The sequence below is a fragment of the Falco peregrinus genome, chromosome 6 (genome assembly GCF_023634155.1).
Source record: "Falco peregrinus isolate bFalPer1 chromosome 6, bFalPer1.pri, whole genome shotgun sequence".
Taxonomy (NCBI): domain Eukaryota; kingdom Metazoa; phylum Chordata; class Aves; order Falconiformes; family Falconidae; genus Falco; species Falco peregrinus.
The window spans coordinates 83,403,635-83,475,723 of NC_073726.1; the positions used below are offsets into that span (position 1 = coordinate 83,403,635).

General features: G+C 42.5%; 2 protein-coding genes across 8 annotated transcripts; both read right to left on the reverse strand.

Annotated features, from left to right (window-relative positions):
• Window positions 1-3,862: 3,862 nt before the first annotated feature.
• LOC101924671 (potassium voltage-gated channel subfamily A member 5) lies at window positions 3,863-33,288 on the reverse strand. Of its 3 annotated transcripts, XM_027782881.2 has the most exons (4): window positions 29,731-33,288; window positions 24,756-24,890; window positions 6,901-7,031; window positions 3,863-4,565 (listed from the first exon to the last, which is right to left on the reverse strand). In XM_027782881.2, exon 1 carries the CDS (start codon window positions 33,173-33,175, stop codon window positions 31,250-31,252), a length of 1,926 nt encoding a protein of 641 aa, XP_027638682.2. In that variant the 5' UTR covers window positions 33,176-33,288; the 3' UTR covers window positions 3,863-4,565; window positions 6,901-7,031; window positions 24,756-24,890; window positions 29,731-31,249. The 3 variants fall into 3 exon arrangements, with proteins under 3 accessions (XP_027638682.2, XP_013152478.3, XP_027638681.2); XM_027782880.2 differs by lacking the exon at window positions 24,756-24,890 and having other exon boundaries at window positions 3,864-4,565; XM_013297024.3 differs by lacking the exons at window positions 6,901-7,031; window positions 24,756-24,890.
• An 858-nt stretch (window positions 33,289-34,146) lies between these two features.
• LOC101921045 (elongation of very long chain fatty acids protein 4-like) lies at window positions 34,147-55,591 on the reverse strand. Of its 5 annotated transcripts, none has more exons than XM_055808545.1 (9): window positions 51,624-55,591; window positions 50,450-50,729; window positions 49,991-50,056; window positions 48,031-48,218; window positions 46,861-46,941; window positions 45,875-45,934; window positions 44,314-44,428; window positions 43,408-43,535; window positions 34,147-34,696 (listed from the first exon to the last, which is right to left on the reverse strand). In XM_055808545.1, exons 2-9 carry the CDS (start codon window positions 50,478-50,480, stop codon window positions 34,640-34,642), a joined length of 726 nt encoding a protein of 241 aa, XP_055664520.1. In that variant the 5' UTR covers window positions 50,481-50,729; window positions 51,624-55,591; the 3' UTR covers window positions 34,147-34,639. The 5 variants fall into 5 exon arrangements, with proteins under 5 accessions (XP_055664520.1, XP_055664518.1, XP_055664515.1 ...); XM_055808543.1 differs by lacking the exon at window positions 34,147-34,696 and adding an exon at window positions 40,004-42,002 and having other exon boundaries at window positions 51,624-55,589; XM_055808540.1 differs by lacking the exon at window positions 34,147-34,696 and adding an exon at window positions 40,004-42,051 and having other exon boundaries at window positions 51,624-55,586.
• Window positions 55,592-72,089: the final 16,498 nt, after the last annotated feature.

The following is a 72,089-nucleotide window of genomic DNA, read 5'->3' on the forward strand; positions in this document are numbered from 1 at the left end:
TGTTTGTGCCTAGTAATCTTGTTTACACATGTTTCCGCTGTATTTTATTTTCTACGTGCCTGTGCTGTAGTCTTATTTACCAGCTTTTCAGCCCCAAAGGTAAAAAAATAAAATGAGATACCAAGAACAAAAAAGAAAAGGCAGGAGGCTCGCAGGAATGCCCTTGCTCATCTCATGTAGGCAGTAATATGCTCTTTCTCCACTGCCCTTGCTGCCACGTGACAAATTGCACCTCTGTACTGAGCGTTCCCCGAGTCTTGCCTGTTTTTCTGACTGGGCAGCACAAAGTACAGGGATCTCTGGAGTGATAGTTAATTCAGATAATTGTATTTTCCTTCTGCCTGTGTAATGGAAATGCCAGAGCTCCGGGGGCAGAGGATTCCACGTGCGCTTGCATGCCTTATGTAGTGCACCGTATGCCTGCAGCTGCCCTTCTCTAGTCCCATCTGTTGGAGATTGATGTTGATTTTGCTCATCGTGCCTCCTAAAAGCTCAGCAATAATAATGAATGAACTCCGTGTTCAGTAGAGTGTTGGCGGCCGATCCAGCTGGGCATATTGCGGACACGTGCTCCACAAGGTTTCTTTGCTGCAGAGACACAAGTCTATGGATCTGAATCCTGTGATTAAACATCCTATCATAGCCAGGTCTTTGCACCACATTCACCTCTATGGATTTCAGTCTATCATTTTTCTTATTATTACAGAGACTTTTCTGTTGTGTTTCCTGCCTGCCTTGGACTTTTTTCCTGTAATTATAGGCACAAAGCCCAAGCAGAGGGCTAGGAGCTGGCTAGGGACAGAATCAATTTCTAAGCAAACTCCCTCTTTCAGGTTGAAGATATTTTCATCCAAATTGAATTTTTATTGTAAATTAAAAGCTGATAAATAGAATCAAAGTGATTTGATTAGCCTAGTCTGAAATATAAGCTTTTTAAACCATGAACGCATTTGCTGTTTTAGCTTTTCATCCCAGCCCAAAGCAGAAATCATCCTCAGAACCTCCTAATCCTCAGAGTGAGCAAACCCAGTTCAGTTACCTATGTGCTTTGGTCCTGGCATGCAACATCACAAGCTTTCAAGTCTACCATGGAAATATTGATCTGTCTAGCTGTACAGCTCCTACTAGAGCAGCCCACATAGCTAAGATTATAAATCTTCATATTGTTACTATTTTGGCATTACCCTTTGCTTGAACACCCTTACCAATTTTTTCCTTGAACAAGAAATTCTGTACTAGAGGAGAACAAAATCATCTCTTCCTATGGCAGATATTTAAGGAGGAATGTTAGAATCAGAACATATCCTCCTCGCCTTAGTCAATCAATTTTAGGTGACTTCCTGAAATGAGGGCTGCACCCTAAGATAACTTTCTTTTTCAAGATTATCCAGGCTGTGCTCTGCTGGCTTCACCATAACAAGAAGCAGACACAAATCCTGGGGTCTTTTTACTGTGTGTATGTTGCAATTCCACACATTTGTCAGAATTCTCAAAAGTTACAGCAGTAACTAAATTCCAAAGGGAAGCATTATCTTTGGATTGTAAGAACAGGGGACACTGTAAGCCATGACTGTCCTGGCAACATTTATCAGAAGGATGGAGCAAGGAAGGTAATAAAGAGAAATGCCATTTGCCATACCTAATAAAAGTTACTTGGGAAAGCAACCAAGTTCCTCCAGCAAGTCAAACTTCCTTTCTATCCTTTAATAATGACAAGGAGAAGTTAGAAAAAATTAATGAACATGCATTTGGCAAAACAGCATCAGTAGTTCACCTAAGTGAAAGAAGATGTCCTATAACTAGTAACCTTAATTATTAGCCAGCCCCAGCCATTTGTTTACATGAACATACCTTGTTACTGATTGGAGATGTTTAGATGTTTATACTATATCTCCAAGATATAACAGGAGTAAAATATGAATGCGTTCAACAGCGCAGTGAGGAAGATATGTCTTGATGTAGGTAAGTCTGGAGTCAGACTAGTCACCTGTCATCATGACCACTGTCATCCCTCACAGTCCTCAGACATCTCATTGGAGGTCCTATTGATCTTTCCCTGTGGTAAATACCCTACAGAGTAGCAGATGAAGTGGCTCAGGCTTCGTTCTATTTAAATAGGGCACTGTTCAGTTTATATGATTTAAAATCCTGAACACAGGTTTGGCATACAGCATTAAATGGACAAGGATGAGAAAGCCTTTCCCCCTTCGAATGCTTTATAAATAACCGTATTTGATGGAGTCTTACTTGCAGCAAGAATATGTTCCCAACACATTGAAATTGATAGAAAATTTCCCATTGACTTCACTAAACTCTGGAGACCCAAAGGAATATTACAGCAGTAAAAAGCTACTATTGTACAATGGCCTCAAGTTTCTCCTAGCAGTGAACATCTTCTAAGAAATATGCCAAGAAAAGCTGAATCTCCACAAAGCAGAAGAGACATTGGATGGTTTCATATCCTTGCTCTGGGGGAATTTAATGTCTATGAATGTTTATAGCCCACAGAAGTTTGGTAAGTTCACTCTAAGATCAAAGCCTATTTCCAGACACTCAAAAATCTACTCATTAAAGCCTCAGACCTCAATGTGTGTGTTCAGTCTGTTCATGTCAGCTACAGCTACACTTAAGCACAGAACTGAGCACCTCATTAGACATACTCACTGCAAAACAAAATCAAAAATCTTTAATATCCTTGACAAGGGTGAAGGTCCACCAGTTAAAGGCCTAAAGCAGCTTGCATCAGCCCACAGATTCCCCAGGTCGAGTTACTCTGTTCCTCACTAGAAAGGATTAAAAAGAACCCAAAACAAATTCCTTTTAAAAGGTTGTGCTTCATATAAACAAGTTTAATTTAAATGCAGCTAAGCTCTCAGGGTTTCAGTGGGTATAAATCAGAAGAGTTCCACTAACGTCAAAGAAATTAGGCTAGTTCCTGCCAGCAGAGAATCTGCCTTCAAGACTCTGAAAAAAGGCACACCCAGGTCCTACAGCATTCAGTTCAAAAACTAGCACAGGGAAGTACTTTCCTCACACAAACTTCTCAGATCCTTCTCTTTTTCATTAACTTCAAATGGTGGAGCAAAACAACCTCCAACCCTTGGATCTGCTGCTTTGGTGCTCACTGGGCTCATTCCCTAAACAGCTATTCATCAGAAGACTTTGGTTTCGTCTGTGCTCTGCCTTAAATGTAGCGTCCATGAATAAGTCAGCAGGATGTGGGTCCTCACAGAAATTAGAGGCACTGTACTCAAATTAGTATCTGTTAACTTCCAATGAGAGCCATATGCTTGGAACTCATCTAACGTACCTGTTCTCACAAAGAACACCCATGCTAGGCCATTCAATGCAACCCAAGCCTTTGCTGTTCCAGGCCAGTGGCAGATTTCCTGGGCTATATCCCTTCTCGATCACACAGTGACTGGGGGCTCTGAAAGGTTAAGCTACCATTCCTTAAGAATCCACTTGCAGATTCTGTGACAAAGGACATATTGCAGCCATTTATCTATTCCTGAGCTGTAGTGACATAAAAGACACATGCACCCTGATGAAATGGGTAACACTGCATTGACTCACATGGCTAATGCCAGTTCTAAACTTAGCCATTATGAGAATTGAAATAAGGGACATACACCTTCGGGGAACAGGAAAATCTACTTTTCAAGTCCAAATAGCCTCATGAAGAAGTATTCCTGAGCTGAGCTTACCACTTACTGGGAATTTTTTCACCATCTCAAATCCTACATCAGAAGAATTTCAGGCTGTGACAGATAGATATAGATTAGATATAGATATAAATATATACGTAGATTAACCCATTTACGATTATCAGTCATCATTATTCAAAAATTGTTATCACTGTTATGCACATGTGATATGGTTCTGCAGAATGGGGACATAATTTTATTGAGTTATAGATGGGAAAAAGGCATGAAGAATACAGGTAATGCACATTTTTGAAATACCAATATAAACATAAACAGGAAAATGTTCAAGTCAAAGTCACATGAAAAATTAGACTAATCTTCAGATGCATTCTAGACTTTTTGTACAGCTTTTTACGCTAAAAGTAGAAATACAAACTGCAGAGATGCAACACATCTCAAGAATACAAAATAAATAAACAAAGATGAATGCCAATAAAACAAAAAGAACAAACACTTGAATCTTCTTCCAGAATTATGAGAAACTGATATGTAAGAACCATGGGGAAAGATGCCCGAACTATGACATGAACTCATTTATTTCCAAACAAAATGTCAACTAGTAAAGTCTTCTTGTGCCGGGGAGTGAGTTCAAAGCATTTAAACTTTTATGGGACCCCTGCACACTGCTTCTGTGGTGCCGAACAATTCCTCTACTAGAGAAACCTCCAAGCAGAAGAGATTTTCAATAATTTGAATGAAGAAATCCAACTCACTGAGAACATGTTCTTGATGGGGACATCACAGTTATTTATCCAGGAGAATATTTTTCGGCAACTTCTAACCCAAGATGATGTGAGAAGAAGGAATAAATGGGTTTGGTTTCAGTCTCTGCAGCAGTGTCTTCCTAATGGTCAGTATCTGCAGGAGGAAAGCAACCAGACTTCTGTAATACGAAAAGCTACAGTAAATATCAACAGCAAATCGTTAGGCTCCACACTGGATACAGAATTATGGCTTAGAACCAAGTGAAAGATGCACCGTTATTTCACATTCTTTTCAAGGGCATTAATATTAATTGAGTGACACCAAGCACCCTCAGTGGTCTCCCTGCTGGAAATGTTGTCTTCATCAATTTGTTTGCATAACCAAATACCCTAGAGAAAAACAGTACTGTTTCTACTTTTACAGTTCTTGCAAATTAGATTTTTATGGTAGGTTGCTGGGGTTTTTTCTCTCCAGAAAAATAGGTCAGTTCCACTGCAGTAACACACACAATCCATGCCCCACGTTTCTGCTTGCAGTGACTACACTGGGTGCGACCACCCCTTCAAGCTGGGCATTTGCACGTGCAACTGACTGCTTCAACTGGACAAATGACTACTTGCAATGGACAGATTTCCCCTGACTCCTGAGTTGAACCAAGGCCTAATACTTAAGCCTTTTTCTACTTCCAATCTCCCTCTCTGAAAATAGGGACCATAAATATCCTCTCCCAGGAGATTAGTCCTGAAACTTTATTGGGCTTAAAGTTACGTTCAAACAATGTCCTAATAAAAACAGTGGCTATTGAATAGTAAATAAAATGTGTTCCAAGGACATCAAATCATGATTACAATGACTTCCATTTTTGCATAACTTCAAAAATAAGTGTGTTTTTTTCTTTACGTATTGGAAAATAAAGACTTGGTATACAAGAATAAGTTAAATAGATGGAAATATAAATGTAAAAAGTAACAGAAGATTGCTTAAGAACAGTATTTTAAAAACAGAAAAGATATTCCCAAGTAGCTTCCCAGGCAGCCTCTGTAAGACAAAACAGGGAAAAAAAAAAAAAAAAGAAGAAGAAAAAAAAGGGATATTTTAAAGTAGATTGAACTTAGTGGTATCAAAGTAATCGGTTTCAGCAGGGTCTGAAAGGGAGCAAGCAGTATTCTGACCATAACAGCACACCTACACCATACTGCTTTACAGACACATCTGCCTTAAATTGATCATCATTAAACGGCATCTTTTTTCAGTGTGTGTGCAAACGCTTCACTTCACCAGGTAGCCCTGAAAGGGCAAAGAGGAGGGAGAGCCCTACAAGACTGGTAATTCACATTCCCAGTGCTGTAGCACAGGGACCACACGGCCACCTCACTGTTTGTCAGGGAAGGTTGCCCTGTCATTTGTATGTTCCCTAGTTTTGGTAAAGTTTTCCAAAGCCCTGACAAAGCCCAAAGATGACTTACATGCAAAAACAGCAAAATGAAATCCATTTGAAAGACTTTGAACTGAATCTGTGTGAAATAAAATAAACATTTCTCCCCACTCCCAAATAAAAAAGACAGTTTCTATCAAAAAAGCTGTCTATGCATTAATCTGCAGTTAATCTGCAGACTCAGTGCCAGAGCTGGCACCCTTTGAAGTTAAAGGAAAAACTCCTGCTGTCTTTATGATGCCCAGATTCCTGACCAAATTGAAAAATAACATGGTAATAGGCTTCCTAAGCTCTGAATAGCTCTCTGAAGATCACTGTCTTGCTCCACTGATTATAGGAGATGTCAAGGTGACTGGGTTAGATACTTCAAATTAGCTGAGCTGGAAACAATAGCTCCCTAGAAGGGCTCCTGATTTTGTTGTGAGTGATGTCAGAATTAAGCTCAGCCAGCACAGAATGGCAGATTTGAGGAGAAAAATAGGGATTCACATTTCAAAATAAAATACCTGGGCTTTCTTCTGATTTTACTGATTCTACTTTTTTTACCTTTTTTCTACTGATTCATGTTTAATTTTATGACAGTTTTTCACAGTATTTTTATACTTTTCTTTCTTTTGTCCTCCTGAAGAAAGAAGAAGAAGGTTGAAAAAAAAGAAGGACTTTTTAAAAGAGTTATAATTTTATTTTTTGCATAAATTTATTCAATTGATGTTAAATTAACTGAACTTGATGAACTTTTCATATAAAGCAGAATAACTATGTTGCAGAAGTGGCATTTTGACACTCTTTGATTATATATCTTCTATTGCAGCAACTTCTTGATTATAAATTTTTAGCCAACTTAAAGGCACAAGTATTAGAAGTCCCTGCAATCTGGCATCCTAAACCATAATCTTTCAGAGTAGCATAGAGAGATCTGGTTTTAGTAGTAGAGCATCTATGGTACAACATAGTAGTGTATGTAATACAAACTAGGATAACACAGGGTAAGAGATTAATATTCTGCATCATACTGTGCTCTGTTATTTTTATCCTGCTGCTTCTTTCACTCACCATCTCATGACTCACACCCTCCCCACACTGGAATTTCTGTCTCAGTCTCGTGGCTCACTGGTGTGTTATGGAAGACGATGCCGTGGAAAGCCATCTGGAGAACAGCGCTACCGCATGAGCTCCAGGTTGCTCTTAAAAACAAAGAGAGACAACATCACTTACTGATTTATCGCGTAACTGCTGTGATTATTACAGCCTCTTTAGCAAACTGTCTTCAGTATTTGTGAGGGTTGCAGTTCTTCCTTTTTTTACAGCTTTGGTGACATCGCTGGAAATAAGGTGCCAAAAGTGTTCCAAGTTACAAATAGTCACACGAAAGCTGCCACTGCACAAACCATTAGAAAAATTACAGGACTTACCCTGTGAGGTGATAAAGGGCTCTTGTGAGACACGTTAATGAAATTCAACATCAGTAAAAAAGCTGTTCCTTACACATTTCCTCATTAACTTAATCACCTCAGGGATATGGTCTTCAATGCCACACCGGACAGACCAGCAAGGATCTATGCTTCATGAGTCCAAGCCAGTTACTTGGCGTGGGATGGGAAGGCCAGGTCACAAGAGGAATTAGATGCTTAAATCCTTACTAATTGCATGAACAGCTACTGTGATCCACAATATAGAAAATCAAAATTCCAGTTCAGCCTGTTGCTGTATAATCCTGCACTCATACTTCTTAGTGGACTCAGTTTTCCAAGTGCCTAGGCTGTGGCCTCTCTTTAAATCCAGAAGTAACATGGTGTTCACTAATCAGGAACCTAAGTTCTACCATACCCCAGAAATTAGGGTGATCACAGGGAGCATAATTATTTTCCCTTACCTCCTAGTTAAGCGCCCTTGCTCATGAATCCCAATTCCTGCCTGTATCTGAACTTTCATCTCAGTCTTCCCAAGGGCATTTTCTAAGCAGTCAAAATCCAAGATCAAAGAGGTTTCACTCTTTACACGAACAAGCACATATTCCCTAGGCTAAGGGAGTACTTCAACACCATTTGAATCAGCAATCAGAACCACATCATCCTTCAAAAAATATTCTTACCAGAAAATAGCTAGAAAATCTCAGGCTAGAAGGTGATGTGTTCTCCTTTTTTCCCCGACACTTTAGAAAAGGAACCTCATTGGATGGAGTGAAAGAAGCTTTGCCCACAGAATATCCACATCAGCCAAAAAAAGGCACTTATCTGGGGGAAAAGGCAGTAAAATCCTAACTCAGGGAAGAGAATTCCACTCAGTAGCAAGATTCCTCTCATATAGGTACTAGAGCAATGAGCTCTTAAGGATCTTATCATGTATCTAGCCAAAGTAATCTGCCTTTTTGCTGAGGTGGTAGGTAGGAGTCAGCTTGGTTCTAGAGCAAAGTTAGCAGAATGATCATTCATGCTCCACTGCGTTATTCCAGCTTTCACAGAAAAAGGTACCAAAGGATCTCAGCTAGCCCTTCATTCCATGCCTTTAGATTCCCTGGCCTCCTGCTTTTCCTCTCTGTCAAATCTGGTTATTCAGGTAACACTGGGAAACATAAAGCATGTTTTACTCCATATGTGCCTTGGGACAAATTTCCTATCCTGTAACCTCAAGTCCTCCACATGGATTTCTGATGGTGACTGAGAGAACAGTCAATGAGTCTTTTGTTGGTGAAGTAGCCTAATCCAGCAGAAACACTTTGCTGCTCAGCATCCAGACGCCACCTCAAGTCACCCATCACATCCTCTGCTCTCTTGTCCATTCTCAATGTAACTGGCTGCCTGGAGGGCAGCAGATGTGCATGGTAGAGAAGGAAGACTGAAGGCTTGCACATCCACGCCACATTCAAATGTCAGGTCTTCCCTGAATCCAAAGGGCAGAAGCTTCCCTCAGTCCACTATCAATCTAGAAATGTGACCTCAAAACACCAGTCATGTCATTTCTCTCAGAAAATTCCTCCAGCTGGAAGACAATCAATGCAAGAGCCTGAGGAGAGCCTGAGGAGGATGTGATTAGTGACCTGAAATGAAGCCTGGACAAACTGCAGTAGAAGCTTCCACTAGAATCTCTTCCACCAGAGTTAGCACCTCAGGACAACAAATGCTGCTGCAGTTTGAAAGATGATTACCAAGAAAAACAAAAACAACAACAACAAACAAGCTAAAGGGAATCGGGGCAGCCAGAGAAAATCTTGTTAAAGCAGCAGGGTCCTGCTGTGAGCGGCTGTGAGCTTTCTGTTCAATAGACAGGCTCCTTGCTACTACTGACTTAAACAAGTTTTTGCTTGTCAAACTCTGATCAGCAGTTCTTTAAAGTGATGTTCATCCTGAGCTGCAACCTCTTGTCCTGAACCTGTATTTGCCTGCAGCTCTTCTAAGTTGACTGTACAAATTAACACGGACTCTTACAGTATCTTACTTTTCAGCTTTGTCTTATCATCTGAGGAGCAAAACAGGCCAGGAAAGCAATTGCTCAGAACACTCAGGAAACCACTTCTAAGAAGAGCTCTCCATTCACATATAGCTGGTGCCGGGTCTCTTCACCTCCCCCCACTCATCTCCTCCGAATACAAGGAAAGGAAGATGCAGGGACACAGTCCATTGTGCTCAGTTGTAGTCAACTGGTATACAGAATAGAGCAAAGCAATGAACTTTCTCAATGAACTGTTTTCTTTAGAGGATGTTAGGTCCTCAGAAGAGACATTCTTCGTGTAAACATGCCTGTTTCAATTTAGAGTCCCCAGGCCTCCAGGAGGTTTCATTCATCTCTGATAGCCTGAGACATCAAGACCAACCCCCTTCCCCATGCTGATCATTCAATGAGAAGGTCAGCAAAGCTCTGATTCTATGACTGTTGGTCTGTGTCAATACAGCCTTCTGGTTTGGATATTTACATCCCTACCTGAAAAAATGTCTTTTGTCGCTGTTAAGCCATAAACCCATGCATGTGCTTTTCTGAACTCATCCCAGTTTAATCCTATGCCTGGGAATTTTCATCTTTATCTGCTAGTGGATTTCCCATACTCATTTTAAACAAGATTTTTAGTGGGGATTCTAGAAAAAAAATATTTTTTTTTCCTTTAGTGAGTCAGAAGAAGGAGTTGAGACCTAGAAGGTAAATTAAATCCTAAAGTATATATAATCACTATAATTTCTGGATAGCACTGATCAATTTGCCTAACGTCTGCACCCTGCATCGCGTGTAACTGTATCTTCATGGCAAATGGAGGCCCACCATCAGAGTGCATCACTGGAAAGCACTTACAGTTATTGATGCAAGATTAAAGCCTTTAAAGATAAAACTGAATCTTTAAAGCGCAAGAATTTTGCCTTGAACATAAAGCGTAACCAGTTTCAAGACACGCATAGTACTATATTTGGAACAAGAATTAATAGGAAAGGAATCTGAAAAAACCAAACATCCCTACTCGATATTTTGGCACCAGAAGTGTGTGAGATATTTCTCTATCTTACAAAGAGTTTCTGTCCTAAGAGGAAAGGTTCATAGTTTTGTTTTTTTCCCCAAGAAACTACAAGAAAGCTTTGAATTTACCAGTATTAATGGATTTATGCAACTTTTATACTTATTCTGTCCATGAATTAATTAGTTGCCAATCTCACTGTATTTTAAGTAAGATCAGCACCAGATGGCGAGCAGACAGACTTGCTTATTAAGGGGTTTTATCAAAAGAGTAATTCAGTAAATATACCTCTGAGACCCAGTACTGATATTGCAAAGCCTAACAAACTTTCCTAAGAAATTGCCTGATGCTGTGGCAACTGGATTCAGTTTTAAGTTATTTACAGAGGTCAGTACCCTCTCCTTGAACTGTGATCTGTCTAAAATAGAACGTGAGCTCAGTTCTGACCCCCGTGAAGGCAGTGGCACAGCACCAAGTGTCTTCAGCTGTATCAGGACCGGGACTACAATTTTTAAGGTGATACTGGCATTTACCTAAACTGCATGTTTTGACTGCCACGGTAAGGGTTAGATTAGCTCTCTCATTTGCATGCATGCAGTTTAATTAGATCAGCCCTGATACGTTCAGCAGTATGAGAGCAATCATTTGGAGGCATCACTTTTCCTCTGCTCCCACTTCTGCACAGCCTCTGTGAGGGCAGACTTTATGAACTGGGAATGTAGACCAGGAGCACATCCACATCAGAAAAACACATCAGAAAAATACCAGCTCCCTTAATATAACATAGTATCGAGTCAGGTTCCTGGTTCCTGCAGCTACCACCTGACTATCTGCAAATTCAGGCTGGCAAGGCAATGTTGAGTCTGACAGTATGTAACTTCAATAGGTGTTGCTAGAGCCCGTAGGAGGTGTTGTCTCTCAGCCTCACAGAGGCTGTCAAAATTAGCAGGACAGCTTGATAAGGCAGTCTTGCTAACGGCTTTGGTAGTTGTACAAAGAACCAGGCCACTCACAAAGGAAAAAGAGCAAAAAATGAAAGCCTGTTTCAGGAGAGTCCCACACACCCACAACCAAGACACAGAGATACTTTCACGACAACACTTGAACATCTCAGGAATAAGATTATGGTGCTCAGAATGGCTAATGGACACAGAAGGTACCCAATGGAGTCCTTAATCATTCACTGTTGTTCCTCTTAACTTCAAGCACTCGGCAGCCTAGCTTGGCCTCCTAAAATCTACAGCAACAACTGGATAACACAGCTAGGTCCCAGCAGGTCCTGACCTTCTAGTTCATATTCAAAGGACAGACTTCCAGCGGATGCATTCGTCATTTGTTCCTGTGAAGTCTGCACTTGCTTCAAGGAAGGCTGAATGTCCACTGTCAGTGACAGATCTGGTGTGATCGTGGGAGAAGGCCACGCAAGGGTTCTCAATGACCTTGTTTCGCTGAATATTTACATTTTCTCTGGAAAGGCAGAAGTGAGGTAGTGTAGCCTGCAAATGCTCTATTTATCTACACCAGTTGGGACAAAAAGGAATTTTGAGGTCCTTCAGAGAAAGAGGAAAGATCTAGATGAATACACACCAAAACCACCAGTGAAACTTGCAGTGGCATAATTTGTAAAGAAAATACCCTCAAATGTATTAAAGAGATCTGTATATGTTTCAAAAAAAGGCTAGAGCACCTCTGGCTAAGTCTAAACAGGCTGTTTGACAAGAAGCTAGCCCAAACGTTCAACATTACCATTTAAATCTGAATCAGCCTGACACTGCCACAGTGAACATTCAAGTTCAACTCAACTTTGGGTCAGTGCTCTACTTCAGCGACTGAGAAAGCCCACCAGTGTAGACATGGCTTTCATTACCTGCAGGGTGAAGGCTTGTGATGACTACGCAAGCTGCAATCAAAACTACAAAGATGCTAGGGGACCTGTGGAAAAGAGAATGAAGCTGAAAATGTCACATCATCTTTACATGCATCAGTGGATCAGCCACTTTTGAGATCCTGTGTGCAGCTTTAGATGCTGGAGCTTAAAACAGATGAGAAGGCTTATAGGAAACATGCTAATGGTCCAGGGCTTCAATAAACTGGCATACTAGAAGTTGGAAAGGCTGGGTTATTTGCCTTATAAAGGGTACACACTCTGGGAAAAATGTATTCTACATAGTACCTGGTAAATTTGATAGACTGGGACTTTTTGTTCCCTGGAAAAAAAAAATCCACAGAAAGTGCCTAACATATAAAGCAGAAAATTTAAAAACACGAAAAGGAATTACCTTTTTATAAAAAATGTAATTAAGCTATGGAACTTAGTGACACAGGCAATCATACAGGCCAAACACTTAAATGGATTCCAAAGGGACAGGACACTTATGAGAATATCCAGATTATAAACTACAGACAATAAAAACATGGAATAGATTGCTATTCCATCTCTCTTTTCAAATACCTGGTACCCGCATGGCATGCTGTGATGCGATGCAAGGCCTTTAAACATCAGTTTATTACCTGTAAGCCCTCAGAAAAGTTTTCTTAAGGGAAGTCCAAAAGTCCCATTTGCCTCAAATTCCTTCCACCTTCTGCAGCTCTGTTTTTTCCAGGTTAAGTATTATCTACTGACAGTGACACCCAGCCTTACATAATGCCATTTGATGCCTTTCTAGAAAGCACAGAAACAGACTGAATTGTAATTTAGTCTCAGAGCTGACAGTGAATAACAATTATCTCATCCCCACTCTTTCTCAAAGTGTGCTTTCTGTGATTTTTTTCACCAGTTCAGAACAAGGCTGAGACTGACTGCTACTCTGTCCAACCAGCAGTGGGAAGTTTACTGAAAGCAGCAGCAGTAGTACTATTTGATCCTACATCTGCTGAAGCCAGTTGCAAAATTTCCATTCAGTTTTACAGTAGAGGAACAGTCCTTCAGAGTCCAAACACAATTTGCATCAAATAAGGGTGCAGCAAGCATCTCTCTGGCCCAAGTTCCCTTTACCAGCATGTTTTGCAGGTAAGAATAGTAAAAGTTTTTTCATACCTTATAGGATTATGTTACTTTTCATTCAATACTCATGAAATTTAGTAAGACCTATGATGTCTCTGCATATTGAGCAGCACAGGTCATTCTCAATGCCATCATGGGTGATACCAATTGCCTTCAATGACCACAGATGACAAAAGGAATTTAGCACCTAAAAAACATTGCTCAGCACCTTGTTGAATTGTGCTCTTTGTGTACAGCAGCTTATAGAGAAGGCACATCTGTCTGTTTCCAACAACTTTCAGTGTCTTTCCTGACTTCTCAGATGACTTGTAAAAATGGGGATTGCCTACCTATGGAAAAGTCATGTCTATTCTGATTAATCTCTGCACAGTCATTCTCCCTTAAAAAAATAAAGATTAAGTTTGTTTCAGTATTCTGGACTGTTACACGAGTTAGGCCTACCTTTATTCCAAATGTGATAATTCAGAGGAGTATGTTCCATTTCAAGCCATCGTACTTCAGATCTAGCGGGTTTTTTAATCAGCTTACACTTCCCAAGTGTTCCCATGTAGATGAAGCCTTAGTTTTAGAAAAACTCTATCTCCAATACCTGGTCTTTCTCTAGAGCAGGAAAATTGCTGTAAATTCCTGATTTCAAAGCCTGAAAAGTCATAGTAATGACCCTGTCACATACACTGCGTTTTCCCCAAACAAATGTAGCTGCACCAAAATAGACCAAAATTCTGCAATAGAAACTGCAAGATGATTCTCAGAACATATCTTGTGGCAATGCCCCGGATACACTTCTGTTCCCAAATACCTTATGATTTATCACCTATGGGGATAACAAAAGGTAAGGCTCAACTCTTTGGGGATTTGCCTTTTTTTTTTTTTTTTTCCTGGAAAATATGCTTTTGTAAGATCTTCCTTGCTTTCAGCCTGTGGGCTTATAGCATTATTTTGAAAAGCCACTAGGCAGATGGTCCCCAAATGTGAGTTAATAACTTGTAGGTAGCTTTTGGGGAAGCTTTTTGAAATCCCTTCATGCAAAATGATTTTGCATACTGCCTGCATGCCATTATTTGGCTATTCTAACATACTATTTCAAAATGGTCAAGAGAAAATGGCAGATGATGTTCTATATGTTTTACAGCAGACTGTTATATTTATTTTGCAGTGGTAGAAGAATATAAAGGGAAGACAAACCATGCACAAGGCTTTTACTGAAGATATTTCTAGAAGTCTGCAGTGGCTACAAGGCCAGGATGATTTGGCATCTGCCTCTCTCCTGTAGCCCTTCTACAGCAGCTTCTACCCTGCTGTCAATCAGCACCTCCAGATAGATCTTCTTCTGCAGGGCTGCTCTCCAGCCACTCCTCTCTCAATGTATAATTGATCCCAGCATTACTCCCTCCCAGGTGCAGAATATGGCATTTTCATTGTTACATTCCATTCTATTAGTGATAGCCCAATGCTCCAGTCTACCTAGATCCCTCTGCAAGCCTTCTGGAACTTCAGAAGAGTCAACAGCACCTCCCAGTTTGGTATCATCATCAAACTTGCTAAAGGTGCATTCAACTTCTGCATTGATAAATATATTGAACAGAATTGGCACTAGAATCAAACCCTGAGGAAACAAGAACTTTGGCCCAAGGTATTAAAAAAATCAGCTAAGAGCTCTAAGCTGATAGTTACAGCGAGTTAATTTCTTCCTCAAGCACAGCAAAACCACCTACCGCAAGGGACCAGGAAATAACAGTTCCTTCAGGAAAGGGACACAGTTTGGAGGATAAAGACAGACTTTCTTCTCAGAAAACACATATTGCTAATACAGATGCATCTATATTTCCTTTTTAAAAACCCCAGCTGCTTCACTGCTCACGGCTCTCCTGAGGAGAGCCTGAAAGAACCAATACATGAGGGCTACTAGCCACATTTCTTATGGCATCATTGGAAGGGTCTCATCAACTGCATCGGTGATGAACATAGTATAAGAACATAAAAAAACTTATTGCTTTAGCTACACCAGAAGGGTAAAGTTTAGTGATCAGAGTGATAAACTTGTTTGCAGAAACACAGAGAAGTGCATCTCTCCTACTAGAGAGCAGTAAATTGACAGGGTTTTTGGCTAGGTGTACCTTACAGTTTATTTTAGTTTATGACTGTAAAACACGTGGGCAAAAATTGTGACCACGTGGTCCTTAAAATTAAGGTATTAGCCTCCCCACCAGGAAATGTGCCCTCTCCTGTGCACCCCAGTACTGTGTGATCTTGGAAGGTTGTTTAGAGCTCAGTTATGCTTTTCAGGTCCAGTCTTAAACATGGCATAGAAATATGCTTCCCGTCCATTCTCAAATCAGGCCAGAAAGTCCTGTAGCAAATGCCAACGGTGGGCATAATGTGCATGGATAGTTGGTTAGTAGCTAGGGAAGAATAAACCAACTCTTTGCAGAGTGCCTTATGCTTAGGAAAGCAAATAGGATGAGCTATTTGCTCATATAACAATGAACTATGAGCTCCAGCAAGTAAAGAAGCTACAGCTAGTACTGCTGCTGTGCAGGGCTGCTAAGGGGCATGCAAGCCAATGTACTCAACCACAATCTATTTAAAGTCCAATAGTAAAGATCCAGCCTTCCTCTCCTTCCTCCTACCCCTCCAAGCTCATCATTCCAATGCAGCTGAAAAGGACACGAGCTTTAATTTCAAGGTTTTGTTTCCTCAGCTTGTAAAACACCAGGATGGTATGAGATGGACCATGACAAACCTGACCACAAACTCACTGAAATCAAGAGGGCTTGTTCTCTCTGCCCCCTGCCCAATTACAACAGACTTTAGAACAAGTTAGAGGTCTGAAAAATGTTCTGAAAGTACTGCTAGAAGGAAGGAAGGAACTCTGTCTCAATATGCAAGCCACTACTTGCCTTATTGGTAAGCACAAATCTGCTTCTTGCTGTTATTCTGTAAATCCCATCTAATCAGTATTTGCTACACTTCAGAGAAGTCTGCAAACATACCCGGGTTGATAGCATATTTCATTCATCATGTCTTTCCTGTTTTGATAGAGCAACAATTTAGACGAACTAATGCCACAGCTTTTCCCTAACAGAAGCAGTACTAATTCAGATCTTTCTTTCCCCCATGTAGTCAGCTACCTTTACAAAAGTTGTAAAAAAACATTATTTTCTTCAAGGCTGGTGTGCCTTTGCCAAATTTGGCTGAAAATAGCTAACAAGCTCAAAAGTTACCGATGATCAAAAGAGTAACTAAAAAAACTTTGTTTCCCTTAGAAACCACCAAACCCTTCTCCAAAATGAATCAGAGTGAACCCAGTTGAGTTCAACATACTGTTTTCTGTAACTCTGATATAATCTGTTTCTGTGGTGCTCCGTGCAGCAGTTACAGAGCGATCCCACCAGCAAACAATGTGCGAAAACAGCCGTATCTAAACTTCCTGCGAAGGCCACTGCTAAGCCACGGTGTCCCTTTGTGGAGAGCCATCCACAGCACGAGGTGGCCCCGGGAGCTCTGCCAAGGCCAGAACATGCACACCATAGCACACGGGCTGGTGTGTGCAGCACCAGGCACCACCACATCCACTCAGCCTTGTCAACATGTGAGCATAAGGCAAACAGAAGAGAGATGATGATGGGAAAGAGACTGCCGACTCTGCAAAAGACAGATAGTGTTGGGAGAACAGTGGTGTGCAAGACCACGCTGCAAAAAGAATTCTGCCATACATCAATGCTGCATGCAATATGCTCTCCACAAGGAGAGCTGCTACTCCTGTTGAGCACTGACCCACGGAGCAACTCAGCAGATCCTGCTTCTCACAGAGGCAAGACACTGCCAGTCAGCAGACCGAGCTCAGCACTGAGCTCAGCTGGAGCTGCAAGGCCCTGCCACTCACTGAGCACTGTTTTGCCTCAGTGAAAAGCACCAGCTCCTGGCCCCAGGCTCCTGCTGCGATCCAAACTCAACAGAGCCAGCAACTCAGCGGGAGCCGGCTGTAGCTCTGGATATAGACAGCCAATGTATTCTCAGTGAGCACTGATATTGCACCCTCAGAGCACGCCCTGCAAGGGTTTAACCCCTGTACAACCCCCTGTTCACTTCGGGTGGTCTACTTTTCTTCAAGGAAAGCAGCGTTTGACCTGCCCTGTGTGAAAGCCTACTATCTGTTAACAAGACATTTGCTCTGATGAGGCAGTCAAAATGAGCGTACTGCAAAGCCCATAAAAATTATTGACATTCATAGCACCATTAATCAGCTGCACTCATCCTCCGAATTCTACCATCTCGCTGTGAAATGGAAAGCTGCGGGCTTGATTCACTGCAGATCAACTCAACTTTACACTGTTCTGTCCCAGTCACGTCAGCACCATACTGGAAAGAACAGCCACACATCAGGCAGGAGATCTGTCTGAATCGCTCTGTTTGTTATCCTCCCCGTTAAACCTTGGAAAATCCATTTTTTGCCAGGATCATTTGCTGTTGTTCCTCCCTTTGGGGAAGATGCTAATTGGCTGTTTATCATCTGGTCAGAAAGGGGAATTGAATATTGCCTGAATGAGTCACACAGCCTGCTGGAATTCATGCCAGCCCTCTCCTTAAATTGAGAAGGTATGCACAGCACACACCTGAGCAGAGACACTTCACAAGTAAGGCTTCTTTTCAGTAAAGGTACCTGGCTCATGTCTCCTATTCGACAGAGACTAAAACTTTACAGAATCAGCCATTGGCAGCACTCCCAGGATATTTTTCCATTCGCACATATTTCTAAAAATGTCAACGCCAGTCTAACCATTCTCATCTGGGAAGCCTGACATCAGATGTACATTAGCCTGGAAAAAAAAAAAAGTCCAAAATGCAAGCCCCTTCTAAAAAGGAAAACAAATTCAAAGTATGTTGCATTGGCTCCTGCCTCTGAGCTCTACGCAAATAACAGGAGGAAATTTTACAGTGTGATTTTACACCAAAGACAATTCAATAAGAAAAAATCAGACAAGGCAATAGTATGGGTTCGGGAATGAGAAGTGGATGGTGCGTGAGTTTCTTGTTCAAGCTTGATTCCTGTATGTTTGCGTTTGTTACCCAACAGCACACAAAAAATGTCCCAGGCAGGGCCTTAAGAGCCAGGATGCTTTCTTCACAGTCCTGGAATTAAAACCAGGCAGCTAAACAACACTACATCTGACTGTGGGAGAGTTTCCCCAGGGAGGAAGCATTTTGGCTTGAGCATTTTGTTCCAGTCATCAGCCTCCAATTATTTTCTCTTCCAAATTCAGACCCTTCACACACCTTCCCAGCATCACCTGTTTTGCCTGAGAACCTAGTGCAGACGAATGAGACATGCTGTGCTGCCATTTTGCTAGCTGAGTTCAGGCAATAAGCAATATTGTTTCCACACTCTCTTCTCCCCACAGCACATGCTGTCAGCATGCTATCCCTGTAAGAGAGATCTCTATTTAATTTGGTCTGTCAAGACTCAAGGAAAACAAACGGTATGACTGCAGCCCTCGAGTCCATCTGAGTAGGATTCCTGCAATGGAGTAGATGTTGACTTGTAGATTAGTAGAACTAATCCACAAATACAGAGTGAATAGAGATCAGGATGTGCTTCTGAAATATTTTAAATATATATTTCACTGTCCATGGATGCTGCAAAATGACTTTACAACTTCTCTCTCTAGGGGAAATAAATAGAAAGCCCCCCCTTCCTTACTGGCTCCAATGGGGATTTTGTCCATTGCCTCCAAGATGAGTTTGGCTCTTGAATTATACTTTTACTTTCTTGGCAATCTACATGTTATTTACATGTCCATTTTAAGTAGGTATCCTGTGCCTAAATATTAAATAATACATAAACATGATAAACGGAGGTTTTAACCTTAATTGTTGTCGAAACAGACTTTAAAGACTGATATCCTGCATAAAAAGTTTCATCAGACACTTCCCAGATGTCAGACCTCAGCATTCCAGACCCCAGGTTTTGGTGGCCTTTGCTGTAGTCACCTAAGACATGACCCCCACACTAAGCTATCTGCCCACCCATCTGCTGGAGAAAACCACCTCCACAGCAGAAATCCCTCAGCTGGCAAGTTCTGTTGTCCAGAACATTTACCAGCATCAAACAGGCCCTCAGTACTCAGAAGTCTTGTCCTGCCAGTCCTACTGAAGGATGACAACCTCTCCCAGAGGAATGAGACAAAGGAGAAAAATGAGTCATCAGGAGAAGGACAGTGTTCAGTGGAAGCTCAATGGGATGCTTGGGTATACAAAAACTAAAAAATAAAAACCCATTGATAGGTTCACTTGCCCTTAGCGGCCCCTTCAGAGGGCCTTGCTTCTCACCTCTTTGTTGGTGAGGCTGACAGCATTAACATCTTAAATTATTGCAGTTAGACCTGCAAAATCCACAAATTACAGTGTCCGAAAAGATGTCAAGTGGAATTTTGCTCCTAGACATGCATACTTCTTCCCAGTCTGACTGAACTTAACTAATATTCCAGTCCCTGGGGACCGCAGCAGAGCAACTGCTGGCATATAGATTCACCTTGAAGTTAAAGAAGAATTCTAGTGGTGGCTTACTTCCTGCCTGTGCTGGGTGGGCCGTGATTTCCACAGCACTAGAAGCAGTAATACAGTTACACATGCTTGTAACAGTTTTGTTTCCAGTATTACATCCGAAATCCCAATGCTTTGTAAAGGAAGCCTGGCGATGCTTTCAGACCAGTCCTTACTTGCACGCACGTTCTTCTGAGGCTATCTCCACGGATTTAGAGAAGTCAAAGCCATTTGGAAGCTGACAATGCTCAGAAAGTACTTATCTGTTTTGATCTTTAGCTACTCTCCTTTACATTTGCAATTAGTTTATTACCAAATTATCCTTTTAGCATATATGCAAAGGGAAGCAAACTTAACCCACAGTTTGTGTCAGGTACAGGCCTTGTCTGTGTCAGGTACAGGCCAAGCAAACATCTGCAGATCATTCATGTGAGGCTGAGCATCAATTTGGGAAGGAGGCTGGCCTCAGTAAATCTCTGCAGGTCTCATCCTGCTTGAATTTCTTTGAATGCAGTTAGAAGTGTATCCCCAGTCTCTTATTTTGTTGTCTGTTTGTTGTTTTTTTTTTTAATTTCCAGTTATTTTCTAGTGCAGCCTGCCAGATGGCAAGAACAGGGGATGTGCTTGGCTACCTGGGCCTCAACTGCATCACAGTTCCTAAGCAGAATTACAAGATGCAGTGACTGGAACACAAGGTATAGCCTACACTAGGGCTGTGCAGACAGGAAAATCAGAAAAAAAAGAAAAAAAACCCAACACTATTCTGCTCTTACTGTCAGATTCACTTGTGCTCCTCCATTTGCACTTGGAAATGTTGGGGTTCTGTGGGGTGACTTGTAGTATAGTTGCATACACATGAGCTCAGGTGGAAGAAGAATTAGAGGAGAAGAGATTTCTGCAGAAATAATTTGCTCAATGAATAGAGATACTATTTTTTAAGGCAAGAAAGCGTAAATGTGCAAAGCTTTTAATATACTCCAAGAAATTTCCTGAGGGCAAGATTCCATGTAGCATCAAAACAGAGCACACTTCTCAGCCTTGTGTGAATTGCTCAGGCATTATCTACGCTTGTCAGTTAAACAGTCTGAGGGAATGTTCCCAGGCAATTAATTTATCAGAATCAACTATACTGTTAAATACTACTGGTCACACTTCTAAGCCTGTACCAAAGAGCTCTCTCCCAAATACCTTCTAGGCACCATCTGGGAATCAGCACAGGCCAGGAACTGAGCCCATCAGGCAGCCTGCCTCCAGCCACCTTGTTTTAGAGGGACAGTCTAATAGTATGAACACAGGCTGTTGCATGCCAATTGACCTCAGTGCCAGAGAAAGGTCCTGGGCACATTTAATTTTCTAATATAGATGCAGTCAGGATGTCTATGAGAATTCCTATCTCCTCCTTAGTCAAATATCTAACTTCCTTATTAAGAACAGAAGCTACCCCATTTTCCACTAGCATGAAGCAGTGCAAATTCCATTTTGAAATGCACAGTGTTTCCAAGCCTTCCAAAGAGGTTTCTTTCTCATGCTCCAAAATTCTATGCTCCTCAGCCTCTGCTCCACTACCAGCATGCATCACTGAGACCCTTCTTACATCGCCTGGTATTCTTCCAGCATCTGTTTAAGATGTTTTCAATTCAAAACATCAAGAAGACAACTAAAATTTCATGGGGGGGGGGGGGGGGGGGAAATCCCCCAAAACCCAACCAGGACAAGCTTGTGAACACTCTATTAGGCAGCCAAATAAATTCTGCTATCATAGAAAAACTCTCAGACCAAGTTAGAAAATTAATTAGCTTCTGATAATAAATAACACCTTTCCATTGTGTAATAACAACAGCAAAATTACTGCAATAGTTTACCTGTTGCAACTACTATATGTGAGCAAGCTATGCACACCTGTCAAGGCTCCTCTGTGCTTCACACGTCATAGATAGATAAGGCCACTGAAGAATTGGTGCTGTTCTCAGCTCCAGAGAAATCCAGTTTGAAATGCCTTGGCTACAGAGTTTTTGCCCACAGGGAGGTTTGGGGCATCTCTAAGTATTCAATGCACTGGCAGCAGAGACACAAAAGTTAGCATCTTAACCCAAGGAACAGGTCATTTTGAGATGCCCTGTGAGGCAAGCGGGTGATGGGAATCTGAACAAAATTTTGCTGTTTACAGGGACTTACTCCCCCAAACCTGCAGGAAGATGCCAGTCTCTGCTCTGGATCCACACTTCAGCACACTCTCCTAAAGACAAGTACCTGTATCCTTTCTTTCAAAGAATGGAGCAGACTATTTACACATGATCCTGAGAGATATTGTGTAGGTTTTTTGCCAGGCAGCTGAAATCCAGAAACAGCTGTGGGAGCCACCATCCCTTTCAGGCAAACACCCTGGTATCTCAGCTATAGATTCCTGCTCTTCCTTTTGCTTCTTGTTTGGCTCAAATAATGTTGTCTCCTTCAAAGCACAGTGGCTAAGCTTTAGCTTGAGGGCATTCCTTCCCAGAACAATCTTTGTCACTCTCCAGACTGACTGTTTCTTTGCATCATTATCTTGCATGGACAGAATTTCTCAGCACGTTAAAGATTTTATTTCCTAATTAAAACATTCAAAGGTATAATTGCATAATGATAAAATAATAATAACAACACATATTTTCACATTAATCTTTCTTTAAATAAGACTCTTATGCCATACTGCCTTGACAATTATAGTGTCTTCTGAACTAAGGAACTCATAAAATTTCCTCTGCAAATTTGCATTAAAGCCTTCCCTCAATTACACCCCCTCAGATTTTCAAATGATTCTAAACAAGACAGAAAAAAATTATAAGGCTACACTGCTTAAATAATTCAAATTATTTTCAGCTGCTCTTCCCAATCACATGCATTTCTACTTAGAATTAAAGAGGGAGGAGGGAGAGGAAGAGGAGGTGGAAGGGGTTTTAAATTCATTGAAGTTGCTTGAGAGAATTAAGTATGGTAGAATCTAACTAATCCCTACTAACACTGGAGGGAGCAAAGAAAACCCTGGTATGGATTTGAGAGACTTTTCTGGAGGAATTACTAAGTGCTAGGACACCACCATTGACGTGTAACCATATAAAGGAAGGAATTTTAACATTACCAGCCTCTGCTCTCTGTATGTACCTGAGACCCCTAGATAGCTGTGCTATCAATCTAGTATATTTAACTTGCATCTTTTCTTCCAATATCTTCATACAAACTGCAGCTGTGAATGTGAGTAGTTATTACGCAACTGTATTCTCGTGAGAAGAGCTGCAAGGTTTCATTGCACTCCTCACCTACAGGAAACAGAGCACATGGAAATGCTGCTGCCTGGCCTGGGTTGGAGACATGATGTGACAGAAGAGAACATTACTTCAACAACAATATCTCCAAATTGGCTTTGTCAGAAAACTGGAGGAGGGTAGAATTACCACCATCTTGAGAGGGGAATTATTACAGGTTTCCATCCAAGGTGACTTCTCTAGCAACACACTTTCTTATGTCAATTTTAACACAATCGGCTATAACGACCCATCCATCTGCAGCTGAAGGGAGGCAGCTGTAGAACGCCCAGCACTAATCATACCTACCATGTCCAGCAGCAGCACAGCTCTGCCACTTACTGCTCTGCAGTAATGACTGCTACCACTATGAAATATACTGTGTGACAAAAGCAAAGGGAGGAAGTGAACAGTGAGGTGCAAATCCAAAGGGTAAGAGCCAAGGTATTCCAAGAACAAAATAACTGGACTTGGAAGAGATGGCAAAAATGCATATCACCCATATTTTCAAAAGCAACTCTTCATCTTGAATATCTGCATCTTCTCAGATAATATCAGTGAAGACTGAGGAACTCTGGGTCTACGTCATTACTCATGTGAAAGGGACTACAATGGGTGACATAAACTACAGAGGAGAAAACAAAACAGAATGTTTATAAAAAACGTGCAGTTATCCCTAGCTGCTTAAAAGCTGTTTCCCGCAAGATTGCAACTGACCGTCTCGTTCATACTGTAGGTAAAACATGGAAACGAGACATATCTTTATTTTTGTCTTCTGCATGTCAGACAAGGGTTACAACCTGCACTGATTTAATTGGAGACATCCTCCTGATGATGGTGAACATGACTCAATTACTAATACAGAACAGAATTTGCAGATTACTTTTGGTAAATTCTAAATTCTATCGGGAAAATTATTAATTCTGCAGTAATCATACAGACTATGTGCGCTGGGAAGCCCATGATCTAATGGAAACACTTTGTTGCCATCTAGGAATATCACTTACTTTACTATTAGATTAGGTCATTTCTGGAAACCAGGTCAATTTGCTGAAAATGCAAAGTAACATTGTTCCATTGGAAAGGATAACCTCATTTTAACTTCACACCAAGTCAATAAGGAGAAATTCACTGAAAACAAAGAATGTTGCACCTCTTTCAGAACAATGGAAACAAGATTGCAGTCAGAGTCACTGGATTTTAACAGCTCTGTTTTGGATTCACCAGGCATCAAACAGAACAACATTCAGGTATCTGTCCCTAGCACAAAGTTCTTAAAGAAAGCCCCAAAGCTGGGGATGCAAAGCTAGTCCTAAGTTGGACTACCTGTTCATTGTGCCCCGGAATGGGATTTTAGAATGCAGAATAGCAAACTCCTTGCTGAGTCAGATTCATCACATTCACAAAAACATGAGATTACCTTACAGAGGCAGCTGAGCTCTCATTTCAAAGAAAAGTGGCACACAAGCTGGTGCAAGCACAGAATCAACTGCCATACATTTACAACAGTGGGGGACAAACCAAACTTAGGCAGTGCTGATACTGTGGTGGGGATCTGGAGCTGTAGATAATGCGTTTGATCCTCAGGCGATTCCAACCAAGCCATGCCAACTATACAAACATGCTTATTTGCAGTACTTACGAAGAGAAAAATGAGCTTTTATTGTATCCCTTGGTATTACTGAGAAAACAAAAATGTTCCCAGGCAAACAAGCCATCTTCAGCGCACTGGTTCACAACAGCTCTGGGTCTGCCTCTGGTTTTGCCTTTTTCAGCCCTGGTAAAAATACAGTATAGATACCTGGGAACCAAAAAGTACCAAATAAGGACACTGCTAGATTGCAGAAGCAAGAAAGCACTGCAATACATATACTAATTATGTATGAAAGCTGTTCTTTTTCTTTAAACAAGTTGATACTTATTTTTGCAACTTCTAATTCCAGTTAATTCTTTGGTCATATTGTTATGAGCTTTACTTTTTTCCTATTCCAATTAGCATAAAGCTTCTAATTTCCTATGATTTTAATGATACAATGCCCATATTTTTTTACAATGTTGTATCATACAAATATGAGGGGTGTTCTGGCCAATGGACCCACAGGTAGTTACTGGAGAATTTCTGTGTTTATTCCTACTGTAAGTTCACACACTGGTATCAGTATGACCCAGGTTCACTGAAGAGTATCAGCACCATTAGGTCCCAAATTAAGATAAGAGCAACAGAAATTTAACAAGCTGACAAGGAAAACTGGGGAGCAGTTAATGCATACAGCAAGAAAGTAACAAAAAAACCAAAACCATAAACAAACAAATACACAAAAACAAACAAAAAACCCAAAACAAACAAACAAACAAAAAAAAAGAAAAAAAAAAAGCCCCAAAACAACGCAAAACCAAACCTTACAAAAGTTACAAACACACTGAATGGCATACTCTAAAAAATATTTTGTGGTGCTGAATACAACATAAGCCTTGGCAGAATGATTTTGGAACAAAGATTTTGATTTTTTATAGTCTATATTATTACAAAGACCGTTTCTATTTCATTTTATAAACATTCGTAGCTAAGTTAGCCTATGGAGGGAGGTTAGTGAAACTGGAAACACAATGCCAGGCTGAAGCTGAACCAAAGGCAGGCAGATGCTCTTAAAGCTTTATCTCGCAGTTTCCTTGCTGCCCCTCCGTCCTGAACAGCATCAACCTTGTTATTAGTAAGGTGTCTCCAACACACTGACTGCCATAAAATATACCAGTCCCATCACTGGCCAAGTAGCAAGGCCAAAGTCTTCATTATGTCTTTAAAGCCCTCCTGTCATTATACCCTAAGGGTGGCAGCAATCTGCCTGCAGCCCCTTGTCAATTTTCACTACTGGTCAGAATATCTTGCCAAATTACCTGAACAAATTTCAGCTGGGTAGCTAACATTCCTCCCTATGGCTCAATGGCACTGTTGCATGCCACGAAGCAGTCTCCCTGTTTTACCTCAGAACCAGCTTCACTGATAGGTTTCAGAAGAGGAAGGCTTTTTGCATACATACACGTTTTTGTGAAAGTGCACTGATACTTGTTTTGTTACCTAACGAGGTGAATGGCAGTGCGTGGAGCAGGGAAGCTCCTTCAGAGCAGTGCTCAGTGTGCTGTGAATCAAGAGCCCCCATCATCACCACCACCACCACCACAACAGTGTTTGCAGCACAAGGGTCCAGGGAAGAGCCAGCAGAAGTGCCATTTTCTTCTTACAGAGTCCAAATAAAAAGCGCACACAAAATAGGGATTTGTTCATGCTGCTCAAAGCAGCATTAACTCTCCCTCTGTGTTCAGTGACCCCACCAGATGGGTCACAGTGCACAGATGCTGGCATACAGCCCTTGCTTGCAGAGCCAAGAGCCATGCAGGAGACCAGAAAGGAGACCAGAGGGTGAATCTCTCTCCTCCCTCCCCTCCCTCCCTGACATCTCACATTTTAGATGTCCCAGTCCAGCCAAGCGCACTCACTTTTGTGCCACTCCTAGCCCTCTCCCCCTTTGAAAGCCTCATTCTTCCCTTCCACAGCCTTTTCTTTACGATGTCTCTATACAGATCATTGTACCATTGTTCATAAAGCACTAGGAGATGAATGGTGTTACGTAACTGTTAGTTACTGTTTTATCATTTTTTTAGAATGATGGAAAAGTGAAATGGGAATGTAGACTCCCCTTGGGGCCAGGCTAAGCAAACTAAACTTACATTACTGGTGACCCAAAAGTATATCCACTTCAGCATTCCTAAAATGGAAGAATGGAAGGGTAATGCATTTCAGTACATACTGTCCCACACAAGATGACAAACCATTAATAACTATGGCATATAGGCATGTCTGGGGTGAGAAATCTTTCGTGTTGTAGCTCCTAGTCAAAAGAGTTTACAAAAAAAAGTGTTGGGTTTTGGTTTTGAGGTTGTTTTTTTATACTTGCAATAATTTGCTATTCATTAAGCTCTGATATCTTGTGGCTTTTGATATTCTAAAGAGGTTTTATTCAGCTTGCTATTCATTCCAGGTCAGCTAACATAAAATCAATAATGGTTTGGACAGATTTCCTTCTTGTAATAAGCCTAGAATTGGCATACATAGCCTAAATTCTCTTCCTGTTTCACATTTACAGGAGCTTTCTCTGAGTGGTTTGGTTCTTTTTCTCATATTCTTTTGCAGCAGAAATTTGCAGTGGCATGTCACGAGGCTTTTGCACTGTTTGTACCCCAGACACAGATATGAGCTGCCTACTGAACTCAATGAAGCTTCTTGACACTAAAACCAACTACAGCAAAAGCAGGTTCTCACTGCTGAAAAGTTCAATTACACTCTCATCCAGGCCAAAGTTGCAATTCTTCATGCAGGCAATTCTGGTACTCAGTTTGCAACATCAAAAGGACTGCTATGAGTAGTGGCTGCACAACCAGGCACTCTTCCTGTAGTAATAATCTGGTGTTCCGATTACAGTGTCCTACAGCACCACTTGGTTTTAGGCTGACAAACTGTCCCATGTACCTAAATATTTGCACTAAAGTTCAGTGGGAAGTGATGGCTCTAATGTTTCAGCAGAGCATGTAGCTCATATTTAAGTGACAATCTCAAAGACCAGTGCACCTAAAATACCTACTGAACAATGCTTTACTTAAGCATGTGTTTAAAGCTGAGACCATGCTAAGTGATTTGCTGAACTGTGATCTAACCGTGTTTCTGGTCGTATTACTCAGTGTCTGGCAGCAACCTCTCTCATTAGAAAGCAAATCCTTTACTGCCTTATAAGCCAACAGAAATTATGCATCCTTGTAAAGAAGGTGTCAAAGCTGAGTTTGCCTGAACTGTGCTTGACAACTGTTTAGAAAGCCAAGCCAAACCAAACCATTATTTTCAACCATATTTTGAAATAATTGGTTTGCTTTTTATTGGAAAGTTTTGTTGTTGTATTATGGGAAAATATAGCATGATCAAACTGAAAGTCAAGGAATGATTTGACAAACTTTTATAGAACCCTGTGCAGCAAACATGGTATCTTGCTGTCACATAGCTTGATCTTGACTGGGACAAATTCTGCTCTCAGTTATAGCAGGGCACATACGCTGGAATCCAGAGCTGAATTTTGCAGACTGGCTCCAGTGGGAATTTAAAGGCCCCCAGCACCTTGCAGGACAAAGTCCCGTGGCATCTCTGCAAACATGAAGTAGGACTCAACGAGTGGTTGTGATCATCTAAGAGTTCACTGCCACTGAAAAGTGAGGATTTCACTCCTTCCTGCTTACTCACTTCCCCACATCTCTGACCTTCTCATCCCTTCCTTGCACTGGCTCTGGCACTTGCTTACTAACTCACTAATTTGACAGAGAAAGACCTACTTTGCTGTAGTTGCTGCACTGGATTTTTTGTCCAGATTAGTGAGCTCAAGCCACTTCTGGAAGAGAAGGCAGCGCTTGCATCTGTACTTGCACAAGGACAGAACCATGTCAGGGTGAGTAACAAAAGGGCGCACAACAGGAGGAAGAAAACTAAAAGGAACAATGAAGACATGGCTTTCCCTTTCCATCAGCAATATGCTTTTAAAATCAGCAAAACCCATTCCCCATAGCCCTGATCTGCTTTCACCTGCATCAGTTTTACATCGGTGTTACCCCACTAATAGCAATAATTACTGTTATTTGTTAATTCAAATCATTAATATCCAGAAGCCCTGGCCATAAGCAGGGCTCCACTGTTAAACAAGGAACTGTATCTACACACTGCCCCTGCTCTTGAGGAGCTGACAGCCTAATTCATCACAAGGTACAACTGGATGAGCAAACTGTGGAAGAAAAAGTGGTCAGGAAGGTGGGGGTAGTAGTTAAGAGGAAGACATGACCAAAATCTTATCCTGAAACACTCATCGAATTGTTTGGTACTTATTCAGGTGGGTCAGATGAATTTAATCACTTAAAGTAAATCTACTTGCCTGAGCAAAAAGCTTCACTGTAAGCCCATCAACAATCTAGCATATGCAACAGGCAATTATACCATTTCTTTATTTCATTTTAGATTCAGCTTCACCAAAGGCCTAATTCTGCATTTCACCTTGATACAAAAACTCCCACTAAAGCAAACGGGAGATCTGCCCGAGTCTGGAGTGCAGCTGGACTAGGCAATTCGTCTGTCAGTCTTGTTGCAGACAGTTTCTCAGCATATTATAGCGTTATTCCCCATCTAAATAAGCAAGCAAACCAACCAAGAAAACAACATCTAAAATTATCGTGAATGATCCTGTTCTCTATTACCAGATCCAACCTCCTTCCCCCTCATGCCTGAGTTTTAGGCTGAGCTCTGTGTGACAGTTCTTTCTACCAAACATGAAAAATACTACTTGCTTGGCACTTACCATGCCTGTTTTGCTGAATAGGAAGGAAAAACATTATGCATTTGGCCATTATCATTGAACAGCATGGTAAGGGGTGGGTAAGCAGAATTTGTGTCTAGATGAGAGAATGTCAAAACACTGTTTTGCAAAGCTGATTTAAATTTATCACAGTACATACATCTGAGGTACTTGCATAAATTATAATCCTGGTTTAGTATTTACTTAGTTGTATTAGAAAATCTGTTAGAAACAAACCTTGAGCGCTGACAATCAAGACTTCTCTTTCTGCTAGTCTTGTTCTGCCACTGTACGTGGTAAAGGCATGAAATATCCTTCAGCAATAAAACAGAAATTTGAGGGGAAAACAGAGATGTCCATTGCAAGAAAAATGATAACACAGCTCTTTGTGTTAAAAGTACAGAAGCAGCTTCATTTCAGTCTTCACTAGTAAGCTGTACAGTGCTGTGTTATCACGATGAAGATACTGTGTCATTCATCTTTCAGCAACATCTTAACTGTAAAATCCACAGCACTGGAAAAGTTTTTGTATGGAAATAAAAGAAAACAAGGATGTGTTTTGATGATAGGTGATGCTTTCCATCTGAGTCCAAGATATAAGCCACGCAATGGTTATTTAAGTAGCACGGCATGCCACGTTAGACTCTTAAAGTGCCGTCTGTTTCCAGTCTATGATAATTAAAAAGTGAATTGTGTACACAAATGGAATGGATACATAAAGGTGACTGATACTCATGCCAAAGTAATCTAGAGCGTACAATGAAAATAGTTTTGCAGATATTGCACTCATATTCTACTTTCTTGATATATCTATTCACTACCTCATGTTTTTGATCTGTTGTGCACTTGGATCGAAACCAGTAACAGCAGACATCAATTTTTTTCTTTTAGTCCCAAATATATAATGAAGGTATAAAACTGTAAAACTACAATAAAAATAATGATAATTAAAAAAAAGCTGCACATACATTTTATGAGTGGGGACAGTAAGCACAGGACTGAATTATTTAGAAATTCTGAAACAGGAAGGTAATTAATAAAATTATTTATAAAGAAGTATATCTACAATATTTAATAATTTAAGGCTCACAAGAAACTAACATATCAATGACAATAGACATTTTCTGCTATAGGGTTAAAAGCACCAAAATCACTTCACATACTACATAACCAGATCTGTACTGATCACAAGTGGAAAACTCTGAAAGTGCTGATCCGCTAATGTTCCTAGTGCTTTAACGATGTTGTATTTCACAGGAATAAGAAATCCCCTTTCAACCATAAATACAGTTATACAGATATAAAATATATTGGAGTAATTTCAATTTGAAACTACAGTACAAAAAACCTCAACCTCCCTCACCCCCCAATCCATTCACTCTTCACACACACATCTCCCAACTCTTTAATACTAAACGTGAAGCAACTGAATTGCTTACAAATGACCCATTTAAAACTGACCACCATTTGCTAAAATAAGTTGCTACAAATTAGATTTTGCACTGTCATAATTTACCAGCTCCTGCATCATGGAGAGTAGCTTATTCTTAGTCTATTTTAAAAATAGGTGACCCTTTGTGTCATGGAAAAAGAACATAAAAACATGTATTCCTGGAGGACTACCCAGGACAGTGATCAATTTATAAAATATAGCCTGATTTAAAAAACTAATTGGTACCAAAAGAATAATTGTAGTAGGAAGTTTCTGACACCAGCAAATCCTTCTGCATCTCTGAACTCTAACCCTCTCCTCTCCTTACAGGTCTGTTTCCCTATTGGTGTCCAGACAGAGAGCATAGAGGGATTTTCTGAGATCTACGTTACTTTTTGCTTTGATATTTGTTTTCTCTAAAGAGTCGGTGCCATTGTTGAACCCCTCACTGTTTTCCAAGTGCACAACAGATTTGTTCAGAGAGTTTCTACTTGATCTTCTCTTCGCATCTCCCCCCCCTGCCGTGCTGCCCTGAGCACTACTGTGTTCATCTTTGAGGACAGCTTGCTCTTCGTGATCAGTCTCTCGGTGGTAGAAGTAATTGAAGTTGGATACAATGACAGGGACAGGCAGGGCGATGGTGAGCACACCCGCGATGGCACACAAGGAGCCCACAATCTTGCCCCCCACGGTGACAGGTCGCATATCCCCATAGCCCACAGTGGTCATGGTTACCACTGCCCACCAGAAAGCATCGGGGATGCTGGAGAAATGAGACTCGGGGTCATCTGCCTCAGCAAAGTAGACAGCACTGGAGAAGAGGATCACGCCAATAAAGAGGAAGAAGATGAGGAGGCCCAGCTCCCTCATGCTGGCTTTCAAAGTCTGTCCCAAGATCTGCAGCCCCTTGGAGTGCCTGGAGAGCTTGAAGATCCTGAAGACTCTGACCAGGCGGATGACTCTGAGGATGGCCAGGGACATGGCTTGCTGCTGGCCACTACCCCCATTGCTACTGCCGGCCCCAGGCTGCTGCTGCTCATGGGCCAGCTCAGTGCCCAGAGTGATGAAGTAGGGGATGATGGCCACAATGTCGATAATGTTCATGATGTTGCGAGAGAACTCAGGCTTGCTGGGGCAGGCGAAAAAGCGGACGAGGAGCTCAAAGGTGAACCAGATCACACAGGTAGTCTCGATGATGAAGAAGGGATCAGAGAGGCTACTGGGTGGCTGCACAGGTGGGGAGTCCCTGGTCGTGCCATTCAAACCTCCACTTTGTGGGGGCAGGGGCACGGGCAGCTCCCTCTCGTCCCTGAATTCTGGCAGGGTCTCCAGGCAGAAGGTGATGATGGAGATGAGGATGACCAGCACGGAGACGATGGCGATGGCCCGGGCCGAGCTAGAGCTCTCGGGGTACTCAAAGATGAGCCAGACCTGGCGCTGGAACTCATTGCGGGGCAGGGGCTTCTCCTCCTCCTTGATGAAGCCCTCATCCTCCCGGAAGCGCTCCATGGCCTCCTCGCCCAGCTGGTAGAAGCGGATCTCGTCGGCAAAGACGTCAATGGAGACATTGACGGGCCGGCGGAGCTTGCCCCCAGACTGGTAGAAGTAGAGGATCCCGTCGAAGCTGGGCCGGTTGCGGTCGAAGAAGTACTCGTTGCGGAGCGGGTCGAAGTAGCGCATGCGCTTATCGGGGTCCCCCAGCAGCGTGTCGGGGAACTGGTTGAGGGTGCCCAGCTGGGTCTCGAAGCGCAGCCCCGAGATGTTGATCAGCACCCGCTGGTGGTGCATGGCGCCTTGGGTCGCCGCCGCCTCCTCCTCCTCGTCGCCCGCCGCCGCCATGGCCATGCCCCGGCGGTGCCCCCCCTCCTCCGGGGGGCCCATCTCCGCCGCCGCCGTACCGGGGCGCGGGGCGCGGGGCGGCGGCTGGGGCGGCGGTTGGGGCGCGGAGGGGGCCCCGCGCGCCGCCGCCCGGCCGTTGCTGCTGCCCGCGCTGCCGCTGCGGCGCCTCCCGTCGTCTTCCCGGGGGGCCGGCGGGGGCTGCTCCCGCTCCTCGTTCGCAGCCGGCGGCGGGGCGCCCTCCTTGCCGTCGCTCAGGCGCGGCGCGGCGGAGCCGGCGATGTGCAGCAAGTTGCCCCGCCGCCGGACCCGAGCGCTGCCGCCGCCGCCTCCACCGCCGCCGGCCGCCGCATCCTCGCCGCCGGCGATGGCCGTGGCGCCGCCGTTCTCCAGAGTCACCAGCGCGATCTCCATGGGCAGCGGCGGCAGGAGGCAGGCGCGTCTGAGGCGGCGGGCATGCTGCGCTCGCCGCCCCGCCGCCGCCGCCGGCCACCTCCGGGCGGCCGCCCTGCCCTGCCCTGCCTGCCCTGCCTGCCCTGCCTGCCCTGCCTGCCCTGCCCGCCTCCGCCTCACTGCGCGGCGGCGCGGGGCCGAGCGCGGCCCGGGGGAGCCGCCCGGGGACCCGGATATGAACGAGCGATCATTATATTATGGTCGCTTGACGTCAAAGAGGATCCCTTCTCCTCCGCGCCCCCGCGCAGGCGGCGGCAGCCTCCCCCGGGCACCGGGATGCCGACCCCCGCCCCGCCCCGCCCCGGAGGGCGCTCCGCACCGGGCTGGGTCACGCCGCGGGCAGCGGATCTCACCCGCGGGGAGCGCGACGGCCCCGGCGGGGCGGGAGCCGCCGATGCCCGCAGGTGCCGCCGGGCCGCCGCGCCGGGGGAGCCTTGGCGGCGGGGCCGCCCCGGGGCAGGGGGATGACGGGCGCAGGGACCGGGGGGGCGGCTGTGCCCGGGTAGGGGGCGTGGGGCGCCCCCCGCCGCGCTGCACCCGCCGCCGGGGATTACGGTGCGGCCCCCGCACGTGGATTACTCGCTAAGGGGATTGCGCGCAGCGGGGGGTCTGGCTGTAAACCCCCACTCACCCAGAATGACAATCATAATCGAAAGACCCGGGGGATTCCTGGCGCCTCTTGGCGTGCGCCCCCCACCCCCAGCCCTACTCACCCCCAGCGTAATGAGAACAAAGGGAGAGACTGGGTATTTTGCTTTGCTTTGCTCTGCCCTCCCCCCCCCTCCCCCCCCCAGTTTATCATGGAATTGGTGCAGCTGCAAAAGGTGCTTCCAAAGCCAGCAGGCAACAACATTTGTACCAGGGTAACTTCATGCTGGCGTTTGGGGACTGTACTTTCCCTTTGATACATTCTTAAACCCGGTCAAGGCTGATACGTTTCAGTAGATGCACGTTTTATTAGAGAAAAGGAACTGAAGCAGCCTTACACAACGACTTCAATTGCAGTTCAGTAATATAATCAGCGCTAAGATCTTATTTTCTATATTCAAACCATGAACTCATCTACTCTATTCAAGGTCTACAGGGGAATATACTAAATATGTATACAAATACTGTTGGATTAAAACCTATATATATATATAACACTTCACTCTTGTGGAGCTTCTGGGTTTCTAATAAAATCAAGTATAGAAAATATTAAGTGAAAAAACATTTTGCCAGAAGTTGGCATCACTGCAGTGGCAATTTTACTGAATCCATAGTTTACCTAGATACACCAGGATTGGTGAGTTTTCACTTAATTTAAAACATTACCTCTGTGTATGAAATATGCCTAAAGATATTAACAACAGTGCCAAAACAGAAAACCGTAATTATATAAAATGGTAATTCTAAGTGATGATTTGCCCGAGACATGGTCATGTTCTATAATGTGCCTCTGAGAACTGAGCGCAGAATCGCTGACCTGTTCTGCCACTGTGCCTGTGAAGTAAAAGATCACTTTATTCACACAAGTAATTCCTCGAAGCAAAAGTTTTCTAGAGCACCCCTTTGGAAATAATGGCTCTTTTATTTACAGTTATTTAATAGAATAATGTATCCAACCTGAAAAATGTAGTATAATATCCTTTAGGACTAACAAACTGATAAATAGAGACACACCTGTGTACCCTGACAACTAATGCCTGATCTGTTATCGATGCATGTAAGGGATTATAGCCAGCGGAAGGGCTTGCACACTGGAAAATTATTCTGTTTTCCCAGCTCTGTCAGCTCCTCTAATGCAAGATATTCTCCCTCCAAACCTTGCCGCAGGAATAATCATTTACTTCAAGAGGAAACATGCCTGGACAAGTCATACAGATCTCTCAAAGGCAATGCCAGTCAAAATTAATAATATGCACCTCAGGAACTGTGACACCTTTCTATTGCAACAAACACCTTTGGAGTTTGCTCAATGACTATGTCCCTTTCACAGGTCTGGTAGCAGGCAGGCATCCACAGACGCTCAGCTGTGCTTTTACCTGCATACAAATATAATTGGTAACACAACATAAAACAGATGACTTGCCAGCACCTGTGCCTGCTCCCTCACCTCTGTACTTTTTGTCATTTAGCCTGCTGTTCCTGCATGTATTTGAACATACAAACCCTTGTACCCATCTGCAAAACTGCCTTCCAGGGACCTCCTACCGCAAGGGTTACATTTTGCTTTTGCTTGCAATTACGCTGTATTTATGTGACCTGTCACTTCATTAGGTGAGTCCCCACGGGCTGGAGAACAAACCCCAGCCCCCTAGAAGGACATACACATGCTAAGCATCACAGATCTCCCCGCTCTTTCGAGCACCCCTCACAAAATCCCCACATCCATCCATTCTCAACCCTCTTCCTACACTTCCCTTCTCAATCACAGAGACATTTTCGAAAATTCCCCTATGCCTTAAGTACCCTCAGGACTGTGACAGAGAAAGTGCAGACAGAGCTGGGAAACTTGCTGCTGCTCAAACGGTTGCATCCATTCTGCCGTTCCTTCACCAACAGGGAGCTGCACTTAGCTGACGCCTGGGAGAAACGATGCTGAATTTAAATTCTCGTCTGATTAAACCCCAAGTTTCTAGCCCTTCTAAATGTTGTGTTGCAGTGTTCACATCCTGAATTTGCAGGCAGATGGGATTATCCCCTAAAGTGCGGATAAAAAGACAGACCTGCCCACATTCATCTTGCTGAAAGCCTCACTGAAAACATTATGAAGAAAATGTACATTATTAATTGGTACATCAGGAATATATGGCAGCTCTGTATAGCATTTGAGTAGAATATAACTACTTTCTTTGCAGTTTTAACAACTCTGAGACTCTGGTATGGTGTCTGTATATGTGGGTACATAGGAGGAGGGGAGAAAGGGGTGAAGAGGAGTCGGAGGATGCTGTTAAAATGGAAGAAAATCCACTCCAAGCAGGGAATTTTAAAGAGCAATTCTTATTTAGCATCCTTAATATTTTGAGTGTGATGAAAAGACTAACACTTTCTTGAAGAGCAGTCCTACCAGCAGAAAGCCAAGGTACTGGAGAGAAAGGATGACATGCAGAATAGTAAGACATACCAAGTGCTGAGATGTGCTACTGATGCTTTAACCAGGCACTCCCTGACAAAGAAATTATTTGTCCCCATACCTGTGATTTAGCAAAAAGTATTTACTACCCTGATCACATGCACACATGCCAATCAGTCCCTTACACCCCAGCACATCCACGCCAAAACTTCTCTCCGGCTCCCACTGCCACTCAGTTCTTCTAATCCAGTTGTCATTGCCCTCTGACTGGGATGTTTCTTTTCCCCCCATCTGGTCCATACAGCACCATTAGTGCCTTATCCTGCAACCTCATTCGCAAGTTTTCTCCTGAGGCTGGACAAGTGGCTAGTAAATGGGACTCCCCTGGTTAGGCAGCATCAAGGGGCTGCCAAAATGTAATTCTTTTTAGATTCCCTACTTTACCAGCTAGCACCTATGAGACACTAATACAAGCTTTGGAGAAGAAGAAACACTGTTCAGACTGCAGATTCTCTTTCACCTGAAGGCAGGCTACCTTACCAACACTTCCACGGGGAGAAAAGAAGGACATACCCTAATGCCTGGTGCAGCCATCATGCTGGGGACGTGAATAACGCATGCCTGTGGTCAGACCTGCGTAATCCTGTGCACCACATATGAGATTTCTGTGACTGCCTCCCGTCTTCTGCTGCATTTTCAGCTTTGCACTGGCCTCCCCCTGCTCTCAGGTACTGGGACAGATGCAACTGGCTGATCCAGGCCATCATACCATTACATAGCAGGAGCGGCAGCTGTGTGGCTGCTGGGAGCTGTTGTTCAGTAGGATGTTCCCACAGAGCGAAATGTGTGACCCATCCCATGTGAGGATGTCACACATTGAGAAGTGAGCAATGGGGATAGTCTGCAAAGGCTGCATTCATCTACCCATACACAAACACGCATACACACACACTACATACACACTCTCTGGCACACCTAAGGACACCTTGAGGACATCCAGTCTTTTCACAAACACACCCTCTTGGGCCATCCCTATCACTGGCTGTGGAGCTGCAGCACTACAAAAATTAAAATAGAACTGAGATGTGGAGAGATGTACACCAGTCTCTCGAAGTTTAATCTGCCCACAGCCCTCCTCCTCAGGGGTGGTGGGACTCAATGTGTGTGCTTCGACACATTTTGTGGGGACAGGCACCCCACAAATGTGCCTTGTGGGGTGATGTGGGTGACTACTTTGTTTCTTCTCCATGTATTGACTAAATAACATTCCCATCATGGCAGATGGTGAGGAAGTCATCTGAAGCTGAGAAGCAACCGAAGGGGTTAAAGGCAAATCCGTGCCTCCCCCACTTAGTTAATTCCCCAGCAGCCTGATCCTGTGTTGAGATGATTCAGGCCAGAGAGACTGCCACAGTCCCCAAGGGAGACCCCAGAGAAAAGACGCATATTTCCTGTTCAGGAGGATTAAGTACAAGGCCATTGACAAATCACAGTAAACATCTGGATGTGAGCACTCCACCTATCAAGCCCTAATCCATGAGTTATTCATTAATGAATTCAGCAAATTCACACTGTTCTATTTATAGGGTCAGCTGATCTTTTTTAATGTTTGGCTTGGAGGTGTTTTACATCTGTATCAACAGATTTTTATTTATTGTACAAAGCAGTCTACTGTATTCTGCTTTTGCTTAATTAATTGTTTAGAGTAATTCTTTTGCCTTTTTTTAAAAAAAACACACACTGACATATTTTTTGATCATATAAAAAAATTCAATATTTAAAACCCAGTGATGCTCCTGCATTTTATATTGTTTTGCAATTTTAAGCCCAAGCTCCTCTGGAAACTTTCCATCACACAGTGATGGAAAAAAACATTAAAGAGTAATTGATTTTCTTTTCTGTATTTTGTTTTGATTAAAATGAAAATCCCTCTCATTTATCTTCAGAGGGAAAGTAAGCATTGAGTAAACGGTCTGGTTAATTCAAAAGTAATTTGATCAGAACATCCATAATTTACATTGACTTGAACAGCAGGAAAGATGCTGAGCACTACCAGATATCAAGCTTATTCATTTAAACAGACTACTTACATTATGCTTTACAGCTTGTGAATGTAAACTACTCTAAGAACGTATAATGACCAACATTTTATAAGGGGAAAACTTGCACACAATTGTGCCCTTAAAAGTCATCTGTTAAGCTTCAATAACACTCCAGTCGGCTCACACGCAAACCAGGCTGTGTCACTGAGTGCATTGCTGTTCACACAGCTGTGCCATCTTGTTCCCAGTGAAATCTGCAGGCTTTGTCATTGATACTGGTGGAATCAGCATTTGGCCCAGAGGTTTCTATAAAACCAGCTGCGACAGGATATTTTCAATTCACCCTCAAAGGTTTGGACTCTGCCAGACAGCATGAATCATTCAAACTTGTGATTTATAATTTCCAGTCTTTTTGACTTACAATGTATTACTGTGATGCAATCTTTAACTTTAGGGACTTGATCTTAAAGGGGGAAATCTCATTCTGTGCTTTTATTCTCTTTTAAATTCCAGGAGCACTACCTCTCCTCTCAGGTTTTTGCTCTGGTCACAACAGGATTCCCCAAGTGGACAGTACCAACTGTGATAACCCAATTTACAACAGAAGAATGAAGACAAGTGAGTGCTATCTGATGGAGCAAATAATCAAGACCTGCAGAGCCACTCAGCTATACTTATGCAATTTTATCTTCACTGCTAGTGCAAGTACTCTCACAAGTGAATTTTGTTTGCATCGATGCTTTTGTAAGGGCCACGCTCCATACTAGTATCTATTTCTGTATGTAAAGCATGGTGTTTCTGGGCAAACTTAATTCCTTCTTATCATCCAACTGAAAATACTTCATTTTCATCCTATGGCTTTTGAAGTCACACTGACAAAAAGCTCTTACCAATTCAAAAGGACAAGATCAGGCCACTCACTCAGGCTATGAGAAAGAGGGACAGGAATAGATCGATCCAAGGTTGCATGTCTAGGACAAATAGTTACGGTGGCATGTGATCTAGGTGATCAGTCACTTCAAGCTGTCAGGTAGAATATTCATATTTTTTATTTTGTTACAAACTACGTGGCCAGTCACAGTTCCAGAATCCATTGCGGGAAGCTCTGTCATACACAGACACAAACTAAGCTGCATAGGATGCTTTAAAAAAAGCTAAATGACATGTTTACAAATGTATATATTTTAAGAAGCAGTAGATTTGGAAAAACATTGAGTAAGCCAAATTTCATGTTCATTTCTAATTTTTTATCAGTCATGAATTATGAGTGAATCAAGGAAAATCAAAATAAGGGATGCTTACTCTGGAATAAAATAAGTAGTGAAGTCCTTGAAATTAGTAACTACAATCTGAAAAAGCTTATGTGAGCAGAAACTGAGGTTGAGATCTACTCGTGATCCCCTCACATATAGGCAAAAGAGCTTAATTAATTAGATTTCTTTGTAAGTATAGATAATTCAGACAGCTGCAGGGAAGTATGCTCTACCATGAAACTAGGGAGCTAAACGTACTGATGGTTTAAGCAGCATAGGGCCATAAGTGAATTATTAAGTGGACAGGAGTAATGAAACAGCTGTACTTGTATTAAGTCTTCAGTGCCAGAGGAGCCTCTGGGGAAACCTCAACATGAACACAGTATGTTAGATACACAGCAGATTTTCTTTTTCCTGTCTTACCAAACAAAGGGAAGAATGGAGGACCCACCCAGAGGTTTATTATTTAAAGCTCTAACAAAACTAGCATTCTAGTATGCAAAGGCAGTACAACTTATATAGTAAGTAGTGTGGAAAACTATTTGACAGGAAGAAAACAAGCTAGCACATAGACGTAAAATAAGCCCTGCTTACTTTTCATAGTCACCAGTGAAAACCAGAAGAAAGACTACCCAAATTAAAGGAATGACATTTATGATGTGTCATAGTGGTAATGTAAGCAAATCCTTTGTGTATGTGTGTGAAGGTAAGGAGAGCAAGGAATGGAAGACAACTTTTTTATCTTATACATGTGCATGTAGTAGCTAAAGGAGAGGTTTGGCATATGAACACAGACCAGTAATGAACAAGTTGTGTTTATTTTGCATAACCAGATTGGTATAGAGCATATTTTTTTTTATTTTTTTTCTTTGTGTACATCCGTTTGCTAGGTTCAGGCTCGCATCTAATCCTCTGGACATTCCCAGAGGAGTTGGACTTCTTTACATTTGAGGTGAATTTGGCTTGGCAATGGCAATCCAGCATGTTACTAATTCTAATTCCCTCCTTCAAGAGCCTTGTATTTCAACTGTGAAAAAATCACTACTTCACAATACTTGTTTTAATCAACAGAGGTGAATGCAATAAATAAATACCACTTTGTAGTTTAAAACCTGAATTTAGGATTTTCAAAGCACTAGCAGATCAAAACTTTAACAGTATTTAACTGTCTGCAGGTGAATATAAATACCAAATTCTAGTTGTAATCGATTTAGGAGCAAAAAAGAAGCCAACAAGTAAGTGCTACAGTCAATGGAGCTATGCTCCTTTGCGCTAGCCAGTGGGTTGACTTTATACATTTTGTATTAATACTTGTACAACTAGTTAGTGGAGCTGGTTGCTTATAGTGGCATAAATTTTTTTATCTGTAGTAAGAGGCAAAATTTTGAAATAACAATAATAATATTATTAACAATAATAACAAAGTAGAGTAAAAAAGTTATGAATAGGGAACCACAAATCTGTTCTTTCTACTAAAAAATATGGCATCTATAAGGAGAGATTCCAAGTAGTCTTCATGCATTAAAAGCTCTCTATTGTTATGAGAGCAACCAAAGGCAAACAAGCATTCCAGAAAACGGTACATGATGTTTCTTACTGTATTAGTTTGTTACTTAAGGATGAAGGTGCTAATAATAATGCTTTCTTTAGCTTCAAAAGAGTGAAGGAACAGAGGCACCTGTCCAGATGGACAATGTAAAGACAAATTTCCTTCATGCTTATACTAATATAAAGTTAAACCATCAGGGCCATATAGCTGTAATTCACCCCAGTCCCAGGGAGAGCATCCTTAAGAGGAAAGGCTGGGATGCAGCATATAGGTCAGGGCATCCTGCTGTCTCAGTGAGTTCCTGGCTGATGCTGTTACCTGGACACTACTTTCAAGGCTGGAGACACCTGATCCTGCCTGATTTAGAACAGTAAAGCTGAAACAGTCTTATGAATGCGAAGAAACTCTCTACAACCTAAGACATGACCAGGGAGTCATGGTTGGATGCTAGATCTTGCAAACTGAGCTAACAGATGGAAGGTAAGGAGGAGATCTTTTGGTGCTAATTTCACAAAGGCTGCTATGCTGATGACTACTTGGCTTGGCTTTGCATCAGCTTAATTAAGTGTGCTCCTCAGTACCTTAAACCCTGAGTTTATGTCATTCTTTTTTTCTCCCTAACTTGAGATATTGGAAGGCAACTGTGAGTCTGCACACATGAGCCTCACATGCACTCCCCAAATAAGTTTTCTTCATCCAATCATTTTAGAAGCAGCAGAAAATGTGCAAGTTCATCAGACGGTGCTCACTTTCCTCTTTGATTTTCTTTAAGTCAGCTTCTCCTGCTTTCCCCTAATGTAGGTCCGGTAGTAGAAGTGTAGGAAGAGAGCAATGAGGCTGAGAATGTAGAGGAAGACTGCAGCATTGAAGCCATCAGGGAAGGGACATTCTGTGAAGAGGTTGTAAGAAGAATGAGCAGCAATGGCCACAAACTGGCACTGGAAGAGGGGGAAAAAAGAAGCAGCCAGATTAAGGAACCTACATAAGACATATATCAACTGACCATTAGGGACATCTTAAAGAGTATCACAATATACTAGTAGTGTCCCCAACCCAGAGCATCACCTGCTTGCTTCTCCTGACACCTCTGAAAAACTTGTGCTTTGAGCCCAGCAGTGTTTTCCCAACATGAAGGGGTGTCACACATCCACCAAACACTGAGGCTTGCCCACTGCTGTAGGGAGCAGGTCTGGAATCCAGCCTCTCCTGCCTAGGAGCAGACAGACCACTGCCCTTGTGCCATTTCTCTGCCATGGGCCGGTAACAGAGATCTTGGAACATGGAAACTAAAGGTGGAAGACTCTTCCTCATTGGTAATCAGATTACTATACCCATAATTATTTTGATTTGTATTTTATCTTACAGAGAGGAACTAAAAATGCTACTGTTATCCATTCAAACATTAATCCTTTAAAAATAAAAATATTTTACTGTCACATTGAAGCAATGAGTTCTACCTGCCAGAAGTATGTTAAACAAAAACTTATTTCCTGTGCTATATTTTGCACTACAAATACTTTTTCATCTCATGCAACACTTACTTTTTCTGCTTTCACCATTCAGGATAAATAAGAATTCCGGACCAGCCTTCAGTGCACCACTATTTTACATACACCTTATCTTTTCTTCCTTTTCTCTGGTAACTGCATACTTTTTGTTTGCATAATGTCTCTTTGTGTGTAATTAACTCTCACAAATGCCTAACTATAATCATTGTTCTTGTCTGGAACATTGTTTTTATGCTGTGGCTTTGCAAAGCCACAGGATTGTCAGGATTTGCCACCTCTTCAGAGATGAGGGAAAGAAAATCCCAAGGGATTTTCTTTTTTTTAACTCGCCTCCATTTGCCTGCAGTATAGACATAATTTTCCTTTCTGAAGAAACAAAATGAACTGCCCAAACTCCTGCCCTACCAAGAAGCCAAAGTTTCCCCAAGTTACTGCCCCACACCTCTCGAAACCAAGCTCTGTTTTCAGGTCTCCAGAGGGGAAAAGGCTACCGTATACAACAAAGAGAGAAATCTAGTTGTCAATTTTTCTCTCTCCTTCACATTACAAAGGTGGGGTCTTATTAGTTGATATGGTCAGTGAAAGCCTCTTGCTGGTTTTCTGAGTTATTCAAAGCAGGACACCAGTCAGTTCACCTCTCACAGTGGTACATGAGGACACCTGAGGACACTGTGATTTCCATAGCCAGCAAACAGAAGACTTGAGCCAGTAAGAGAACAGAGACAGACAGCAGGGGCCATCGCACCATCACACAAAGTACAGAGAGGAACACATGGAACTAATTACCAGCTGCATGATGGTTAGGTAACGCTTCCACCATAGGTAGCGATGCATCTGTGGTCCCAGGCTGGCCAGGGCGTAATAGCCATACATGAAGATGTGTACAAAGGAGTTTAACATTCCGATAAAGAAGGCTGAGGAGTAAAGAAGTCAGGATGAACAAGTCACACAAGCATTTCAAGACTAACACTGTGATGAGCTCACAGCCATTGTGACGATGCTTTCAAAATACATCATATCATCCCTACACGTGTACCTTCAGACTCTGCCTAGGAAGCAGGTAATATTCTCCCTTCTCCTTCAGCATATATCCATCCTATATCTAGTGTTCAGAGACAGAGAAGAGCTTCAAAGGCAGATGAGAATACTATTTCTGACCTAAGTGTTTCATACCATTCTGGTGTTAAGGCCATGTAGCCAAAATGGCTTCCCAAAAAAGAATACCCCAGCGTCTTGTGTAGGGCCTACTACCTATAGTGGCCTAGTACTCAGGTGCTTCTCTTTTGGTGGAGCAAAAAGGAGAAGCAGCCCAGACACAGACCAGAAAGGGGAGTGAGGACTAAGCTGGACACAGTCAGAGCAGGAAATGGAGACCCAGGACCTGGGCTGCTGCACCAGGCCCAGCTGAATGTGGTCTGGGTGGACATATACATAGACTTTGTATAGGATGTTACTGTTTCTGTTTGGCCACATTCTGTGGGCACATTCTCATTCTGGATGAAGCCTGGATGAAGTGAACATAGCAGTCTAAATAGCCCAAAGAGCTGAGCAGATAGTATCAGCTGAAATGTACATTTCCCACACCTTTGGAGGCAGGTGAGCTTCCTACCTGCCAGTCAGCCCATCTGCATTGCTCATGCTATCTCCACAGCAAGAAGAAAACTGAATCACAAGGTGTCTCCAGAAGCATACCTTGTCCTCCAGGCACGTATTTGACACCTGACCACCAGTTGAACAGCATAGTGCCATGATGGTACACGTGCAGAAAAGTCACCTGGTCTTGTTTCTTGCGCAGAATAAAGAAAACCTGAAAGAAGCCAGACAAAGGAAAATCTTGAGCTGATGTGTTTAAAAAGAAGATTTTACAGTAGAAAACTGATAAAAAATAGTTAATGGTGATTCTGAATTTCCCAAACCCATTTCCTCTGCTCTTGACAAAAACTGGTGAAATTCAACACATGCCATAGATCTTGTATTATCTGGAATAGGGAGGAATTAGCAGGCAGATTTTTTTCCACAAAGCCCCAACTATTTTTCCTTTTGGATTCAGACCCAAGGCCCAAAGAGGACACATCTGAGACTCTGACTGAGCTTCCATACAATTTACAGCTGTGGGGGTCTGGTCCTTTTCAGGACATAGGTTAGATGTTTAACAATGCCAGACAATGATCTACAGAAAAAGTGCTGTGTTGAATGCCCAAACCCTTCTGAAATATGCATTAGTAAAGAGAATGTTTTTGGCAGATGTATACATGTCAGGTCACTGTATTTCAGCGTGCACATGCAGACACACATAACAAAAAGTGAATCTGCTTTTCAGGGACTCAGGACGGGCAAAAAGCTGCTTTTCTTGCTGATGAAAACAGAGAGGATTGGTCAACCCAACAGCAACAGGCCTAGGAGGCCTCCACGTGACAATCCACTTTCAGTCAGTGTGTTGTCAACTCACACCCTAAAGAGCACTAGAATGTGAAGTCTTAGGCCAGGATACTGCTTCTCCTGCTGACCAAGCAGAGAGGTGGGATTCCCTTAGTTCAGTCATTTAGTTCTTTTTTAAAATAGGAGAAGACCTGAAGACAAGCTATAAAATGGTACTGTCTTCAGGTGAATGTTCAGTCTAACGCAGGACACAAACCTTTAACCCACAACTTTGGGATAATCTGTGGTAGCAAAAAATGCCAGGACGAATACTTGTACATTTGCAGTTTCTTTACTGCCCAACTAACCACTGTTACTCAGCCAGACAGGCAAGAGCAGATACTGCCTGGCAGCCTTAATCAACTGGTAGCTGAGATATGGGGGGACCATCGGGCAATAGCCAAGGTTAAAGCTTCTCCCCTAGCACTGTGGTCAGGAGGGAATGCCTGCCCGCAGGAAGGGTGCTAGGGAGCGAACTTGCAGCCACTGGGACAGAGGTGGTCAAACTGGACAGCAGTGATTCTTTTCTTCTGGAAAAGAGCTTCTGAGGAAGCCTAGTGGCATGATATCCAGTGGTGGTGCTGTACTCTTGCAGGCCAAACGCTGTCAAAAACCAGCACGCTGAAGCTAATCCCTCTTCTTTAACAGTATCAGCCTTATTCCCACAAACAGGCAGAGCAGAACACATGAAAACAGCATTTACTGAAAAGCGTCAACCAAATCAATACAGGATCAACTGAGGACGTTAGCTTCTGGCACCCTGCCCTTTTCTGACAAGGAAGTGATTTATTTACAGCATCAGTCCCACTGTGCAAGCGAGCTGAGCCCTCCTTACCGTATCAAGCAGCTCGACGACTTTGGAGAAGAAGAACCACCAACACACTCTTGCCATCTGCTGGGCAGCACAAGGAAACGCTGTTAGACCTCAAAGCAAAACCATCGCTCAGTCTCACTGCCTGAGATTTCCAACTGTGCGCTGTGTGAACGCTGCCCACCAGGGATCGACCGCAAAGGGCAAAAACTAAGGGACTCTTTTACAGCTACTGCTTTTTCTTTTTTGTTGTTTGTTTGGTTGGTCTTGTTTTATTTTTTGCTGATCTGGGGCGTGGAAAGGCATTCAGGGTTGCTTTGGCTGGTCAGATGATTGGTTTGCTAAGTTGCTTGCTCTTTGATGAGGCAAGGTTGAGCTGCTCAGAAAATGTTCTAGCCTAAGGACAAGTATCTGAAAACCTGAAAAGAAATATCCGTGCTTGCATCTGTTCAAAGCCTGGTTATATCCGGAGCCAAAGCAGAATAGCTCTGAATTCAAACAGAAAAAACTTATGCAGCATTTTGAAAAGCTGAAGCTGGTGAGACACCCCCACCCCCACCCGCAGTTATGACCAGACAAGGAACAGTTTTAGCTAAATCCCTCTGCTAAAAGAAATGTTGACTAAGATTTGTCACGTGAAGCTGAGTATATAAAAATTTGTTTTCTTGTTGACAGTGATCACCCAGAATCCTTATATAGTCAATTGAATGAGTCACATACATTTCAGAGGTAATTTGCAATATCTATACTAGAAATCTGTCTTCAGATGATTGGATCACCCTGTCTCCCTCGAAGAGGAAACTTAGATGGCTATGTTGACTGAGATGATTAATTTATAGACAACTAAAGCGAATGCAACTGTTGAAGCAATCAATTTGCTGAAACAGGTTTACAAGCAACAAACTGGAGTACAAGCCTTCTTAGGCATGCAAATTGCTATTTATAAGTAAAACAATCTGCATACCCACAGGTGAAGCTGGGCCTAAGGCAAGTTTTGCATAGAACTGTACCCTCATTCCTAGTTCACTTTGGCTGTAATCCACTGGCTGACACAGGTAGCTGTAGTCATCCAAGATTGAAGTTGCCAGGAACTGAAACAAAAGAAAAGCAATAGAGATCCATTTTCTTTTCAACACCATCGGTTCTAAAAGATGTGCATATTAATGCTAAGGTAATAGGGTCTTAATCTGCTAGTCACTGACAGAAAATCTATGCAATTTATACAGCTGAGCAAATATTAAAAACCTAAAACAAAGCACATCCTTACTGGAATCTGAAAAAAGAAAATTCAGTCTGGGCATATTTGTAACTCTTTGTGTAACCACTGGAGTGCTCAAAAATGCTTCAGCAGGAATAGTGAATTCTAGGCTTCAGAATCTCTCTGAAAATACACTGTTTTCCTTTGCAAAGATCCCATACTGTTTTGTTTTGGCTGGTTGCATTTGACTATTAATTGGAATGCCAAAACCCGGACCAAGTAACCCATATAACTCAGCAACAAAGCACAGACAAGCAATTTTCACACCTGTCCTCAGATCAAGTAGTAATTGTTCAAAAAAAAAAAATATGCAATGTGCTTTAACTAAATGCAACAATTGTATTATAAACTAAAAGGGCAAAACTGTCGACAACATGCTTTTCAAACCTATTCAGCCATGTTCCCTTGAAGAGTTTTCAGCAGCCTATCTGAACTAGGGAACGGCTTGTAGAAAGACTTATGCACTGAGAACAAGCAGAAAACAGTGTCGGCAGTACTCTCGGCAGCAGGAAGCTGCAGTGTGCTTGGCACTCTTGGAGAGGACTGCGTAAGTCTAGAAAAGCAGTTCTTATTCTCGGAGACGTGGCCCTCACCAGCCAGACCCAAGACAAAATGAGGAGGTTCCATGTCCTCTGTACGCTCTTTGTCTATGGGGGAGATCTCAGCTTTCAACTTGTCCATCCAGGAACCTTCCAATGTAAATTTTATTAATGAGAGGAAGATCGAGAAATGGGAGGAAATGAGGTATGCTTCAGAAACAACACTTTCAACAGAGCAATACTGCTCCTCTTGTGGTATAATAGACATGTCGAAGTTGGCTCTCACTCCCTTCATTACAGTCCATCAACAAAAGCCATTGAAAAGGTTCTGGCATTCAACCACTTCCCAGATGCTTACCTAGGATCCAATCCTGTCTCCTCACCTCGTAAAACATGTAGCTTGATAATGTCATCATGGTTAGATTGTAGGCAATCAGCAGGCCTCGCAGCTTCAGCGGTTTCCGTCGACGCATGTAGAAGGGCCCCAGTGCCACGACAAAGAGGTAGGAGGCAAAGAGAAGTGTGACTGGAAGTGGAGAGTGGACCAGGGGCCACGGGTCCGTCCTTGGATCTGAAAAGCAAAACACACAGCCAAAGATGGCAGATCCCGCACACTGGATGGCAAATATATTTAGTTACTTCCCTTCTGCATGCTTTCCAGCAAAAAGAAAATTGGTATCTTGTGTCTGTACAAAACAGTACCACAGTCCTTCTCGTACCCTGGAGCTGTGTGTACCAGACTCTGCTGAAAGGCTTTAGAATAGCATTTGGGTTGGGACTGTAGTACTAGAAGACTGCTCTGCTGAGCACCAGCCTTCTACAGCACAGCAGAGAACAGACCTTTCCTGTCATGAGCTGGAGCCCCCACCACAGGCTGCAAGACTGTCCCACACACGGGCTAACAAAGTTCAAGACATACGCAGCAGGGATTCGCAGAACAAACCCATCCGTTTCTGGCTCTTCAGGAATGTAAATCTTGACAGCTAAATAATAAAACTGTTTCAGTCACTGGTGCTATTTCCTCCCTGCCCCACAATGCTCGGGATATCTGAAATTCTCCACATTCATTTTTATGTCTACTCATAGGGTGGACTCTCTTAAAGCATGCCATTTCACTAGAAAAAGACAAAACACTTCTCCCTGCCAAAAATGCTCTTTAATCCTACAGCAAAGGGAAGATCAAAAGATTTTCTGTCATGTCACCTCCTAATCCTGCGTCATCCCTGATCATATCATATTGCAGGATACATTACATCTGCAAAAATGCCCCAGTTCCCATTCGTGCTTTCTTCCTATTCCCATTGTGGTCACTGCTCTGCTAAACTCCCTCAGCATCTCCCTTTGCTTCCTGACCTGCCAGTTCCAAGCCCCAGATCCCTCTCACGGTTCTAGCCCTGGGTTCCTTGCAAAAGTCCTCTATTGAATTTTAGTCCTTGGCTCACTGGTGAGTCTGTGGGCCTCAAGGTTTGCTTTTTGTTTGTTTTTTTTTAAATGCCATCCCTGTCTACATTACACTGTTAAGCCCCATCCCTTCTAAACCTCCCAGTTCTTTAGTATTCCTGTTATGGGCTTTGCCAAGAGCTCTGATATTCCACTTCTGGATTTAACAGTCCATCAGAGGTCCTGAATCCCAATTTAGACACTTCTGAAATTCAAGTCCTGAAACATTGACAGCCTGAGCACTATGCCCCAAGTCCTTCTCCTGTCAAAGCCACCATGCAGGCCTTCCATTCTACCTTCATTCCACTTTGTTGGCATTTCCTTACATCTGGGGATCCAACAGAGCCCCGTGGGACCAAATGGACCTGCAGAACCTCTAGCTATTGAAGATCTGCAGTCTCCTATAACTGCAAAATGTCAGATCTCAAACACTGAGGAGTAGTTTCTGTCAATATTTCATTTGATAATAGGTTTTGCTGGCTTCACAATGAGTTTAAACCTCAAAGTATTACCTCTTTGGTCTACTAAGCTTTCCCATGACACACGAATATGGATTTTTAAAATTCCACTTTCTTTAATATTCCAGACTTAAGGCAATCCTGAGCACATACTGCTCATCATCCTGTCAAAGCCTGTTGTACATTGAACAGAAAGCTGCTGAGAGTTCCCAACCATGGAAATCGGAAATCCCCCATCCCTTCATTCCTTACCGTGATCCAGATGGAGTGTCCCTGAGATATATTTCAAGACTTGAGGGAAGTTCACGATCATGGAGAAGGAAAAGTGAAAATCTGCTTAGTCAAAAAAAATGTAGGCTCACAGGATCCTGTTCCTTCTAGGTTTGTTCTTCATGATAATGCTATTTATGTGGAAAATTCTATTTAAGACAGTATCTCTACCTACCTCCACTTTCAAGGACCCAATTGTAGAATTCCTGAGTCTTTTGCCAAGTTGAAGCCATCACAAGTTCTGGAAAGAAATTAAAAATTAGCATCCCCTGGATGAGATTAAGCCCATTGATCCTAGCCTTGACTGAATTTTAAATAAGGAGGCTCCTTAGACAAAGACTCGGGACTACAGCTAATGAAAAGAAAATAGTTTTCTTTCTGTAGAAATTTAAATTTTGGACCAGGATTAGAGTCATGTTTAAAAAAGGAAGGAAGAGAACCCTCCTTTAATGATTAGCTATTTAACTTCTATTTCCAGATTTTGATATTTTGTTGAAGTTCACCTCTAAAAATACTCTGATTAGCTGCATGTGAAATACCAGAGCCAGGAGCTCTGTGTACCGTGTTGGGAAATCAATCACGTGATACTTTTTCTAAAGCAGTGTAGGCACAACACTTCTGCAAGGACACACACCAGCAGGCATAACGGCATCCTCTGCAGGCATTCTTGGAGATTCACCGTGTTAGCAGGCAGTTTGGGATTACTTCAGTACTGCTGCAACTCTACAGATGTTAACTGAGCTATGTTGGTTATTTGCCTTTCTGAGGCCCAGTTTATACATTAAGTTTGTTTATCTTGTATATATTCTATAATACAGTATATTAAAGTAGAATACTCATATATAATATGATGTTCCTCCTCTTCCCTTCTTTCCTTTAGCAGGAGACCTTTCCAATGGCATTCAGAAGTTCACCTAGAAAACACTTTACTGCAGTTACTTTGAACAGCTTGTGTTATCTGCCTTACTTCTCCCCACCAGCAAACGCACAGGACCAGCTTTCTCCCAGTTTCATCTCCTCCTGGTACTGAGAAAAGCACATTTTCTCCTTTGGCTCCTCATAGGCTGCTGGGTATAAAAGTACCCACACCTGCTCTGGACCTGTCCCCTACTCTCCTGTGCCCACCGGGTCCCTGCAGCACAGTAGTTTGTGCATCACATGGCAGGGAAAGCTGTAGCCTAATGTAAGGCTTCTTACACTCATATAAATTTGTTTTAAGGAGCCTTATGAATATGAAGGGCTTAATACCCAGACCATATAGTTCTGCTGGAACTACAAACGCATAAAGCGTGCCTTGCACTGTTTACCAACTGTATTTTAAATTTGCACATCTGGATAAAATGTATTAAAATTAACAAGGCTTTGCTGTGTCCCAGCTGTATACAGATGTACTCTGGAGAAAAATACCAAGCAACATGACGTGCTGTAGCTACACCTCCCTGTCTGCAGACCTCACAGCCTGGTGACAGAAGCATACTTGCACAAATTTCTCTCCTGCTGTCAATCATTGCAGTCAAACTCCTTTTTGGTGTGTTTCTCTGACACATACCCGAGACCCTCAGCACAAGCACCGCTCACACACAACCTGACACAGACACCCCCACGCCCTCATAATCTGGGCAGAATCTGCCAGCAGAGAGATTAGTCGGTGATTATCAGCTGGCTCAGAGTCAATCCAGCAGGGATTTCACGCGGTTACATGCCCTCAGACAATCCACACCCATTCCAGCTCACTCCACTGCCTTTGCTTCCCCTGAACCGACAGCCTGTGGTGGACGGGCAAACCCAGGAGGCATGATCAGACTTACCCCAGCAGTGCAGCTGGCTTTGTGCCTCCCTTTCTTCAGGGGTGTCCTCAGCACGCAGCCACCGCTCCTCTCACTGTGGGCACACGTGGCAGGCAGCAAAACAAGAAGCTGCGAGAGTGTGTGCCATTAAGCAGGTGTTGTTCTCGGCTTTCTTCTCCGCAAGAGAGGTGAGTACATCACCTGCTGGGTCTCATGCAGATGTGGTGGATCTTCACGCCTCTTAAGCACGATTCATAGCCTCCCAGTGGTACCCATCACAAAACCACCGTGAGCTGCAGGCACCCTGGCGTGGTGTTGTTCCGTAACTTTGCCAGAGCGGAGGTTACATCACATACTCCTCCCCCTCCTCCTCTTGCCTCTCCCCACATGATTTATCAGATTAGGGGACTACAAAGAGGAGGAAAATGAATGCGGAAGAGGACTGGGATTCCACAGGAGAGAACCACTGACCTGTAGTGTCACTCTTGGGAGCCTGGCCAAGTAGGAACCAGCCCAGCATTTCTTCTGCAGGTTTCTTTCAGGACACGTTACAACAGCTTTGCAAACAGTCAAAGGTGAGGAATCATGCCAGGGAAAGACCCTGGAAAACAATCTGTTTGGAACACTCCTTCAGCCCATCACAATGGGCTGTCAATGAGATTTTTGTGTGCTCAAAATATGTCCAAACCATAAAATGAGGGAGCAAAGAACAGTGGGAACACCCACCCACCCACTCACTCAGGGAAGGCAGAGCAAACTCAGATGGAGTCACCCCCTCATATCCAGTCTCTGTCCCTGTGGGAGTCGCTTTTACTGTTTTTAAAGATATATGAAAAGAAAATTGAGGAGTTTCACAGTGATACAAAGGTTCCCCCTCTGTGACCTCCATCAACCATATCAAGGAAACACACGCAGAGCCTTAGCCAGCAGTGGCTCCAGTCAGAAATTGCAGTGCATGTGATTCAGTCCCATGTGGGGGTACCAATGCAGAACCAGCACCCTGGCCCCGTCCCACCAAGAAACAACGCAAAGCCAAGCGATGGCGTTCTGCTTGGTCATCTGAGGTGTACCTGCACCTGGGGGGTAGCTACGCCCTCTTTTTTTCCCAGTGGGCACAGTTATTAGCAGAACTCTGGAAAAAGAGGGTAGCATCATAGCTTGTACCACTGCATTGTGTCTGTCACCATATATATCACAAGCACTTCTGAAGGGGAAAACAGCAAAGATTAGCTTTCGAAAGCAGGATAATTAGACATACTATGTGGTGGCAGTTTTTCATTGAAACACGTCACTGTTGATGCTGCTGGTGTTTCCATCATGTGGGGAAACGATGAAAGAAATTAAACAGATACTTTTGGAGAAGGTGATTTAGGGTGCAGGCTTTGCGTTTTGGGGGTGGGAGGGTCAGAAGATCAACCCAGTTTAGGAGAAGGTTTGACTGACCTTTGGTATCATATTGGGGGATATTTTGTTGATCCAGGATGCTGGATGAATCCAGCAGATTCAAGTTCAGGGAGACAACGATAGTGAACTTTACATACCATTTTTTGCAGATTTCCTAAAAAAGCCCTTTCTCAAAGTTTTTAGTTACTCATTATCCAACAGGTTTCATTTCAAAAGTTTTGGTGCCCAAGTCCTTAAAAAGGTTTGGTGATTTATCTGTGTGAATCACTGGAGATAATAAATCAGACCAGCCTTTTCTATCTGTCTATTATGTGTAGATGGGAATGTATTTTATTACTTCCATCTGGTAACTTTAAGTAGTATTTGTTGAGATATTTATATTGATGTTTAATATTCAGAATTATAGGCACAAAATCTTCCATCAAACTTTTTTACCCTGATGAAAAATAATCAGCTGAAGTTAATTTTTCACAAACACATTTCATTTGGGACAGAGTATTTTGTTGTTCATGTAAATTGAAATTAAAAAAAAACAACCATGAGGCATATTTCATTTTTTTAAACCTGCCCTGTTCCTGAAGTGTTCCCAGTGGTACTGTTGCAGGTGTTCACTAGCACGGCTGGCAGATGGAGAGATGACATCAGTAACATGGTACTTTTACACTCTGGGAATGGGTGTGCTTTGATGGATGTCAGTACAACTGTGAGGGCAGTTCTGTGGGGACCACACACAAAAGCTGTTGGGGCTTTCAGTTTCAGCAAACACTCAGTAGAAAAAAAATATGGCTCCTTCACTGAAATAGTATTAGGGAAGCTCTGAATGCCAAAGTGAATTGGCATTTTTCATTCAATGACTTGTCAAGAAAAAAGGGTATTGCAGGAACATGGATTACAGCCGTAGTAATACGCAACTCAGTTATATACAATATGTGACTGCTTGACAAGTCAATTAGAGATCTAAACGATTGCATATTTCTAATTTAAAAACTGGACATCTCCTGCATACAACATGGGTGTTTGCCACAAAATCATTATCAATAACAAATACCAACAGTAAACCAGTTCTGAGAGCTTCTGAATGATGCAGGTCTTGTTATTTGGTCCTCTGCTGTTGCTTCCAAACAAAACTATACTAAAAGCACAAACTAACAAAACAGACCTGTTTCAATACTTGAGAAAGAAGAGGAGCAGTGGGCCAGCTTCATCTGGATATCCAGGCTATGTCATAGTGATGCTCTCAACACCACAACAGAGGCTTATCAGATCTGGCAGGTCTCTGTGCTTTGCTTTTCCTACCTACATTCCATACGAAAGAGATGTACTGTGGCACATATCTGAAGTCCGAAATCTAATGAGTTCTAACCTCATCTCTTGTAGCAATGTTCTTTGTAGCTGTGATCAATTTAAATAACTCTAATAGATCAAAATTGCTTACCCACCTAAAAAGTTTCTTTTACTATAGATAAAATTGCTTGAAAAATGAGAACACCTTCTTGCTCTTAATCAAGCTGTTACATAAAATTTAATACTTAACTTTTTCTTTTCTGATCTTTAAACCATTAGTAGGTTGTTATTTCAGTTATCCACTGAATCCAGGGCAAGTCCTACAGGGCAGGAAAGTCTCAGATACAGTACCGCATTTATGCTGATTTCCAGTGTGACAAAGGTGTAAGACATGCTCATACAACACCAATAAGCAACAACAAATCTGCCTGAAAAAAAATTACTAAGCTTACCAATCAAGCAAAACTACTTTCTTTATCAGCTTTTAAACTGCAGGGATACATGGGGTGACAGTGAAAGCACTGAAAGACAAGATCTCTTCTGCAGCAGAACACACCTTCAAGTGGTATCACCAAATCAACAAAACACCAAATAATAGCAGCAGGAATTTCAAGCTGGGTCAAAGAATATCTAACCAGTAAGGCCCCACAACCTTAACTACCAGCAAGCACTTAAAGATCCGAGGTGGCCAGATGCCTTTTAGAAGTTGCATATACCTGGCCCTTGGAAAACCTGAATCACATCAAATGAACTTCATATGCAATTTAACTGAACCAAACCTCTCAAGTGTTTTATGCATACAGATATTCATATGCAGTGTTTTATATGCAGATATTTTAAATAACTTGTAATTTATGTATGAAACTTATGCCACCTGACCAGAGATGAAGTCCAAAGGAAGATGTGCACCACTAGTTTGCAGCATACAGCTCAGGTGGCCCTTTCCTGATCAGCTTCATCTGGCATGGAGGGTCCTGGAGCTGGAGAAAGGCTTCAATAAGACGCAAATGTCAGAGCTGTGGATGCCACAGCACAAGAAGAAAGGTGAAAAACCCAAAATTTCTTATTCAGCTCATATTCATCTTATTCATCTGCATTTCTGCTAAACAAGGTTTAAACAAGTATACCTAAATCATGAGAAGTTCAAGGACAGGATCATATTCTCAATCCTACCAGCAGATGAAGCACTACCTTGCTCCTTGGAAAGACAGTCCTCCAAAGAAAGCTCTGAACTTCTGAAATGGCATCTTCATGAATGTGTTTGTTGAAAGAGGTTCATGTAATCTCCCTTACTTCATGCTCTTTAACAATAACATCAGCTTTGAATTGCTAACAACAGAAATAAATAACAGCTGGTTTTATGAGTACTCTCTCAACAATGGGTAACATAATAATAGATGTTTTTACAGCAATAGAATTTCCTACAGAATAATAATTGAATGACTCTGTTTTGCTAATATGCAATTACCAGCTCACATATGTTTCTGCAGAAATACAGTGATTTCAGGTGACAATCAACCATCATTAAACACTTTGAAAATCTAACCAGATTTTTCAGTATATTTTAGGTCTAGTCCACGAAGCTCTTGTGCATGAAAAAATCCAAACTCATATCTATTTAGAGCAAACAGAATCTCTTAAGATGCACAGTGAAGCAGTTGAAGGAAGAAGCTCCTGCTGGCACAGGGATTCTGTTTCTTGATTGCCTCGCTTATACACCATGCAACCAATTGCACAGACCTCGGAAGGTTTAGCACAGACTACAAGAAGCAAGGTTTTGGCAGAGGTACTGAACAGCCTATCTCTATGCATAGGACTGGAAGGTTACAGCAGCTCTTGTGTAAATTATGGTGTTGAAAACCAGAATTTTAATTTTACCAGCACAGATTTTTCAGCTTAATTATTCTGCATACAATATATGAAGTATACTCTGTGGTCCCAGAAAAGTCATTCAACCTCTCTATGCCTCACTTCCCAAATCTGTAAAATTGAAGGAAAAGTTGCTTATCTCACAGGAGTGTGGTGAAGGTGACCTGCAGTTAAGCATACAGCCATGTCAGCTATAATTCACCCATTTGGGTGCAAGACAAGGGTTCTGATTCTGGCTCCAAGGCCATTATTGTGACCTTGGGCAAGTGATTTTAGGTGGGAATCATCTTAGAAGACACCTAAATTTTACATGTCTACATCTAATTTTGCTTCTATTATATGTAGGGAGCTGTCCAGACGGATTCAGCTGCCCACACATAGGGACATTCAGGGTGCCCTAAGGCATCTCACCTGACCTCCTGCTGCTCCAGTAGGCAAAGGATTCCTGCAGGTTCTGTGCCGTATCTGTGAGCTCCACATGGATATCAGAGCTATCTTAAAGCACTAGATAGCTATGTATCAGCATGTGAAATGAGTCCTCTTTGCTTCTGTACCCACCGTTTGTCAGTCTTGCCTACTTACTTGACCAGTTTTTTGAGGTAAGAATCTCATTATGTACTTTCGTGACTAAGCCGCAGTCTTGGTTGTAGGAGCCAGAAACAGCCCTCCAGAAACACATTCCCAATCAAATTCTAGGCCCAGAAAACTCAGAAACCTTTGACATTCATCTCAAAATCTACTGACTATTCATCATGTCTTGAATCAGTATTGTTTCAGAGTTTATTGTGACTAGTAAAGAGAAGTGACTTAATGCTGATCCCAAATGTCATTCAAAAACCTCCCAGAAATGAGCTCAAAATTATATCTTGACCAATCAAGTAATAACAGCCTCATAAAAGCCCTTGCAGCCTTTAGGGATGGTGATAGAAACAAGGTTTTTATGCTACAGTCTTGGCCAGAAGTGAGAAGCCACAAGAAAGAAAAGGTGGAGCTGATGAGCTTTTATTTAGACATCAGGTTGGGAGTCATCTCACCTAGCTTTATATGCCCAGTTCTGAACTGGAGACTCCAAGACCCAGGAACAGCTGCACAGAGAAATAGGATCCTCTAGTAACCTCCTTATCTGCCATAAGTTGTCAGTCTTAGAAAGGGCTGTCTGGACTTGCCCCTCCCTCTGAATTTGCTATAGAAAGAGTCACTGATGATGAACTCTCAGTCAGAGAAATAAAATTGGAGGGAGGAATTCCAAACCAAGGGATGCCAGGAATATTGTTCCAGTCCCAGATACCTACAAAGCACACGGAATGAACTAGCTTGCTCAAAGCCTGTGCTATAAGCAGCATGTGAGTCTCCAAAACCAGATGTCACAGCATTTACAACATGCACGAGCCATGGACAGAACATACATTTAATTGCTGCTGCAGTAGTGTAGTATCCACATAATAAGGCTGCAGTGCTGTGGCTGTCTGATCTGGAATGATGACCCCTGTCTCTTGTATTCCCATCAAGGGAATACAAAACCTTTATAAACCTCTCTCTTTGCAATATTTCAATGTTTCAGTTCTTTTGAGAATTTTCCTCTTCCATTTCACTCCCACACAAAACCACCAACAGCACTGAGCTGAGAAATTAATTCTGACCAGCTGTTCCTATCGAAGGGAAAGTACATAACAGTACTTGTCACTGAACATCCATTGCTGTTGGAGAAGGGATTTTTTTTCCTGCGTGTACCCTGCCTTCTGATATTCCTCCACTATATGCACCTAGCTGATCAAACATGTCAGTCATACTAGATGCTACTTCAGAGGCTGAAGAGAGATATAAATGGTGCATATATTTTGTGCAGGCCACTTAGAAATGACTGGGGTTCCCACTACAGGAAAGAGGATGCTCTTGCAATTGAAATGCTGTCACTAAAAGCAAATAATGTGTACTCTGGTTTTGAAATCAGATGCTCTGAATTACCACACCAACATCTATCAGTCTCATGGGGATTCTGAATGTCTAAGACATCTTTCCCTCTTGTTCACCTGAAAGATACCCATATCATCTTCCCTCTGCAAAGACGTGTACATCGGATTAGTCTTTTTTAAATCTCTCTGTGATGCTGCCATGCTTTCACCCCTTTCTGTTTCAGCTCTACACCTGGAGAAACCTCCCCATAGAAATGAGTATGGTCATTGTCTCATTCCTTCTCATCTTCAAATCTTTTGCTCTAATTATGCTGCAAATCACTGACATGTAGTGGTCAACAAGTAACTGCCAAACCAGGTAGTCTCCCTAACCTTTACCACTTTAATTTCTATTCCCCTTTTTCCTATTCCTACCTTTATCCTGCCCATGCCTGCAAAGCACTTGACTGTCTAACTTGCAGATTGCAAGCTCTGCAGGGTTCAATTCCCTATGCAGCGACTTCCAAAGTACTTATAGTAGCAATAAAAATTGAGGATGCAAAATCTTCTTTTCTCCTTTAATGATCTGTTACACCTGCTCCCAGTGATCTGGAAGCCAAATAGAGCAGATATTTACAGGAGCCAGAAAATTAACAATTTGACTTTCCAACTTCTAATGGTAGATTGTGTAGCCAATAGGTAGTACCTAACGTTCTGATCTATCCTTTTGATGCAATTACTGTTTGGAAAACAGCACACACCTTCCTGAAATTGCCTTACATTTACAAGAGCAAAAAAGATTCGGTTTTGTTATGGCTCATCCTTAATCTCTATCTGTGCATGGCCTTTGTGAAATAGAAGACTTCGCCTTGAGTTAATATAGCTCACAACAAAAGGCATAGTGATGTGAAAACTTTACTGAGGCAACGTACCTTCCTTCAAACTGTAAGAGTGGCAACTTCCTTACTGGGGAGGACTTTCAGTAGATTTTATATACCGCTACTACAGCAATGAAAACAGTGTGAATGATCACTGTGGGGAAAAAAAATGCTAATGCCCCTCCATTTATTGCAGAAAAATGATGCAGCTGTGACTCCAGTTCTGGCAGATTCCTTAGGCCAGTCAATAACTAGCAAGGCCATATGCAGTCAAACAGCTGCAGAGCTGCATCTTAAAAGTGAGTGACGTGAATCCTTTGTAACTCCCTGAGGTGTTATGAAGCTTAATTACTGTTTACATATGCTTGGAGATCTTCAGATAAAACACAATATGTACATGAGAAGCATCATTAATATCACTGTTGTTGCTGGCTAGTACGGTCCTCATAAAGGTGACAACAAATTAGCCTGAGTAACATGCAGGATTTCGCTCTCCTGCTGCTGCACTATGCAGCAATGGGAAACCCACTGCTTTCCATTCCCCTACAAGAGCATTACGTAGCATTACATACTAGGGAAAGTTAACCTAGCCTATAGTCATAGGTCTTGTCGTATTTACAGGCTATAGGCCAAATCCTGAGTGATGATGTGGACTAGTAATCCTGCTTTGGTAGCTCAGTATACTTGAAGCTGCCATACACTTCAGCTTTCTTTCCTATCTTAACTGCTGTAAGAAATTTGGAACTGATCCATTCAGGATTGTACATGCTCCTGGGCTTGCAATTTTGTTGTCCTTGTTGTCCTCCAGTGCTTTGGGACACAATCTTCTATATACCAGTATAGGAAAAATACTCTTACTGATAGCGCATACTCCTAACTGGAAGTCAACACGCTACCCTGCTGAGAGGAAAATGCTGATCTCTGCCACAGGAGATACAATGCAGTAACAAGGCAGACACTGACATTGGAAAGAAAGACTACTTCTGAGTATGCAGATCACATACCTCTGTCTCATTTGTTTGCTAAAAAAATGGATGGTGTATAGCTTGTTCCCTTCACATCTAACATACCAAGGAAGCCTTCCAAATGACTTTGTGTCATGAGGAGATTTAGGCAGTCATAACATGATATAATGACTGTATAGCTAGCGATGCCCAAACTAATGGTATAAAGAAAGCAGATAGAAGAAAAAGGACATGTTTCTGAAAAAAAAATAAAAAAATGTTCACAGGCTTCCTTAAAACCAAAAAGGTTTGCACTCAAATTAGAATAATGTGCTGAGCCCCAGGCTGATAGCTCTACATGTATACTAACTAGGTAAGGCAGAACCACAGATTTAAAGGGTTCCTGCTGCTCCCTGCAAGAGTATATCCAAAAGTATGCATTTAGGACTAATAAAGTGAAAGCATGTTGCCAGCATAAGTAGTCATCAGGCTGGTGTGTGCAGTGCCATAATTGCCCTCCTCATAATTCATCAGTAGGTCCCTCCAGCCCCACTTACAAAGAGATTCCCTTTGGGATTTCACAGCCTCATCTGCCCAGCCCTGTTCACCAGGAGTAATGGCTTGGCCAAACAACAACTGCCACAGCAAAAGGTGATGAGTTATATGCCTAATGTAACATCTCCATGCTTGCAGTCAGATTCTGGGAAGCCAGTGATACTGCAAGAGAATTCTCTCAGCAGCGGAGGGGAGGCAAGAAAGTTTCCACCCCCATGAGAGGCAGTGATTAGTCATGAAGGGGATACACCGGTTGTGGTCCTTCATTAATAGAATAACCCATCCCTCAGCAGTATCAGGGAACCACTTCTGTTGGGTCCCTTACACATCGGTTAAATGGATTATCAGAGATATTATGTAGATCTTAAGCAAACATTCCTTCCCCGTGAGCTACCTGGAAGTCAGCCATATTATCTGTCAGAAGATACCAGGGCTCAGTTGTGGACTAGGGACTGATGACAGTTATTTTATTAGCCAAATGGTTTTTTTTTGCCATGTAGCCATGAGCCTTTATTCATGTCTCAGACATCACAGGCTCTTATTCATGTCTCAGACATCACAGGCTCTTCTTCTGTGCTTGGGAGCATTAAACAGCTGCATCTGTGTCAAAACCCAATGTGATTTAAAAGGTGGTATGAGCTGGCTTAGCAATAACGACAGAATGCCCTGCAACTGGGCTATTGGGCTAAATGAAGGAAATTTTTTGTCATAACTGGGTACTACTCACTTGTTTGGTAGGACTTCTCCCTTTTCCCACAAAATTTCATGAACTGGATGTGATTTCCAGTAGGTCACTGGATTTCATCTCACTGGGCAGCAACTAAAGACATTGAACTTGTTTTCTTCAAACATAGCTACAAGCGGGTGTGTGAATACAGGTAATAGAAAAAGTGATTGCTTCCAAGCTTGTGGCTGCAGATTGCTAGAATTTCCCTGTGGATTACAAGTGGGAATGTTTGAGAGATGTTGGTGCTATTTGTACCAAAATGGTACAACTCACACATCACCCGGACAGGACAGATGAGTGTAACAAGGAAAGCCAAAAGCAAGCAATAAATAAATGAGTGTATGAAAGGATGAGCCGGTTCTTTTTTCCTATATCTGACAAATTTCAGCAATGCAGATACTTCCTCCCCTACCGGACAAGCGGAGATAAGAGGACCCAAAGAAATGTGCATCTTACACATTCACTTCCAAATATGATGTTCTGACTTGAATGTCTTCCTCAACAGAATTTTACCCTCTTCTGCCATCACTTCTTCCATGGCCACAGAGATTTTGATGTAGATTCTGATTACACATACCCTCAGTCACCTGTCTTCCAGAATGGCCTTTTCCAGTCTGCTTATCCTTTCCTCCCCAGCTCTTTATTCCCTAAATATATAGCATTTCTGTTGTTCTTGTCTGAAGCCTCTTAAATTTGCTTACTCTTCACTAAAATGCAGTGACTAGTGATGAATCCCATTGCCCAATCAAGAGTACCTAAGTAGAAAAAAAAAAAAAAAAAAAAGAGTGGAATAATTTATCTAAATTGGGGGTTGGACTAGATGATCTTTGAAGGTCCCTTCCAACCAAACCATTCTGTGATTTAATCAGTTCTGACACTCCTCACGTTTTTTACATATAGTACTCCTGTCAACAATATTTAATAAACCATTAATCCCCTTAAAAATGTAGTAAAATACTGAGATTGAGGCATGCACTACCATTTGGAGATCCTAAATCCTGGTTATACCATGTCAGTCCAGTCCACTACAGCCCACAGCTCTCAATTATTCCTGTGTAAGCCACACTTACCCTTTCACTGCTATCACTCTTGCAAAATAGGGGATAAAATATATATATCCCCCCAAAAAAGGGATAACTTCCTTACAGGCCACCCATGAGCCTTACTAGCTCACTAACATTTATGCAGTATTTTGAGATCCTTCCATTTAGAGACACTGTGTAGCAACCACTGGCCTTGTTACCATCACTGTTTAATATATGCAGTTATTCCTCTCTCTGTTCTACCAAGCAGACATAACTTTCCCCCACAGCCCCATTCCTCTTTGGGTTTCATTATCACTTTCCACTTAATACTATGCAAAATACAGGAATCATTACCTTCACATCCTCCAAATCATCTCTTTCTGCTCTTCACCTGCAGTTCTCAGCTTCTTTTGAACACAAGCTTGAGAAGAAAGAAGGTAGTGGAAATGGTACAGAAGTCCAGCCTTGGGAGGTACAAATTCACATCATGTTTATCTCAGAAATGAAGCTATGTTTGAAAGTATAATTCTTAATATTAATGAAAATTTGTAGTTCTCAAAAAATCCCAAAACAAACCACCAAACAACCCTGTGGGAGTTGATTAGTCTTTGTCTTGTACTTTGTGCAAGACAAATAAATTTGTGCTGGGCAAATAAAGCATTAAAAGCTACCAGAAGAGCCTGGCAGGATGGTATGCTCCTTTACAAGGACTGAAAGGAGTGTGCTGCTGGACAACTGACACCTGTGAGGTTTTCAGGGAGGTGATACTACCCAGGCAATGGCCAGGCTTTGAGCTGTACTGGTGGGGTCCTGTGCACACACTGATTTGGCAGACAAAGCAGGGGTGAGGCTTGAGCCTCAGCATACATGCTGTGGCAAGTTTGCAACCTGTCAGACTCACGGCGAGGGCTTGCATTCTACCTCTTCTGGCTACTGCAAGTAGCCCTTGAAATTGAGCAAGACTAGTGCTATATATATACACCATGTACTTTTTTTTAACCTAGTTTACTTTCTCATCGTGGTTTTCAAATTAACAGAAAATCGTCACCGACATCCCTGACCTCTGCAGAATTTCAATTTCCCTCAAGTGAGCAAACTAGCGGGCCAAATCTATAAACAGAAAGCATTACACAATTTATTAAGACTGGAATAAGTACCATCAGGAAATGTTACAGGGATAGATCTTAATATATATGTATTTATTTCTACCACTAGAGGCCCGTAATGTGCTGTGTATTTGGCAAAATACACCAGTACCATTAGTACAAATCTGCATAGTATTTTTAAAGAAGTTTCTACATATTTAATTTCAACTTCTGAAGACAACTCTCTGCTAGTGACAGAACAAGTTCAAATAAGCAACTACTCATTTTTTTAATACAATCATAAGAGAGGACCCTTAATAATCAGATCAGATTATTATGTGCACATGAGCAACTTCCCTCAGCTCTCTAAAAACTCATGGACTGATCCCTTCTGTAATATTGGTCAGATTGGGATCTATTGAACAGACAACAGATCAGCTAGTTTCAGGTTTGGAATAAATAGAAATTTAGGGATCAACCTTCACATCTAGCATGCTTGTGCATTTGATTTAAAGATACAGCACATCTGACAGCTTCCCTGGTTTTGGTAGTCTGAAAAAAGTACCTTACCTATGCATGAAGGCTATACTTAATGCTATTAGAAAAATCTTTTTTTCTTCTAAAATAGTCATAAGAGTCATAATAGCCATAATCACATATTTCCAAAACAATAATGCTGTTTACAATGTTTGGAGGTTGTTTTTGTTTTCACGTTGGTTTGGCCATTTGATCACTCTGCTTTGCTCTGAAAGGGCAAAATTTTCCTCGGGTATAAATAAAACTTTTCTGTGGATTTCAAAGGAACCAGTGAGATCTCGGTCTGTAACTGAATTTCTGTGGGTGAAAACAAACTGAGCACTCAGACTGGTGGGTTTCTGCTCCTGACATCCTCCAGGCTGCCACTCCAGGTCTGACAGCTACTCCCTTACAAGCTGGTCACAAGTACATGGGCAGAGCTGCTGACATTTCACGATACTCATTTCAGAGCTCCTGCTTCATACTGAAGGGCACATTCCTTCACAAGTCATTGCACGCATCTCACTGGAAGTGTTTCCAGAGGAAGGTGAGAGATGGCAGCAGAAATTGCTTCCTGAGATAGCATTCATCTCACCTAAGTTTACCCATGCGGAAGTTAGATGTCTTCAGCAAACCCACCGCCAGTGGAGGCATACTAGTGTTATTAGGGTGAGTCACCATGCCTATCTGTTAGATCTACCACAGGGCGGCATGAATCACCTGTTGGCAGTGCCTAGCTTTTTTACTAAAAAAAAAGAGACATCCTAGACAACTAACTCAGACTTTATGCCTAAGTATTAGATAGCTCAAATAAGGCGAGACGTCCCTTTCTCTGCGTCCAGTCTCATATATCCACAGCCATACCAAAAATACCCTGGTCTGAAGATCTCCGCTTAGGGCTCTGCGCAGTAATTTCTCTCTGTGGAACATAATGCAAAGCAAGCAAAGTCTAGTGTAAAGAAATGGAGAAGCTTTGATTTGCTGGTGCTTCCTCCCCCACTTCTGTGGGTGTAAATGACGACATAAAACATGGAAGACTCAGACTTACCCACAGCCCCTAGGCCAGTCCTCTAACAGCTGACTGAAGGCACAGTGAAAAGGCATGACTTTGAGATCCCCATAGCAGTGCTGGGTTTCCCTGCTCCGCTCTTCCCACACGTGTGGCACTGCCACCATCCCTCTCTGAGCAGAGAATCAAGGGTCACCACAGTCTGAGAGCAGAAGGCAGTGATAAAGGAAAAAGAGGGGGAGTTTGGGAGGTGGAAGCGCCTCCCTTGCCACCCAAGCCAAAGCCTGAAGGTGACTCATCCTCCTCTGCACTAGCTTTTGCACAGCTCCTGTAAGGAGGGGAGCTTCATGTGCCATTCTTCCCTTCCTTCCCCTTTCCCTCCCTCCCCTTAGAAGTGATCCAAAAAGTCTTCCTCCTCCCTGTGAATGACTTCCCTCACATTTCTTCCCCAGAAAGTGATCTTTTCTGCTTGGTTACTGGTGTATCCAAGTCCTGTTATTACGCATTGCTCCAGGCACTGTACGAGCCTTTCGGCATTTACTACAAAACAGCGTAGCAAATCTGACACGCTTGGTAGAATACGCGTTCAAAGTCAGGTTCTCAGCAGATATAAACTGATGTGGAGATGACCCAAGAGAGACGACCCACAGTACCCACTTGGTCACTTGAAACAGTATATGCAAAATGCCCCTGTAAAGACTTTGAAAGCAGACTGGTTCTAAGTGGGTGCAGCTTTACTGATTTTAAAACTGTTCTGCTTCTAATTCACACCAGCACAGGAATGTTCGATAACAGCCTTATTGTGTGCTTCAGCACACAGCAAAACCCATCTTCCTACACACAGAAAGGAGGTGTCTTCTAAAATTAAACGTCATTCTAGTTAGCATTGTAACATGATGAATTTTCATATTGAAATGTGGCATATTGGCATATTGAAGAGCTGATAAACAAATCCTCAGGGCTGAAGATTCAAATGAATTATGCTGCCTTTCCCCAGCTGTAAATCTGGTGCACTAACTCCAGGGAACAGAGACTATCCAAGTCTTGGTGTCCCTGGCACACTTATGTACTTGTTCTGACAATGCAGAAGAGTCGAGGACTTGCTGATCCTGGGAAGCTAATCAGCTTCTAACTCCAAGAAATTCCCACCATAGGAAGCCAGTATCCCCTTCCTGGTGGGGGGTGGTGCTAAAGAATAAATACATGCACCACTGGAATCATCACAGAAGGCTTGCTTTCTCCCTTTCTCAAGACTACATCAGTAAGCTGATGCAAATATTACAAAAAATACGTGGGAAGTACAGAATCATTATTTTGCCTTCAAACAAGTCCTTCAGCCTTGCTGAGGCTGCCCTTTAGGCAAACAGCTTAGCTTTGCACGCATGAGACTAACTCCCTCAGCTGCTCTAAACAGGTGTAGTTGGCCTGACGTCAGGGGACACCAGCTGAGGCTCAGGTCAGACCTTTCTCCTGGGCCCATATGTTTCACAGGACACCGGTGCCATGCTGTTGCATTTTAAGCAGTCACTCAACTCCTGTAATTAATAAAAAGCAAAACTAAGCCTTCTGGCAATGGAGGCGGAACACCTCAGTGCGTCTCAGCTGCAAATTGTTCCCTTCCCTACATGGCACTGAAAGATCATGGGGAGCCATCAGGTGAAAGGGGGGTGAGAACAGCCTGGCAACCAGGGCCAGGGATGAAACCTGCCATCCTAAATTTCATTTTCACCACCAACTCTGCAATGAGCTTGCTTTAGCCGTTCTGGAAAGCCCTTGCCTTCTCACAGGAGATGGATATCCACACCAGTATCCTCTAAACAAGCAAGCTCAAAACACCAGTGAAAGATGCAGAAGTATCACCTTCTCTGCTTCTGTCCACCTTCTTTGGGAGGGAAGGTGCTCATACTGTCTTGCTGGAAAATTCTAGTTTAAGCATTTGTACTCTGGTGATGTCCCCTCATTCCTCAATCTCTGTATAGCAAACCGAGTCCTTAACGTTGATTTTAGGAATGGCTTCTACATTAGGATCTAAACACAGATGATGAAAACACCTGCAATAGGCCAGAGGGAGTTGCCTTTTCGGAACTCGAGTCTTATTTGTTGCAATGGATTTTTGCCACCTCTGTAAAGCATTTAAATTAGCAGTTGGATCAAGCTAAGATCCTTGAGTAGTCATCACAGGGTGGCAGACACCTGTGGTGGGAAACCAGTTCAGAGGAGGTCTTGAGTTGCCCTTTGCAGATGCTTATCTTCCTTCAGAAGCCACAGAGGGACAAAGAGTCACTAACTCCTTGAATTACAGTTCATAGTTATGCAGAATAAATCTAGACAGAAAGCATAAAAGAAGAGAGTTTGTTTCTAGAAGGACTGATGTAACTATCTACATCTCAGCAAGTTTTTCTGTGGAGCCCAGATCTTCTCTAGTGGGTTTGGATCAAAGCTAACTCATGTCTTACCAGTGCACAGTTAGCACTAGATTTACCTGTACCTGATTGTGCAGGCACTTCCATGGGCTCCTGAACTGATACAATGAGGTATGTTTTGACTAAGACATCCTTTTTTGGAAAAAAAAAAAAAAACAAACCAAAAAAAACCAAACCAAAAACAAACCCAACATACTGAAATACCAAACTGTAAAAAGTAGAAGGTTGGCTTGGCTGATTTTATATGAAAAAACCTCAGAAATTTTAAAAATCGTTAAAACAACATTTGTCTAAGTGAAAAAGTTTCCATAATTTTAGGATGACTGTGAGCTTCAAATTTTATTTAAAATTAACATCTTTTCAAAGTATTCCACACCTTAGAAAAGATCCAAGTACACATAAGGTATTTCAGACTTTGCAAAATGAAACTATTCCAGCAGACCCATAGCAGTATTTCAGATTCACAAATCCCTAGCCAAAATATTCTGCTTATTCTGTGTTGACTGTTCAGAACTTGCAGCAGAGGATATGCTGAGTAGATATAAGGACAGGAAAATCACAGTGAAAGTGGTGCAGTGCTGGAACAGGACTTCTAGACTTATGGTGGAATCAGCATCCTTGGAGATTCTCAGACCTTGACTGGAGTGAAAGCCACCTGTCAACAAGCAGGACAGAAAGCCTGCAGATGAGCAAAGTGTATGCAGGATATAAGAGGAGTCAGTGCTTAAATGTTACAAGCCAGGAAATCACCAAATGCTTGTAATCCTAAATAAGCAAACTATTGGGGAAATAAAATAGACAGCACAGCTACTGTGTTAAAAACACAAGCAACCTCTGCCTTCTGTATGAAAAGAATTTCCCACATCATATTGTAGTTATGCAAAGCATCGAGTCTTTCAGGAACATTATGTACAGTGCTGAAAAAATATCTGTCCAATGCATGTTTTGCTATGACACTGATAATTTTAGTGCAAAGTATGATCATTCACCTGCCTGGCAAGGGAAATATGGTGAGACTGGTGGGAAAAATAAATACACATGCAAATATACTCACTCTTATTACATACATACACAGTGTTATTTAATAACAGGAATCCATGCAGTAAAACATATGTACGCTTGAAATACTGACAAGTTTCAATTTTTCCCCCTCATTTCAATTTCTTAGCTTATGGATATAACTAAGGAACAATTCTTCCTAAGCTGATGGAGGTTCTGCTTCTACCAGCTTTCTGTTCAGCGCACACACTCGGAAGATGTACAGCTATTGGGCAGAAAAAAGCATGTAAAACAGAGGTTCCCTGCATGCAAACACAGCTTATGGCTTTTGTGGAAGTGGAAGCCTGCACGGAGCAGTGACAGTACTCTGCTACAGTGGTACCCTGCCTCTTCCCATTGCAAGGGAGCAGACTGGGTAGCAGAGATTCAGCATCCTGCTCCCAGCATCCCGCTCCCAGCCCACACAGCAAAGTCATGGAGGCGAAAGGCTTGGGGGTGGGGGGAGGGTAGGAGGGGAGGAGAAGCAAGTTCCTAAGTTCCTACAGGGCTTTCAAAATGCTGGATTTAGAACTTGTGAGAAGCCACAGGCTCATGTATTTGATTCGAGCCAGATTCAAAGCAGGCAGATGCTGGGTAAGCAGCCTCTGCAGTGCTGTTAATGCGCTTTGCTCCTGATCTGCACTTCCTTAACATCTTGGCATGTGTGGACTGCTCTGGCATCCGTTTCACTTGAAATCTGCTACCTACAGCCTCAATGAACAGCTGTGCCCTTTGGGACTTTCATTCCCTTTTCCCCTGCTATCCAGATTCAGAGAGGAGACAATAACAGCAAAAATGAATATAATAGACTAGGCTAGAATAGGTTTCAGTTGGAAGTGACCTACAATGATCATCTAGTCTGTCTGACCACTTCAGGGCTGACCAATTTAGAGCATGTTATTCAGGGCACTGTACAAATGCCACTTAAACACTGACAGGCTTGGGGCATTGACCACCTCTCTAGGAAGCCTGTTCCAGTGTTTGAGAGCACCCTCTTGGTAAAGAAATGCTTCCTAATAGCTAGTCTAAAAATCACATAAGGCAGGAGGATATGCTGCATTTACTGCTATTGCTGAGACAGGTAACTAGGAAAATGAAGGATAAAGCCGTGTTTAACTCCCTAGGAACCTTTCTCCTGAAATATAGACCTGAGTATCTAATGTACAGCTGCCTTTGTGCTGTCATTCACGTTGATATTTGCTGTTGCGTTGCAGTCAACTATAAAATTCAGATGAGGATACTTAAGTAACAGCAGAATGAAGAGCAGTCATTTCTTATCTTTCCTATCTTACTTTTTGGGGAATAATTGAAGGAAAAGTAGCACAGAAAAGACTACTTTCTTTCCTTTCAGACCTTTTACTATTACGGGGTTTCTGGCACTTGGCTTAGTTGGTCTAAAACCTTTTTCTATTAACAGCATTACCTGAAGCTACTCTAGTGAGCTAGGCATGAGGATCTAGAAAAGAAAGACTGGTTGTTACTGTGAAAGGTGCTTTGACCCCAGTTATGCTGGCCCTCAATTTCTTGTGGGAAACGACTGTAAATCACATCCAGTTTTCCTGAGTTTCTGACTGTCAGTGATTGGCAAGAGACTTGCTTTGCTGCACTTGCAAACTAAAATTAAGTCATCCCTCAAGAAAAAAAAAAAACCAACAAACCCACACCAAAAAAACAACAAGACACCAGAGACCAAGACCTTCTGGCACTTCTATGCACTTGCAGAGAACATTCATGTGCTGAGAGGGAATCCTGTCTGTTGTTGCCATCTCAAATGCACAGGAAACATTTCCTTTGTGAATCCATATGGATCCTTCTGTTGCAATTTCTTACGCATAGAAGGTGACAGGATTTCCCCTAAGAAAAAACGAGAGTCCCCATATGTCCTCACACTGGTATATCCTGCAGAACTTGGAGCAGCTTATTTGTCATTTGTTAATCTAACCTAACGGGATTTTTAGTGTGAAAATATTCCTTTGAATATGACAGCCTAGTGCACACAGTAAGGGTTGCTCGGAGATGCAGGCCAGCAGAAGTTTTCAGTGCAGCTGATATTTGGTTCAAGAACTTTGGCCCAAAGACATTTTTAGAATTTCTTTGAATGCTGTCTATGAAAAACTGTAAAAAAAGAATTGCTCTTTTTAAATCTTCTGCATGCTGGCATAGTACTTGCAGCAAGAGATTTACCAATGTTTGTAACTTCAGGGTCAGCACAGCTAACTGAATTCATTCAGGCTGTGTTGATTTGCACCATCAGAGAATGTAACCCCAAAACATTGTGTTTAAATTAAATTTCCCTCTCTGCTTCATGTTTTCGAACAGCAGAATACTAATGAGAGACAAACTGCCTCCCCCTCCGCAGTCACAGAATACGGTGGCATGGACCAAGCTGTTTGACTCTCCATGCATGACCAGGAGCAGGGTATGAAGAAAGAACATGGATGGAGTGAGTCTGTTTGACGATGACGAGAAGTGAATGGAGGTCTACCGATACCAACAGTATTTACACAACCTGCATATCTCCCCCAGTAGCATCATACTAATCCCACCACCACTGCATCTTTTCACCAAGGCACCTTTTCCTCCTAATGGAGCACTTTAGGACACTGATGTGGTACTTGTGGTGCAGTAGAAGTCACAAGCCAGTTCTGCTGTAGAAAGCAGTAGTTCTCTTTCCTGAATGTCTCTCCAGGACTCAGCCCCACAACTCAACCTGTATGACAGACTAAAACCTATTGCCCTCCTTTAGACCTCAACACACAGTTTTCTGCCTACTCCACTTCTACAAGAGATTGCTGGCTCCCAGTCCATTCAACTGCTCTGCATAAAGCACAGTTAATTCTACACATAGTACCCAGTAATTCAGATGAACTCTGGTTCACACTGGTACTGCTATCTGTTTTCACCTCTGAGTTGCATTCCTCCAAATTATGTCTATTGACTTGGTAATTTAACCGTGGCCTCCCTTCACGTGATTATATCATTCCTAGAAACTTCAGTTGACTTTGTAATGGAACAGGTCCTCTTTGCAGGTTCAAGAGTGCTTTCTAAGATGTTGTGACACTCCTCACAAATTCTCCCGCACTCCAGGCATCACCTGGAGCATAACCAGATATCACCCTGCTTGGATGCAGAGTGCTGCAGACTCCTTGGATTTTGTATGGTCACAAACACAGAGAAACACATTCCAATATCAATAAACCACTTGCTCATTCCTCTTGCTGGCTGTTGTTCGTAAGAAGGACAGAAACCACATAAGGACAGAAATCATAAGCCACAATTATAAGCAAAATATCTATGCGATGTTCTCATGTGATTCCCATCAAAACAGCATGGAAGAACCTTGCAGTCTTTGGAGCAAAACCTTAGCAGCACAGGAAAGCGCCATCTCCTTGTACGTTGAAAGTGAGGCACAGAACACCTTCCAACTTTCAAGAGGAAAGAGAAGTTTGGGGTGTCAAAGGTATGTTATATGCAAGGGGCTTTCCATGCTTTAGTCCCTGGAATGAGCTCTGCTGAGAGAGTCCAACTTGAACTGCTGCCTGAACCCTGCAGAAACAGAACAGGCCAAGCTGCCAGGTGCTGAACCATCGGCAGTCATACTCCCAGAATGGCCATCAGCTGCCGCTTTGACAGGAATCCAGCACGGTTTGGCGGCATTTTCCTTAGGGGACTGACATTCCCTGCATCAGGGAAAGCAATTTAAGGTTTCAGAACTCTGTATATATGTTTATGTCTTTTTTCTGTGTTCGAGAATTATTCATGTCACACCTGACATTGACTCAGCTTAATTAGCACGAGAAAGGTCACGTTGCAGTAACTTGGGTAGATTAAGTACAGG

Bases quoted from the DNA above. Each gene is read 5' to 3' on its own strand.
- LOC101924671 (XM_013297024.3), bottom strand. From the start codon at position 33,175: ATGGAGATCGCGCTGGTGACTCTGGAGAACGGCGGCGCCACGGCCATC.
- LOC101921045 (XM_055808540.1), bottom strand. From the start codon at position 50,480: ATGCCTGCAGAGGATGCCGTTATGCCTGCTG. The intron at 48,219-49,990 runs GTAGGTAGAGAT...TTTGCTTTTCAG, and splicing joins TTGGGTCCTTGAAAGTGGAG to ATCCAAGGACGGACCCGTGG. The intron at 43,536-44,313 runs GTATGCTTCTGG...TTTACTCCTCAG, and splicing joins ATACGTGCCTGGAGGACAAG to CCTTCTTTATCGGAATGTTA.